The 54,626-nt window shown below is 39.2% G+C and overlaps 1 protein-coding gene, 1 pseudogene and 3 gene segments (V, D, J or C); all 5 read left to right on the forward strand.

Annotated features, from left to right (window-relative positions):
• The first annotated feature begins 12,617 nt into the window (after positions 1-12,617).
• Positions 12,618-13,799, forward strand: LOC133067368 (T cell receptor alpha variable 20-like; annotated as a pseudogene).
• A 10,019-nt stretch (positions 13,800-23,818) lies between these two features.
• LOC133066991 (T cell receptor alpha variable 8-3-like) lies at positions 23,819-25,372 on the forward strand. The segment is given in 3 exon segments: positions 23,819-24,019; positions 24,132-24,473; positions 25,236-25,372. Coding segments are annotated over 3 exon segments (564 nt in total).
• Positions 25,373-26,815: 1,443 nt separating this feature from the next.
• Positions 26,816-27,636, forward strand: LOC133066993 (T cell receptor alpha variable 22-like). The segment is given in 2 exon segments: positions 26,816-26,893; positions 27,083-27,636. Coding segments are annotated over 2 exon segments (606 nt in total).
• An 11,365-nt stretch (positions 27,637-39,001) lies between these two features.
• Positions 39,002-39,976, forward strand: LOC133066994 (uncharacterized). The gene is made up of 2 exons (XM_061158301.1): positions 39,002-39,232; positions 39,447-39,976. The coding sequence occupies exons 1-2, from the start codon at positions 39,040-39,042 to the stop codon at positions 39,974-39,976; spliced, it is 723 nt and encodes a 240-aa protein (XP_061014284.1). The 5' UTR covers positions 39,002-39,039.
• Positions 39,977-47,659: 7,683 nt separating this feature from the next.
• On the forward strand, positions 47,660-48,519 carry LOC133066995 (T cell receptor alpha variable 25-like). The segment is given in 2 exon segments: positions 47,660-47,832; positions 48,101-48,519. Coding segments are annotated over 2 exon segments (465 nt in total).
• The last annotated feature ends 6,107 nt before the right edge of the window (positions 48,520-54,626 follow it).

The raw sequence follows: 54,626 nt of genomic DNA on the forward strand, positions 1-54,626 counted from the left end.
CCCAAGTTCGATCCCTGGTCAGAGAACTGGATCCCACAAGCCTAAGCTAAGATCTGGCGCAGACAAAAAACAAACAAAAAGAACAGCTCAGCATCAGATGTGCATTAAAAATGATCCCAGTTTTGGTAAGAACTAACAAAATTCATTTTAACTGGTGAGAAAATCTCTGTAGAGATTTGAAGAAGGCTGTTCTTGAGTTCCAGAGAAGGCACTGGCTCCCCACTCCAGTACTCTTGCCTGGAAAATCCCACAGATGGAGGAGCCTGGTGGGCTGCAGTCCATGGGGCTGCTAAGAGTTGGACACGACTGAGCGACTTCACTTTCACTTTTCACTTTCATGCATTGGAGAAGGAAATGGCAACCCACTCCAGTGTTCTTGCCTGGAGAATCCCAGGGACGGGGGAGCCTGGTGGGCTGCCGTCTATGGGGTCACATAGAGTCGGACACGACTGAAGCAACTTAGCAGCAGTAGCAGCAACAGTTCTTAAGTTCAACTGACTTAGTCACAACCATTGTTCCTGGATTGACAGCACTGCCCTGAGAGCCCATGTAAGGCACCCTCACAGCTGTCTGCAGCCACAGTATTTCCATGCCTCAACATGGTTTATGTCAGCAAAGAACAATGTTTTGACTTCTTACCATAATATAGTCAGACTTTGAATAAAATAAACCCTATCCTAGAGGAAAGAACAAGCTATGAAATAACCCCATTAAATCTTCTGCTGGGTTCACTTCACTGGCACAAACAATTGCACAGGGAACTAGGCAAACAGGCTGACAAACAGTGAGCAAACAATTCTTTCCATTGAGATTCCTGAATCCCTAGTAAATAAACAGAAGACAGATAAATACCACACACATGACTCTGTAATGAAGAGTGCCTGGCTAATATATTAAACATCTAAACTTGACATTCTAAAAAAACTACTTAGTTGGATTAAAGAAAGAATGTGACAAAAGGTAAAATGATGTTTCAGGAACCAGGTTTCCTAAGTAAGGTCACCTGTCCCTCATGAGGCTGAAGGTGTAAGGATGAGGCTATCATCCAAGTAGGGGCCAGGGCCCCAAAGGAGGCCCCTTCTGGGAGGTTTACCAAGCTCATTGGGTCTTCTCTCTTTACTTACAGATCAGTACTCAGTCCAAGATTCATAGTGACTCCTCCCCCCACCTCTTTGCCCTCATCTCTCTCCCTCTCTCTCTTTTGCCCAAGTCCTTCCTCTCTGGTACACTGGTCCACCAATTTCTAGGTTCCTCAGGATCCCCAAAATATTATTCCATCTCAGAGTGAGAGAGTTGGGCCATTTTTGTTAAATCCCTCTAGCACTGGTGCCTAGAAGCTGCCTCCGTGAAGAAATCTGGGTGATGTCCTGGCTCATCTCATCTGTTTTCGTTATCTCTGTGCTACCTGATGTCCAAGATCCACAACTTGTCTCATATTTTGTCCAGTTTTCTAGTTGGAAGGTCAACTCTACCTTTATCAGTAAAAAGAAGTAACAGCAATTTATTTTTTAATTTTACAAATATGACATTTTATGATGGATAGGAGTAATAACCTGCTCATTCAACCACACATTAGATGAGATCTGCCTTAAATGATCAGGTGGCTCAGATATGTAAAGAATCCACCCGAAATGCAGGAGATGCAGGAGACTCTGTCTCATTCCCTGTGTTGGGAAGATCCCCTGGAGGAGGGCATGGCAAGCCACTCTAGTATTCGTGCCTAGAAAATCCCACGGACAGAGGAGCCTGGCAGGCTGTAGTCTCTAGGGCCACAAAGAGTCAGACACGACTGAGTGACAGCCCAGCACAGGGCACAGGGATCATTCATTAACCTGATCATTCAGCCACACATTGTTTGAGACCTGACTTAGATAATGTTTCCAACATTATGTAACATTCCAACATTCCAGCAGCATGTTGGCTGTGTCTTGGGGATGAATAGAGCTAATTCAGGTGAAGGTCTTGGGGAGAGGAGGCAGCACTTTCCATGCAGAGGGGTCCTTTTCTGACCCATGGAAATCATGGAGACATATGTAAAGAAGAACCCTCTGACTATTCCTCCTAAAAATTGTTAACTGGCATTATTTGCAAAGCTAATGATACTACACCACACAAAAAATAATGGATGTAATAATGGAACGTTTCCCAAAGCATGTTTGTGTTTAGGGCTCTCCTCTTAGAGTCCTGTCCCATTCTCCTGTGTGTACCCCACAAACTCTCATCAGGAGGACTAGGTCAGGAGTAGGTCAGGATGAGGAGAGTGAAAAAGCTGGCTTTAAACTAAGCATTCAAAACCTAAGATGATGGCATCCAGTCCCATCACTTCATGGCAAATAGATGGGGAAACAATGGAAACAGTGACAGAATTTATTTTCTAGGGCTCCAAAATCACTGCGAATGGTGACTGCAGCCATGAAATTAAAAGACACTTCCTCCTTGGAAGAAAAGCTATGACCAACCTAGACAGCATATTAAAAAGCAGAGACGTTACTTTGCTGACAAAGGCCCATATAGTCAAACCTATGGTTTTTCCTGTAGTCATGTATGGATGTGAGAGTTGGACCAAAAAAGAAAGCTGAGCACCGAAGAATTGATGCTTTTGAACTATAGTGTTCAAAAGAGAACCCCTTGGCACTTGAGAGCCCCTTGGACTGCAAGGAGATCAAACCAGTCAGTCCTAAAAGAAATCAGCTCTGAATATTCACTGGAAAGACTGATGTTGAAGTTGAAGCTCCAATACTTTGGCCACCTGATGCGAAGAGCCGACTCATTAGAATAGACCCTGATGCTGGGAAATATTGAAGGCAGGAGGAGAAAAGGACGAAAGAAGATGAGATGGTTGGATGGCATCACCGACTCAGTGGACATGGGTCTGAGCAAGCTCCGGGAGCTGGTGTTGGACAGGGAAGCCTGGCCTGCTGCTGTCCATGGGGTTGCAAAGAGTTGGACACGACTGAGTTACTGAACTGAACTGAGGTCAGATATGACTGTGGTGTAATCTTTAAGATCACCACCAGAGGGCGGGGCTTCCTTCAAATGCGATTCCTTTCTGTATTCAGGAGCTGGTTTGACTTGCCTCCTCTGTAGCCACAAGACCGATAACTGCTGCTGTGCAGAAAGGGGTCCCCATTTTCTGAGTGAGGAGCTTCTGTAACATCCAGCTGAGACTACCTTTGATAGATTTGATGTTTCTAGGGAACAAGGACTGTTGCCAGAATGTTTTCTGTCACTCACTCAGTTCTGGTCATCTTCTTAATACTTGGTAAGTAGCATTTTATCCTAAAATGATTTCTCATTTTCCTGTGATAACAGGTCAGTTTTATTTTTCTTCTCTGGCTGAAAACTCTCCTCCTGTACATTTCTACTATAACAAAGTGATTTTCTTGTAGGAGGCACCAATGGTGACTCAGTGAACCAAACAGAAGGCCCAGTGACTGTCTTAGAGGGGGCTCTCATGACCCTGAACTGCACTTACCAGGCCACGTATACAACTTCCTATCTTTTCTGGTACGTCCAGCATCTCAACAAAGCTCCTCAACTCCTCCTGAAGGGCTTAACAGCAGACAAGAAGGTAGAGCATGAAGATTTTCAGGCCACTCTTGTTAAGAGGGACAGCTCCTTCCACCTGCAGAAACGGGCTGTGCATACATCAGACTCAGCTGTGTACTACTGTGCTCTGAGGGACACAGTGATGGAGGGCTGCAGGGGGAGCTGAGCACAAACCCAAGGGGAGCAGGAGGCTGAAGTCAGGAAGAGGTATATTCTCTCCTTGATCAGAGTTTAGTTTACATTTAGAGTTTTTCAGGAAAACCAATCAAGCTCAGGTCTAATCCTTGAAACTCAAGGGGTTGGGAACTGCTCTACAAGATAATAGGGTGGATGTCAGTCTTAAAGAAGACCCAAGTTCAATCCTCAGAAGCACCCCTGTTCATCCAGAAAGATTCCTCTCTTCCCTGGACTGACTTTCAAAAAAAATCTATTTTTCTCATAATGTCAGATAGATATTAGATGTCACAAAATTAGTAGTTCATTTAGAGAAAAGAAATAGATGATTAAAAGCTGCATCACCTAAATCATAATCATAAACCAACACAGAGGTACCAGGCAAATCACATAGCAGTCTGCGTGTGGCTGAGACTTAAGACTATTGAGGTGCTGTTGCAGTGAGTCTTTGAACTGGAGCTGCTGCAGCCGTGGGATGAAAAAGCGTTTGTGACTTTTGAGTGGCCATGTTTCTTTCATTACTTATTTGTTTCTTTTATTTTTGGTTCAGCTGGGTCTTTGTTACTGAACTTGGGCTCTCTCCAGTTGCAGCGAGTAGAGGTTGCTTGTCATTGTGGTGCACGGGCTTCTCACTGCGGCGTCTCCTCTTGGTGCGGAGCACAGGCTCCCGGTGCACGGGCTTCAGTAGCAGCGGCGCACAGGCTCATTAGCTGTGGTACGCAGCCTCTAGGGCTGCATTTCTGATGTAAGGAAATAAGGATGCTTGATCTGGTGAGCTTGTACTCATTTTGGCTATAGGGTGGACATTTAAAAGCAAGATTATTTTAGCACACATTATTGATTCCTGTTAGACACATACAGCTGGACAAATTTTGTCCACCAGGAAGCTTGCTGTGATTGCATTAAACAGAGAAGGAACTTTTTAAAATTTTTATTTATTTTTATTTTTTATCATTTATTCTTATTAGTTGGAGGCTAATTACTTTACAATATTGTAGTGGTTTTTGCCATACATTGACATGAATCAGCCATGGATTTACATGTGTTCCCCATCCTGATGCCCCCTGCCGCCTCCCTCTCCATCCCATCCCTCTGGGTCTTCCCAGTGCACCAGCCATGAGCACTTGTCTCATGCATCCAACCTGGGCTGGTGATCTGTTTCACCCTTCATAGTATACTTGTTTCAATGCTGTTCTCTCAGAACATCCCATCCTCGCCTTCTCCCACAGGGTCTAAAAGTCTGTTCTGTACATCTGTGTCTCTTTTTCTGTTTTGCATATAAGGTTATCATTACCATCTTTTTAAATTCCATATATATGCATTAGTATACTGTATTGGTCTTTATCTTTCTGGATTACTTCACTCTGTATAATGGGCTCTGATTTCATCCATCTCATTAGAACTGATTCAAATGTATTCTTTTTAATGGCTGAGTAATATTCCATTGTGTATATGTACCATAGCTTTCTTATCCATTTGTCTGCTGATGGGCATCTAGGTTGCTTCCATGTCCTGGCTATTATAAACAGTGCTGCGATGAACATTGGGGTATACGTGTCTCTTTAAGATCTGGTTTCCTCAGTGTTTATGCCCCGGAGAGGGATTGCTGGGTCATATGGCAGTATTATTTCCAGTTTTTTAAGGAATCTTCACACTGTTCTCCTTAGTGACTGTACTAGTTTGCATTCCCACCAACAGTGTAAGATGGTTCCCTTTTCTCCACACCCTCTGCAGCATTTATTGCTTATAGACATTTGGATAGCAGACATTCTGACTGGTGTGTAATGGTACCTCATTGAGGTTTTGATTTGCATTTCTCTGATAGTGAGTGATGTGGAGCATCTTTTCATGTGTTTGTTAGCATGTCTTCTTTGGAGAAATGTCTGTTTAGATCTTTGGCCCATTTTTTGATTGGGTCATTTATTTTTCTGGAATTGAGCTGCAGGAGCTGCTTGTATATTTTTGAGATAATCCTTTGTCTGTTGTTTCACTTGCTATTATTTTCTCCCATTCTGAAGGCTGTCTTGTCACCTTGCTTATAGTTTCCTTTGTTGTGCAAAAGCTTTTAAGTTTAATTAGGTCCCATTTGTTTATTTTTTGCTTTTATTTCCAGTATTCTGGGAGGTGGGTCATAGAGGATCTTGCTGTGATTTACATCAGAGAGTGTTTTGCCTATGTTCTCCTCTAGGAGTTTTATAGTTTCTGGTCTTACATTTAGATCTTTAATCCATGTTGAGTTTATTTTTGTGTATGGTGTTAGAAAGTGTTCTAGTTTCATTCTTTTACAAGTGGTTGGCAGTTTTTCCAGCACCACTTGTTAAAGAGGTTGTCTTTTTTCCATTGTATACCCTTGCCTCCTTTGTGGAAGATAAGGTGTCCATACATACGTGGATTTATCTCTGGGCTTTCTATTTTGTTCCATTGACCTACTTTTCTGTCTTTGTGCCAGTACCATACTGTCTTGATGACTGTGGCTTTGTAGTAGAGCCTGAAGTCAGGCAGGTTGATTCCTCCAGTTTCATTCTTCTTTCTCAAGATTGTTTTGGCTATTCGAGGTTTTTTGTATTTCCATACAAATTGTGAAATTACTTGTTATAGTTCTGTGAAGAATACCATTGGTAGCTTGATAGGGATTGCATTGAATCTATAGATTGCTTTGGGTAGTATACTCATTTTCACAATATTGATTCTTCCAGTCCATAAACATGGTCTATTTCTCCATCTATTTGTGTCCTCTTTGATTCCTTTCATCAGTGTTTTATAGTTTTCTATGTATAGGTCCTTTGTTTCTTTAGGTAGATATACTCCTAAGTATTTTATTCTTTTCGTTGCAATGGTGAGTGGTATTATTTGCTTAATTTCTCTTTCTGTTTTCGCATTGTTAGTGTATAGGAATGCAAGGGATTTCTGTGTGTTACTTTTATATCCTGCAACTTTACTATATTGATTGACTAGCTCTAGTAATTATCTGGTAGAGTTTTTAGGGTTTTCTATGTAGAGGCTCATGTCATCTGCAAACAGTGAGAGTTTCACTTTTTATTTTCTTATCTGGATTCCTTTTATTTCTTTTTCTTCTCTGATTGCTGTGGCCAAAACTTCCAACACTATGTTGAATAGTAGTGGTGAGAGTGGGCACCCTTGTCTTGTTCCTGATTTCAGGGGAAATGCTTTCAATTTTTCACCATTGAGGATAATGTTTGCTGTGGGTTTGTTATATTTATTTGTCATATTTATTATGTTGAGGTATGTTCCTTCTATTCTTGCTTTCTGGGGAGTTTTTATCATAAATGGATGTTGAATTTTGTCAAAGAGATCATACATCATGACCAAGTGGGCTTTATCCCAGGAATGCAAGGATTCTTTAATATCCACAAATCAATCAATGTAACACACCACATTAACAAATTGAAAGATAAAAACCATATGATTATCTCAATAGATGCAGAAAAAAACTTTGACAAAATCCATGAGTTCTCATGTACTGCAGGCTGTCTTCAAAGCCCAAGACAAAAGGGATGTTGCAATTAATATGCTTTTATGTATCTACATCTATATCTATAAGTATGTATTGTATTTTTATGTAGTTCAGTCATGTCTGACTCTTTGTGACCCAATGGACTACAGAACACCAGGCTTCCCTGTCCTTCACTATCTCTCAGAGCTTGCTCAAACTCATGTCCATTGAGTCAGTGATGCCATACAACTATCATCCTCTGTCATCCCCTTCTCCTCCTTCAATCTTTCCCAGCATCAGGGTCTTTTCCAATGAGTCGGTTCCTTGCATCAGGTGGCCAAAGGATTGGAGCTTCAGCTTCAGCATCAGTCCTTCCAATGAATATTCAGGACTGATTTCCTTCAGGATTGACTGGTTTGATCTCCTTGTAGTCCAAAGTATTCTCAAGAGTTTTCTCCAACACCACAGTTCAAAAGCATCAATCCTTTGGCACTCAGCCTTCTTTATGGTCCAACTCTCACATCCACACATGACTACTGGAAAAATCATAGCTTTGATTATATGGACCTTTGTTGGCAAAGTAGTGTCTCTGTTATGATATAACTCTGAGCTCCTTAGGGTCAGGGAAAGTGAATGCATTGTACATTGCACAATACATAGCACATAGTGGTTGCATATTAAATATTGGTTGACTGAAGAAGAATTAATTCATAAAATCAACAGATACAGAGCTTCTGCACTTTGGATGCTGTTAGGTAATTGTGGATCTATTTTTTCTTGTAGTTCATTTCTCATCACCATAAGAATTCTTCTGTTTATATATGTCATAAGTTCCCTTTCTGTTTGAACAGATTTTCTTCATATGGTACTATTTTCAGACTTGCAATTAAATTAAATGGTCTCCCTCCTGTTGGCATAGACAGAGCCATCTTAATCACCTGAGTGAGTCTATAGTAAGGTATATCAACTTGTTCTCTTGTAAACTTGGAAGTCCCTCTTATCAGTGATTCTTCTAGGTTTCAGCCAATGTTAATGTACCCCTGTATTATCTCTTTCTTGCTTTCATTTCTAGACTTTTTAATCTTCAAATTTTAGCCTCAAATATTTACTTGCTGTGGCTAAAGATATGGATCCTATTAAGCTAAGGATGGTAGTGAGCAAGGAGGGAGCAGTGGTCCAGACTGAAAGAAAGTCATAGTTACCTTAGTTCTCTTTGAGTCCCAATACTTTAACTTTCCATCCTAATTTCTAGGGTTCAAAGGAAATGACCTTTGTATAACAGGCAGTCTCCATGCACTAGATTTTGCCCATGAGTACAACTGGATGGTGTCAAACTATCTGTTTCTATTTATCTTTACCATTGCCATGACTTGTGCTGCTTCTTTGTATATTTTTGCTTTCAAATCTAAAGACCTAGTTTAGGGATAAATATTCCTGTCATTGTGAGTCCTAGCCTAAGACAGGAAAAGTGCCTTGTCTGTTTTTCTAGTTTCTGTTTTCAAGGGCTGACTTATTTTGATCAAGAACAGTTTTAAGCTCCTGGATTCACAACCCTTAAGAAAATTTTTAGAAAGTGTTATCCTCAATTGTAAAAAATTGGTATTTAAAAGACTCTGCCCTGGGACAGTAGTAAGAAGAAAGACTACATCCTTGGAGAAATGAACTGTTTGACCTTGGAATGCTGACTGTGAAGAAAGGTCAATGGAAGCCTGTAATTTTAGCAAAAAGTAATAACAGAAAGTGGGAAGTTTCATTCTTGGGACAATTTGTAAAGAATATTCTCCTCTTCAAGAAACACATGCTCAATTATAGGAAAGGAGTTACAGACAAGGAAGGAGATTCTGACATTTAGCTCAGTTTGATGACTTAAAGATTGATAGGCACTTTTCTCAGAGCACTTTAAAGTTTAAAGAAATGTGAATGTTAGAAGGGATTACAGTTATCTTCAATCATAAGACAGATGTAACCATTTTCTGAATCTATACTAGAAAGCATTACCCTGTAATACATGATAGAGGATTTCAGAGGCGATGAATTGAGAAGGGCTTGGCTTTTTACTACAATTTTAACTTTACTCTTTAGGTAGAGAAATCACACTAAGTATAAAAGGGGAAAGTCAGAGGCTCAAAGAACAAATTTTTTTTCACTCCCCTATGAGAAGTCTTCAATCCACGCTTTGGTTATGTTGCTTTGAAGTATTTACTTGATAACAGCAAATAGGTAAAGCCTGAAACAAAGATGATGACACAGCCCTTTAAAAAATATTTAAAAAATATATGCATTATAAAAGTTAGCTCAAAATGGATCATGGACTTAAATGAAAAATAAAAAAACTATGCAACTCTAAAAAAAAATAAGAGAAAAACTTCAGGCTTGCAGCTAAGTAAATCTTAGATTTGACACTGAAAGCATGATACCCTCACACACACATGCACACACCAAACTGAATAAAAATTAAAAACCTTTCCTCTGTAAAAGATCCTGTTAAAAATATGAAATGATAAGTTACAAAACTGGAGGTGAAAGTGAAAGTTGCTCAGTTGTGTCTGACTCTTTGCAACCTCTTGGACTATACAGTCCATGGAATTCTCCAGGCCAGAATACTGGAATGGGTAGCCTTTGCCTTCTCCAGTGGATCTTCCCAACCCAGGGATCGAACCTAGGTCTCCTGCATTGCAGGTGGATTCTTTACCAACTGAGCTATGAGGAGATAAAATGGGTAATGGTTTTGAACAGGTGTTTCACCAAAGAGGGGATATACAGATTGCAAATTAGCACCTGAAAGTATGTTCAACAATATTAGCCATCAGAGAAGTGCAAATTAAAGCCACAATGAAGTATCACTACAGAAATCTCAGTGGGGCTAAAATTAAAAATGGTGATAACACTAAATTCTGGCAAACATGTGGGAAAAACTCAATCACTCACAAATTGCTGATGAAGGTCTAAAATGATATGGGCATTCTGGAAAATAGCTTGGCAGTTTCTCATAAAACTAAGTATGCAGTCACACATTTGGACACTTATTCTAAATAAATAAAAGATTTTATTCACATAAAAACTTGTACCTGAATATTCATAATAGCTTTATTCACAGCAGCCGAAACATGGAAACAACTGTGTCCCTCAGTGGGTTACTGTTTAAGCAAACTGTGGACCATCTACACCATGGAATACTCTTCAGAAATAAAAAAGACCAACAAGTTGAATACATACAGTAATTTGGATAGATCTCATGATTTTACTACTTATGCTAAGTGAAAAAAATCTTGTTGGCTACTTCTATATAATTCCGTTTCTAGGACATTGTTGTTGTTTAGTCGATAAGTCAAGCCTGATTCCTTGCAATCCCATGGACTCCCACCAGGCTCCTCTCTCCGTGAGATTTCCCAGACAAGAATACTGGAGTGAGTTGCCGTTTCTTTCTCCAGAGACTCTTCCTGACCCAAGGATTAAAACTGCATTTCCCGCAGGCAGATTCTTTTACCATTGAGCCACCAGGGAAGCCCCTCTATGACATTCCTAAACAACAAAATTGTATGGATGAAGAACAGATGAGTGATTTTCTGGGGTTAATGATTAGGGAAGGGGGTCAATGTGGCTACAAAGGTGTGCATGGCCTAGGGAAACCTTGTTATGATGAAGCAGTTGTGCATCTTGGATGTGGTGATGAACCTATACATGTGATATACAGGAATACATGAATTTGTACATGTGTAAAATTGAATAGAGCTACACACACACACACACACACACACACACACACACACATCTGCATGCAAAACTAAGGAAATCTAAAAATTGAAACGTGTAGACTTTACTAATGTCAATTTCCTGGTTTAGATACCATGGAGGAGACCGGGTAAAGAGTACACAGAGCCCCCTTGTACATTTTTGGAAACTTCCATGACTCTATAGTGATTTAAAAATGAAAGTATTTAAAAAATGACATACAATTTTCATAAAGTTCACAACTGTAAATCATCTCTTGAGCTTCGTTGCACATCACTCATCCATCTCCTGGATTCATTTAGTGTCTGTTCTACAAAGAGCTCCTGTATTTATCTTGCAGTTATCTTTCTCGTGCTCTTTCTGAGATACACATTCAGAAACAAAGAAAAGCTGCCATCTAAATATGATTGTAAGAGAGCTTGCTAAGTGTGGATAAAATGAATTATATGAAAGGATGCTAAAATGGATATAAGTTAGTTCAATGACTTTTAAATCACTGAGAAATTACCAAATTTTCAAATAAAAAGTCCAAGAACAAGAAACTCCAAACACTGTTAGTGTAAGAACTTCTGTGCTGCTTATTCTTTCTTGTCACTGAGTGGGTGAAGGATAAAGTGACATCAAAACAGTGCAGCTGAGAGCTGATGCTCTTTTTCCGCATTGAAGCTAATGGGGTTGGGGCAGAGTGTGCTGTTCAGACAAGTCTTAAGAGAGCTCCTATAAACGGTGGTCAACTCCACAACATAGACACATGTTCAGTGACAAAATCCAATGGGGTGTCATAGAACCAAGCAAATTAAGCAAGGCTAGTTTTGCTATACTTATCTTCTGCTACCCACTCTGCCCTGTGACTTTCTGACCTGTCTGATGTCTATATCGGAGAGCTCTTCTTTCCCTCTGCCATGATCGCTCATTCTATCCTCCTAAGATCTATCAAGTTCTTGACCCTGAGTTTTAGTTATGCTTGGTCCCTGAAGCCAGGCATAAAATTACTTGAAGAAATGGATTTCTTAACTTATATTCCCAATTCTCTGTCAAAGAGGTTTCCAGACAGATGCACAACTATTCTATCCCTCTGCTTCTCTCAGCACTCTGGTCTCTTTGAGGTCTCCCCTGCTGAGACTCTTGTGTACCATAGAGGGAAACACAGTCCATTACACCAATGTTGCTGCTACTAAGCCCCTTCAGTCGCATCTGACTCTGTGCAACCCCCTGGACTGTAGCCTGCCAAGTTGTACTCTCCAGACAAGAGCACTGGAGTAGACGGCCATGTCCTCCTCCAGGGCACCTTTCCGACCCAGGGATTGAACCCATGTCTCTTACATCTCTTGCACTGGCAGATGGGTTCTTTACGAGTAGTGCCACCTAAGAAGCCCCATTACACTGATGCTTGGGCTCATCTCCTATAACCCTTGGTAGCAGTTTACCTTTAAAGTACATTCAAGGAACAATGACATGATTAAAATTGCAGGCAGAGAAGGCTTTTCTGATTACTTTAGACCTCCTATGTACTGTGCCCACCAACATAAAAGATGTCCTTCCCTCAATATTTGTGTTTGTAGGTGGCATAGTTGTCCAGTGAGATGTTTGTGTGTGTGACCACCAGGAGGAAGTGATTCCATTCCTTTCATTTTTCCAGTGTCAAAAGCATGAAGCTACTTGAGGATTTGCTCGTGATTGGCTGAGCCCAGCAGAAAGGCTTTGTGCATTAGAGAAGAACTAAGACACAGAGGCAGCTCCTCAGGGGAGAAGATTTGGAATCATTAAAATTGCATCAAGAGTGAGGTGGCAGGATGGAGAACATGCTGGAAGGTGCATTCATAGTCTTGTGGGTTCAGCTTGGATGTAAGTTTCTAGTTAAGAGGTGAGAACTTAGGGGCACATTTTTCCAAAGACGGGGAGGAGAGAGAGAGAGGAGTCTAGACACTGCTCATCCCAGGCTTTGTGTTGGGATTTCAAGCACTGCTGAACTGAAAGCTTTGCGCTGTTTCTGACTTTGTTCTCCTGAACAGGGCTGTGTGGAGAAGACCGAATGGAGCAGAGTCCTCAGACCCTGAGAACCCAGGAAGGGGGCAGTCTCAGCCTCAACTGCAGCCACACCGTCAGCAGCTTCAGAGGGCTACAGTGGTATAGACAAGACCCCAGGAAGGGCCCTGAACTCCTCTTCCTTCTTTACTCAGCTGGGGATGAAAAGCAGAAAGACTGAGAGCCACCTTGTTAAAGAAGGGAAGTTCTCTGCACATCGAAGCCCCCAAACCCGAAGACTCAGCCACTTACCTCTGCGCTGTGCAGACACAGTGCTCCCCAGGCACCTGCAGACTGTACCCAAACCCTGAGGCTGCGGCTCTAGAATAAGGGCGTCTTTGCTGTTTTCCTGCCTCCTGAGCACCCAGGGCCTCTTCCCAAGTGGTCCTATGGAGAACGCAGCCAGACAGCAGAGATTACTGGGCATTCTGCCCAGGATCCTAGACAGTCCCCCACATGTGTCCATGAACCAGGCTGCTCTTTTAAACAGCCCAGAGCTTCCCCCGTGTAGATTCGAAAGGGATAGTGGTGGTATTGGAGTCTTGGTTTCCAGTCTTGGGCCCCTTGAAAATATGCCACAGGAATGCACCTTCTTCCCTAAAATAAATTTTTTGGCATTCTCTTATAATAATCTGGCCACAAGTCTGTAAGAGAATCTCTCCCATTTTAGTATATTCTCAAAGGTCATATCTCCACCAGCGATATTACTAAATTTTTCTTCTCCTTAATAATCAATTTAGTTGACTCTCTAGACTTACTGTCTCCATTTCCTCAAGTCCCAGTCCTCTTCTCCTTGAACCTGACTTCTGTGAGCATTACTCTGAGAGAAGCTCTCACTTAAACCAGTGGCTTTGGTGGTGATAAAGCCAACGATTATTTTTCAACCTCGTCTCATCTGAGATTCTCACTTTCTCATCCTTTTTAAAAATAAAATTTCTTTTTTTAATCAAAATAATACTCTCATTTATTTACAAAATCAAATAGCACTCTCTTTTTCTTCCCACTCTTCCACATAGTCTATTTTTGCCTCCCCAGAGGAACCACTTTTTATTCTCAGGTGATGACACTGACATTTATCTCCATATTCAAAATGCTTCTTGGCTTTCTTTTCTCCCTCTCTCTGTAACTGAGGTACAACACATATAAGAAAGTGTACAAAACGGAAGCTTAGAACTCAGTGAAATTTTACACTTGTTAATATCTACATGCATAGTGTATATTACCTCTGGTTTTCTTCACTCAATATCTTTGCAATTCACTGGTGTCACTTTGTGTATGTCTTGTTTGTTCTTTTTTAAATTGATGCATAGAGTTCCTCTACAAAAATATCTAACAATTTAATTATCCATCCTCCCAGAAAAAGATATTTGGGTTGTTTGGATTGATTACAGTTTTGTGCTATTGTGAAAAAATCTGTGTGTGAGGGGAAAACACCAGATTCTTTTTCTTCTTGTGTAGGGAAAAACCCAGTTCTGCCCTATTATGTCCTTCTTTCCTATGAGTCTCCTTTACTACTCACACAAAACATTTCTGGTCAACAAATGTGTTTTTTCCCATATCAAGCAATTCTCTGCAATCCCACCTGAGTATCCTATCATTCCAGTCAGTTCTGACAATTTCTACATGAAAAAAGCATGCCAGTCACAAGCCCAAGTGATCAACTGTGCTTCTGAACAAAAGACTGTAGATAGAAGATTCCCAAAACAAGATAAAACAAAACCCTGGGCTCAATTAATTTGCTAGAGTGACTCACAGAACTAGGAGAAATATTTCACTTACTTTTACCTGTTTATTATAAAAGGCTATGATAAAGGGTGCAGATGAATATCCAGATGGAAGAGACGTGTAGGGTCAGGTCTGTGAGAGGAACTGTAGAGCTTCCCTGTCCTCTCCAGGGACCACTCGCCCAGCACCTCTGTGTGTTCACCGACGGAAAGCTCTTCAGTAGGTCTGGGGTCTGGGCAGTGGTCCTACGAGATGACTCCCAAGCCCACTTGTCGTTCTGCATTTTCATTTTAACTGCACCCCACAAATGATGTAGCAAGTCCTACTTAACTGGCTAAGATCACCTATGAAATGTTGAATAAAATTCTTCTTATTCCCAAACTCAGAGGTAAAGCATTCAATATTTCACTGTGCCTATTAATTATAGTGTTTTTGATAAATATTCTTTATTTATTTAAATTGATTTTTAAATGTGAAACCAACTTCAATTTCTAAAGTTAAGTGCTTTTAGGAATGTTGTTTTGTCCTTTTTACATAATGAAACATTGATTTGCTATTATTTTATTGAGCACTTCCCCCCATTTTCCTGAATGATACTAGTATTCAACTTTTTCTTTTCCAAGTTAATGTCAGATTTTGGTATCAAGATTGTAATGGTTCATCAGGTAACTTTCAATTTGTGGCTCCTTTTCTACCTATAGAAGAATTTGTGTAGGGTTTTTAATGATTTAGAAACAATTTTCAGAAAGTTCACTATAGTGAGGCTATGTAGCATAGCCTTATGGGAGAAACTTGATATTCCTTAAATTATGGATTCAGTTAGTTTAACAGATAAAGGGTTCTTTATATATTTATTTTTCTTTTATGACAGTTGATAAATTGCGTTTTTTTTTTCTGCTCTTGTTTTATTATTTGCTACCTTTACTTTTTTTTTATTTTAACTTGCTACTTTTTCTAGTTCTTTGAGTTGAAACTTTGCCTATTAACTCTCAACATTTCTTCTTTCCTGACAAATATAATTTAAATTCATAAATTTGTCTCTAATTACAACTATTCCTTGACTTAAAATTGTGTTATGTACCAAAAAACTTATCATAAGCTGATAATATCTTTAGTCAAAAGTTCATTTAATACACCTGAACTCTGAACATCATAGCTCAGCCTAGCCTAACGTAAACATGCTCAGAATGCTTATATTAGCCAAAAGTTGGGCAAAATTATCTAATTCAAAGCCTATCTTGTAATTTGATGCTGACTACCACATATAATTTATTTGGCAGTGTACTGAAAATGAAAAACTGAGTGGTTGTCTAGGTTCAGAAGGGTTGTGTGTTGGTTGTTTACCTTTGCAGTCGAGTAAGTGACTGGGAGCTGCAGCTCACTACTGATGTTCAGCATTAAAAGACAGCATCATGCTAGCCCATGAAAAGATCAAAATTCAAAATTAGAAGTGCAGTTTCTACTGAATCCATATTATTTTTGTACCATCGTAAAGTTGGAAAACCATAAGTCAGGGACTTTCTGAACTGCCTTTGCTGCTTCTTACATGTTTTGATATGTCATATATTCATTATTATTCAGCTAAAATATTTCCATTTCAAGCGGGGATTTAAGGGACCTAAGAATGGCCAAATCCTGCCCTGCTCACAACAGGGAAGATTCCTGAAGATGTTGTATATATTAGCTTAATACAAATAGAAAGTGAAGAAGGACTTTTAGCTGACACCTGGACCTAATTTCCTCCAGGACCTAATATCACTGGTCCTCTGATTACCTCTAGGAAAGGTAAGTTTGAGGTTCATGCCTAAGTAGAGTTTCCTACTTCCTTCTGAATCCAGAATAGCAAGCTCAGAATTCCTATAAGGATGAGGTGGAAAGAGAGGACACATCTCAAATTGGCCAAGAGTTGATTTACTTTTCAGGCATCTGGACTGAAATGGAAAGAAGAGGCAGCCCATCCCAGGGCACTAAATTAGCCCTCTATAGAAATGCATTTATCACAGGTAGGCAAAGACTTCAAAATGCAGGAGCTATAAGCAGAATAAGTGGACCCTGGAGCCCTGTGTTTAAGTCAGACTGAGAACTGATCTCCTGGGCTTCTCTGGGGGCTCAGATGGTAAAGAATCCACCTGCAGTGCAGGAGACACGGGTTCAACCCCTGGGCCAAGAAGATCCCTGGAGAGGGGATTGGCTCCTCACTCTAGTATGCTTGCTTGGAGAATTCCATGGACAGAGGAACCCGGCAGGATACCAGCCATGGGATCACAAAGAGTTGGACATGAATGAGCGACTTGCATTTTCACTTTTTTTCAATCTCCTACTCATAAACGGACTCTGAATGACAGAACCAGCCCTCCTCTCTCCTCCTTTGTGGGTAGAAGAAGAGGGGAGGTTTACAAAGAGGGGAAGAAGTGGAAGTTTCCTGATTGAAGGAGAGAGACACAGGTATTCTTATCCATACCTCCTGGTTTTGTTCAGTTTTAACCTTTTGGGTTTTTAGCTTTATAGTCTGCCCAATATCTTCAGTGGAATAGATTCGAGTATTATCATGAGATTCTTGTTTCTACCTGCTCTTTTCGTCATTCTCATCTTCAACACCAGAGTCTTTATTATCATTTATTGAACCACTACCATATGCCAGGTCCATTGCTCAGCACTTTAGATACTCCTTCTGTAATCTAAAACCCACAAAGTAATATTAATCTATCCTCAAGTAAGGAAACTGAGCCTTAAACATGTCTAAAGATGAAGGGATTCCTGAGATAAATGCTGCAGGCAACATAAAATGAGAATTAAAAAATAAAAACTCCAGAGTCAAACAGTTCAAAAATATTTCTGCTATACAGCAGAAAGTAACATAACATTGTAAATCAGCTATACTCCAACAAGAATTAATTTAAAATGTAAATAACCAGTTTGAATAAGTCCAAAAAATCTTTGCAACTCAGAAATAAGTCTACTTATTTTGATACCAGTATAGTATATTATAATACAGATATATCATAACATATTGAATATTTGTATTGAAGGATATTTAAATATCCTTGCTGCATACAATATGTAATTTTATAATGTATTTATAAGGCTATTTCTTTAAAAATTCTCAGACAAGTGGAATTTCTGGCCAATGATATGTGAATAGCACCTATGGATCTTATTTAGCTTATACTTCATTATAGGAAGTGAAAGTTCCTATTTCCTGATTTATCACACACATTAAATGTGAGTATTAATGATTCTTAACTCTTTTTGCAACCTGATGGCTGAGAAACGATAGAAAGCGATTTTCAAGAAAGTGTGAATTAAAGAAAAGAATTCTTAAGGGCTGAAGTGGCAAGAGGCGCGAGCAGTTACAGGAATGTGAAGAGGTTCAGCTGCAGCTGTGCAGTAAAACTTACAATTTCTTCTTTTCTAACATAAGCATTTAGGCTTACATTTCTCTCTAGGTACCTGTGTGTATGAGTTACTCAGTAGTGTCTGAGTCTTTGCCACCCCATGGACTGTAGCCCACCAGGCTCCTCTCTCCATGGAATTTTCCAAGCAAGGATACTGGAGTGGGTTGTCATTCCTATCTCCAGGGGATCTTCCCCATTCAGGGATTGAACTTGGGTCTCCTGCATTGCAGGCAGATTCTTTACTGTTTGAGCCATCAGAGAAGCCCCTCTAGGTGCATACTTAGCCACATTCTGCAAATCTGATGTGTTAAAAATTGTTTTCCTTAGGAGGAGGGAAAGAGACAATCATTTCTCTGGCAACGCTGGGCTTAGCCCTGAGATGATGGTGTTTCCATGACAAGCTCCCACTCCTCGCAGATTGGCTTCTGGTGGGTCCTCTGTGCCTCTGTGACTTGCTCTGATTGGCTGGGCTGACTCTGTGTTTCCTGTAGAAATTTTGAACACAAGAGGCAGCAAAGCAGGTCTTTTATCCTGCGAGTCCTTGAACATTTTACAGACATAAGAATTCAGTTCTCCAGTGAGTCTAAATGACAGAAGGAATGGACAAATCCCTGAGCCTGCTCATCCTTTGGTTACAAGTAAACTGGGAGTTAGAGGGATTTGGAAATGGGCAAAGAATGGGCGACTCCCAGATATTCCTCCCTAGGGAAGACAGAAAGTCAGGGAGTTGTACCTGCATGGTTTCTGGGAGTTCCTGTGGAGAGCGAAAAAGTAAACTTAAGTTAGTTTCCAAGAATAATCAGCCACTGACCAGCCTGTCTCTGTTTCCTCTTTCTGAACAGGGGTGAGCAGTAAGCAGGACATGAGTCAGAGTCCTGAAGCTCTGAGCATGAGAGAGGAGACAGCGTGGATCTCAACTGCAGTTACCCTGACAGCGCTCTGCACTTCCTGCAGTGGTTTAGGCAGGATCCCGGGAAAGGGCTCACATCCCTACTGTCAATTCAGGCGAATCAGAACGAGCAAACACGTGGAAGAATTACAGTCTCGTTGGATAAACCATCAGGACACACTGCTTCACACATTGCGACTTCTCAGCACAGTGACTCGACCACCGACCTCTGTGCTGTGAGCCCCAGTGCGCAGAGGGAGCCTGTTCCCAGGACTCAGACTGCAGATGGGGCTCCAACCACGTCCTGGCTTGGTGCTGAGGAAACTTCTTCCATTAAGGAGTTTTCTGTTTTGACTTTCCTTCCAGAAAGAGGCAATTTGCAAGGGTAGGATAATTTGAGAGAATAGCATTGAAACGTGTACATTACCACAGGTAAAACAGATGACCAGTGCAAGTTCCATGCATGAAGCAGGGCACCCAAAGCCCACGCTCTGGGACAACCTGGAGCGATGGGGTGGCAGGGGAGGTGGGAGGGGTGCTCAGGATGGTGGGGACACAGGTATACCTGTGGCCGATTCATGTTGATGTATGGCAAAAACCATCACAATATTGTAAAGTAATTATCCTCCAATTAAATTAATTTTAAAAAATCTTTTAAAATGATCTAAAATTATATTATGAATTCTTTGATTGTTAGATTTTCATCAACTTGAATTTAAATAATAGTTTTACAATCTAAATGGGAAAAGAATTTGAAAATGAGCAGATACATGTGTATGGATAACAGAATCACTTTGATGTACACCTGAAAATAACACAGCACTGTTAACCAGCTCTTTAATACAAAATAAAAAGTCAAAAAATAGTAGTTTTGTTGAGATTAAGCAACATTTCACACAATTCTCTCTTTCAAATGAACACCTAAGTGTGTGTCTAGTATATTCACAACGTGGCACAATCACTGCCTCTAATCTAGATCTGAAACCTTGTCATCACCCCGAAAGGAAACCATGCATCCATGACACAGTCACTCCCCTCGCTCCCCACGCACACATCTCTGGAAGCCACCCACCTGCTTTCTGACCACGGGTTTGCTTATTCTATGCATTTCATGCAAGTGGAATCTTACAATACATGGCATTTTGGCATTGTTTACTTTGCTTAGCATAATACTTCGGAAGTTCATGCAACTCAGGACCAACTGCTAATGTTAGTTAGTTAGTGAAAGGCTCTCAGTCGAGTCCAACTCCTTGCGACCCCATGGACTATACAGTCCACGGAATTCTCCAGCCCAGAATACTGGAGTGGGTAGCCTTTCAATTCTCCAGGGGATCTTTCCAACCCAGGGATCAAACCCAGGTCTCCCGCATGGCAGGCGGATTCTTTACCTGCTGAGCCACAAGGGAAGCCCAAGAGTACTGGGGAGCATATTCCTTCTCCAATGGATCTTCCCTACCCAGGAATCGAACCGGGGTCTCCTGCATTGCAGGCAGATTCTTTACCAACTGAGCTATGACAGAAGCCTAGGACCAACTGGAGAAAGGCAAATGTTCATCCTTAGCCAATCACATAGGATGCCATACTGCTAATTAGCCTGCTGACATTGTCCCTGTTCTTCCCACGCCCCTCCACCTGTCTGTTTTGCTAGAACTTTATCAGTTTTACTGATCCTCTTAAAGAACCAACTCTTTGTTTCATTGATTTTCTCTATTGTTTATCTCTTTTAAATTTCACTGATTTCTTCTTTTATCTTTGTTATTTTCTTATGCTTGTTTTGGATTAATTTATCTTTTCCTTGTCTAGGTTATTCAGGTAGAAGCTTAGATAATCTATGTGAGATTTTATTCTTTTTTAATATTTGCATGTAGTGCTAAAATTTCACTGTCAATACTTCTTTGGCTGTGTCCCCCCAATTTTGGTATGTTGTATTTTCATTTTTATTAAACTCATGAGAAATTCAATGATTTCCCTTGAGACATTCTCTATGGCCCATAGATTAATTAAGAAGTGTGTTGTTTGGTTGCCAAATGTTTGGGAATTTTCCTATATCTTTCTGTTATTTATTTATACTATTATTTCATTGTGGTTGGAGAATATACTCTTTATATTTTAGTTCTTTTACATTAGATTTGTTGAGTTTTTTTAGGTTCCAAGATTTGCACTTACCTAGTATGTATTCTGTGGACTCTTGACAAGAAGTATATTCTGCTCTAGTTGGGTGGAGTGTTGTATCGCTGACAATTAAATCCTACTGGTTAATGGTGTTATTGAGTTCTTCTATATATCTGCTGATTTTCTGGCAAGTTATTCTACCCATTGTTGAGAGAGAAATATTGAAGTATTTGACCGTATTTCTAGATTTGTCTCTTTTCTTTTTAGTTCTAATTTTTGTTCCACTTATTTTTCAGCTCTGTTACTTGGTACATATACATTTAGGAATACTATGTCTTCTCAGTAAATTATCCTCTTCATCAGTAGATAATATTTCTCTGTCTCTCATAATGTTCTTTGTTCAGGAGTCTGTCTACTTTATCTGATATTAATATAGCCATTATACTTTCCTTTGATCAATGTTTGCATAATACATCTTTTTCCATCCTTTTACTTTCAAGATGACTATGTCTTATTCTCTCAGACAGTTACAGTTGGGTTGTGTTTCTTAATCCACTTTTTGTCTGAGCTGTTTTGTCACTGGTGTGTTCAGACCAACTTCTGTGTCTTAGTTTCTGTGTGTAGATCACTTGTTTTTAATGTCATGATATTTTAGGGCTCAGACTTCCATTTTATTTGATTTTTTTTTTTGCACTTATTTTTTGTCCCGTATGTTTTTCCTCCTAACTTCCTGTGAATTATTCAACATTTTCTAGGATTACACTTCAATTTATCTGCAGTGTTTTGTGTGTGTGTGTGTGTGTGTGTGTGTGTGTGTGTGTGTGTGTGTGCGCGCGCGCGCGCGTGCTGCTCAGTTGTGTCTGACTCTTTGCAACCTCATGGACTGTAGCCTACCATGGAATTCTCTAAACAAGAATACTGGAGTGCATAGCCATTCTCTTCTCCAGGGCATCATGTCGACCCAGGGACTGAACCCAGGTCTCCCGCATTGTAGGAAGATTCTTTTATGGTCTGAGTCACAAGGGAATCTCCTATAGCATTTCAGTCAGTTCAGTTCAGTCGCTCAGTCCTGTCCAACTCTTTGAGACCCCATGAATTGCAGCACGCCAGGCCTCCCTATCCATCACCAACTCCCGGAACTCCCGGAGTTTACTCAAACTCATGTCCATTGAGTCGATGATACCATCCAGCCATCTCATCCTCTGTCTTCCCCTTCTCCTCCTGCCCCCAGTCCCTCTCAGCATCGGGGTCTTTTCCAATGAGTCAACTCTTCACATGAGGTCACCAAAGTATTGGAGTTTCAGCTTCAGCATCAGTCCTTCCAATGAACACCCAGGACTGATCTCCTTTAGGATGGACTGGTTGGATCTCCTTGCAGTCCAAGGAACTCTCAAGAGCCTTCTCCAACACCATAGTTCAAAAGCATCAATTCTTCGGTGCTCAACTTTCTTTATAGTCCAACTCTCACACCCATACATGACTACTGGAAAAACTATAGCCTTGACTAGACAGACCTTTGTTGGCAAAGTAATGTCTCTGCTTTTTAATATGCTATTTAGGTTGGTCATAACTTTCCTTCCAAGGAGTAAGTGTCTTTTAATTTCATGGCTGCCTTATAGCATTTAGATGTGTCTTATTGTATAGCTGTTTTTATATAGTTGCTCCAGTTATTGCATTTACATAACACAGTCTATTGGTAATATTATTTTACCTATTTGAATGAAGTGTATAAATATTGCCTCCCTTTATACCTATACCTATTTATTCTCCCCTATTCATAAAGTAATTTTCTTTAGTATTTCGTCCATGTGTGTCTAGAGCCTCATTAGACAGTGTTATAATTTTTCCAGATATATAATTATATTATTATATATATTTTGCTATATAACATATATAATATGCTATAATATATTTCCACCAAATATAATTGAGGAAATTCAAGAGGAAAAGTCTATTGTATTTATCCATGTTTTTGCTTATTGTATTCTTTACTCGTTTTTGTTGTTTCAAGACTCCTTCCTTTATAATTTTATTTCTGTTTATAGAGCTTCCAGACATTATTTTAGGATAGGTCTTCTGGTGACCACTTTTCTTAGTTTTCCTTCAACTGAGAATGTCTGAATTTCACCTTTATTAGTGAAGACTTCTGGATTAACGGCTCTTCTCTTTCTGCAGTTGAAATATATTGGATTATTTCCTTCTGGCTCATAGTTAAATCTGGAAACTAATAAAATTGTAACATTGTGATTTTATGTTTCTTTCTAAAAATTATTTTGTATCCAACACTTAAAAGTTGAAGGATAGCTGATTGGCAATGTTATGCTAATTTCTTCTGTAGAGCAAAGTGACTCATTTATACGTATATAGACTTTCTTTTTTATTTTCTTTTCCATTATTTGATATTGAATATAGTCCCCTGTGCTATACACTAACACAGAGAATTTTTAACTCACAATTCTGCTTTTTTAAAAAGCCAAATAGTTCAAGGCTGACAACATATAAATCCTCTTCTGTACATAATCATAATGCTTTGAAATTCAACCACAGAAGGGCAGTTAAAGGGTGGGGCATGTTAATGAAAACAGTGAACTTCTCCGTAGTTCTCTATTTGGCCTCTGGAGGGCACTGCTGCCTACATTGAAAATTGCTTTTCTGTAAAAGATCAGAAGAATCTCACAAAAACCCTATGGTTTAAAGAGATATTCTGACCATTTTTTACACAGTGAGATGTAAAGCATCTCAGACACCAGAGATAGGCATTTTGTTAAGACAGCTTCTCTTCCTAACAACCTCCCTACAATCTCCATCAGAAGAAATATATATCCTTTGTCATTCTTAATTTCAGAGTCAGCCAGTCTTCAAACTTATTTGTGGGGAACATGTTAGAAAGGAGCTCACTGCCTCTTCACTGCCCCACTATGACCTTGGTGTTCACCTTGATGCTTGAGATGCTCCTGTTTCTGAGTGAGTATTACTCCATTTTACTCCTTTGTCCACACATGGAATATTGCTCCATGTTGAATAGAGACTTTTTGTTTTAGCTGAGTTCACTGATTCAGCACTGATGTCTCAGCAGGAGCTGGAGCCCAGTCAGTGACCCAGCCTGATGACCACATCACTGTCTCTGAAGGAGCCCGTCTGGAGCTGAAGTGCACCTACTCACCTTATGTTTCACCATACATCCTCTGGTACATGCAGTACCCAGACCAAGGACTCCAGCTTCTCCTGAAGTACGTGTCTGGAGACAATCTTGTTTCAGGCATCAAAGGTTTTGAGACTGAACTTAGGAAGAGTGAGAAGTCCTTCCACCTGAGGAAAACACCAGCTCATTGGAAAGACTCGGCCAAGTACTTCTGTGCTCTGAGTGACACAGTGCCTGGGGCTGCAGGAGGAGCTGAACACAAACCTCCTGGACACTGTAGCTCAGTCTTTGTTATATTTAGGAAGTTGGCATGTTCTGTGAAGGCAAATAGCACAGACAATACAGAATCCTGGAAGTGTTTGGTTCCCATGGGCATCTTAGATTTTTCTTTTCTTCATTTTTTCTTGTCTTTTCTATTCTTTTTTGTTTATCATTTTGCAAAGGAAAGACTCCTGTTTTCTGAAATTTTGCATTTTTGTCCTCTAGAATCAGAATTCTAGGGAAAATGAGGCCATAGAATTTTCAACAAGCTGGAGAAAGCTACTTACTGCTGGGTCATTTGGAATAGTGATGGGCTGAGATATAATAGCTTGAGGTTGGCCATGTGAGTTGATATAACACAAGTCAGAGAATTTGCTTTACAATATTAATCTCATCTCTCAAGCAAACAAAAAACCCAGGACAATGCCTTATTTCTAACTGCATTATCTCCAGACTATTTTGCTAGTATCCTAAGAAGCTTCTTTCCTTAAAGGATTTCAACTCTTTGACTAAAGCGTTTGGGACTGGTTGAGCTAATTACTGTTGGCACTTAAGGATGTATACAGGTGACCTTTCCAAACACAATATAGTGTGAAGCAAAAAATGTTCTCCTTTATTCATCAGTCTCCATTAATAGGCTTCCCAGGTGGTGCAGTGGTAAAGAATCTGCCTGCCAATGCAGGAGACACAAGGGCATTCTCCCTAATGAGGAGGAAGATGAGGAGTGCAGTGAAGAGGTGGTTAAGTCCTTCTGGGTCTGTGTTTATCTTTGGCCAGATATCTCTCTCCTTTCCCCACATAAGACCTGTTTTAGGACACTCCTGAAAGATGCATGTGCCAAGATGGATTCCAGTGCAGAGCTTTGTGGGATGCGTGGCATCATCTGTTATGAGGCCGTGCCAACTCCTTTTTGAGCTCCGAGGAGTCTTTCTGTGCCTGCACAGTTTTCCTTGACCTCTTGACCTCAGAAGTGGTCACTTTTTTACTCTAGGGGAGCTCAGCTTCTGCCGTTAATTGTCTTGGTTACTGAGGCTAATTAGCATGACAGGTTAATCAATCTGAGAGAGGAGGAGTGGGGGCAAGGAGTTTATTCAGAAAGCTGGCTGACCAAGAAGATGGCAGACTAATGTCTCAGAATAATCATCTTGTCTGGGTCTGGATGGCAGGTTCTTTCACAGAACAGGGTGGGGGAAAGTGAGGAAACAAATTAAAAAGGCAAAATTAATCTTGTAAACATCTGCTAGAATGGCAAGCCTCAGGCAGGGGATGTATTAATTTCTTCTTTCCTACCATCCACAAATGGATAAGTCATGAACAAAAGCCTTTTAGCAGTCTGGCGGAGGGGCTGATTCTCTGAGGCAGCCCATTATGTATGATTATAATAACAAAAGCAGTGAAAAGCAAGTCAAAGGAACAGTTCCAACAAGGTAGAATTGGTTCTTCCCTCAGTATTTGGAGTCTGTAAGGAAAACAAAGCTTGAATTTTACTCTGCTTGACAAATACCAGCTGTCTAGCCCAGGGGCCCATCTACCTCCTACCTCCGAAACTCATTGTGAGTTTTCATGTGCTCAGTCGCTCAGTCGGGTCTTACTCTTTGCCATCCCATGGACTATAGCCCACCATGCTCCCCTGGCCATGGGATTTTCCAAGCAAGAATACTGGAGCTGGTTGCCATTTCCTTCTCCAGGGGATCTTCCCGACCCAGAGATCGAATCCCCATCTCTTTCGTCCCCTGAATTGGCAAGTATATTCTTTACCGCTCCATCCCCTGGAAAACTCTTTCAAATGGGGGTTAGTAATAATAGAGGAGAATAATTTTGTGTGAAGAAAAGCTAAATTATTATCGGCATATAAGAAGCATGCTTTTTGATGAATATTCCTTTCAGTTTATAGCTCTGCCATATTCCCTGATTCAAGAACTAGACATTTATGACCATAATGAAAAATATCTATATTTACATTGATTGTTATTATCCATAGCTCTCAGGAAAGTCCCCTGGATCAAACAGGGAGTCATAAACAAAAGGTAAGATGGAAAATTTTGAAGTATAGATGCCAGCTTTTTCTGATTTTTTTCCACTTTTATTGCCTAAGATTTATTTATTAATATATATCAGGAGAAAATAGGAACTTCCATTTCACAAGTTCAAAATTATGTATAAAACATTGAATGTCACCTTTTCCCTCCACTCTCACCCCTCTTTAACCTGTTCAGTTGAGACCAGAGGGTGGGGCTGCCTGTCACAGAGTGTCAACTGAGCAGGGTTTGTTGGCTGAGCTGATTGGTTGCAGGAGCTGAAACATCCAGACAAGTCATGACACTCACCACCCAGGGTTTGCTATGTATCTTGTGAATGTTTTCCAGCAACAAGGCAAAGCGTCATGAAAAGGCTAGTGGACACCGTACTGGGGCTTTTGTTTGCCCAGGTTTGCTGTGAGTTGGGGCTGCCCCACAGGGGAGTCTGAAGGAATGAGCAGCTTCTCTTTTGTTGAAGGAGGAAGAGGAGCTGACAAGTCCTGCAGACTTTCTATCCTTATCATTTATGGGGTTGGGGGTGTACTTTACGGGTTTTGCCGGCGCTCTGTGACCCTCACCTGTGACTGTTTCTCTCCTTTTCATCAGGTGTGAGAGGGATGGATGTGGTGCAGAGTCCCCCAGCCCTGAGTCTCCAGGAGGGAGCCAGCTCTACTCTGCGGTGTAATTTCTCCACCTCCCTAGACAATGTGCAGTGGTATCTTCAGAACCCCTGGGGCCACCTCATCCGCCTGTTTTACATTCCTTCAGGGACAAAGCAGGAAGGAAGATTAAATGCCACGACAGTCCCTAGAGAACGCCGCAGCTCACTGCACATTTCCTCTTCGCGGACCACAGACTCGGGCACTTACTTCTGTGCTGCGCAGCACGGTGCTCCCCAGGCACCTGCAGCCTCTACAGGAACCCTCCCGGGGCTCAGCCCCTCCTCCAGCCTCAGTCACACCGTGAGGCCCCACAGGGCGTTTGCAGTGCTTCATGTTACTCACCTGCATCAGGACAGTTTTAACCACAGACACCGTTTGGCCCTACAGGTTATGGACTTTGGTCTCAATCTCCCCTTCTCAGTCTGTGTCTCCTTCTTCACTAGAAACTTCGAACTGGGAACTAGCAGAGTAGTTGATACGAGGACAGAATTAAAATAAATATTTAACCACAGCTTCCCAGGTGGCTCAGTGGTAAAGAATCTGCTTACCAATGCAGGAGACGACATGGGTTCAATCCCTGGGTGGGGCAGATCCTCTGGAGGAGGAAATGGTAACTCATTCCAGTATTCTTGGGAAATACTGGGAAATCTCATGGACAGAGGAGCCTGGCAGTCTAACAGTCCATGGGGTCTCAAAGAGTTGGACATGACTGAGTGACAGAGCATGCATGCTGAACTCAAAAATGTTAAAAAGTGAAAGGAATTAAATGAAATCACTCCAATAAAGATATTACCCAGCTTAGTCGCCTTCTCCAGAATGTTCAAGTCTGCCTCACCATGAAGTGTTCCAACAGACAACTGCAAATATTTACATGCCATCCTACTACTGTGGAAAGCAAACAAAAAATGTTTGCTCAATGTTTAATATGAACTTGATAAGTTAAAACAAATGAATTCTCTTATAGTTCTGGGTTGAAGAAGTATGAAATCAATTTTGCTTGGCTGGCTGGTAGGTTTCCTCTAGAGGCTTTAAGGAAAAATCCATTTCCTTGCATTTTTCTAGCTTCTGGAGGTCACTTGGAATCCTTGGGTCATAGCCCTTCCTTGAATCACTGCAACCTCTTTTACCACCTCAGCTCCTTTCTCTTCTGGAGTCAAATACTCTTCTGCTTCTAAGGTGTAGGAAATTGGTAAATAAACAGAAACTCATTTAAATAGAGTTGGGAGACAGGGGGAGCTCTCATACCCTGTGAAGATAACAGGATTAAAGGGCAGAAGAAAGATGCCACCTCTTTTCAAGGCAAACACTGGGCCAGTGAAAAGCCATGGACTCTGTTTACTTTGTGTGTGTGGGTGTGTGCGCGTGCGTGTGTGTGTGTGTGTGCGCATGTGTGTTTGTGTGAGTGTGTGTGTGTGTGTGTGTGTGTGCAGGGGCTTCTCTTGTTGTGGAGCACTGTCTCTAAAGTGTGTGGGCTCCGTAGTTGCAGCACATGAGCTCTCCAGTTATGGCACAAGGGCTTAGTTGCCTGGTGGCGTGTGGGATCTTAGGTCCCTACCAGGGATTGAACCACATCCCCTGCGTTGGAAGGCAGGTTCTTAAGCACTGGACCACCAGGGACATCCCAATGTAAACAAATGTAAGCCTCTGTTTACAGTAGCCCTCCCAACTTCCTTTTCTTCTCTATAAGATCGTTCTTCTCTTGTCCTGTGGGGACTTGCCTGAAGCTTGCCGTGGTTGCAGACCCCAAACTGCAATCCTTTGCTGATCCCAGCTAAACTCATCTTTATAGAAAAATATCTATAGTCTTTGTGTGTGTGTGTGTGTGTGTGTGTGTGTGTGTGTGTGTGTGTGTGTGTGAGCAAAGGATGCATGGTTATGTATAGGACCTACCCAGATAATCCAGAATAATTCATATTGAGAGAGTCAATTCCTAGGCAGCTTGATAAGAAGTCCAGGGGTCCCCAAGGAGAGAGGTGTCTGGAATTCTCAAGGAGGAAGAAAGGACAAACTTTTTTTCCCTCTACATTCCTTAGGATTGTATAACAATAATGTATCCAGCTTGAGAACAGTCTCTGGAAAAAACCTTCTGGCTAATCCTATTATCTTAAAATGTAAATTATGGAAGTAGGTCTAGTGAGGTCTTTACAGCCTCCAGACATTCTTTTGATTCACTGTAATAACTAATTAGAGAGTGTATAACTCCATGGCTAACACTAGCAAGGGGGTACTCTTTCTGCCCCTTCTGATGCCTATGTCAGAAGCTTTCTCTGTCTCCTTTATAGTTTAATAAAACTTTATTACACAAAAGCTCTGAGCGATCAAGCCTCGTCTCTGACCCCGGATTGAATTCTTCTCCTCTGGAGGCCAAGAATCCTGGCAACACCCTTTCAGTATCAAGATCCTTCAACTGATCCTACACCCAAAGTCTACTTTGCCACATTTTTATCTAATTAAAACTTTTAAAATTGAAACATAGTTGACTTACAATACTATATTAATTTCAGATGTACAGCATAGTCATTTGATATTTTTGATAAATTACATACCATACAAAATTATTATAAAATATTGATCATATTTCCTTTGGTGTACATTACAAACTTATGATTTATTTGTTTTGTAACTGAGAGTGTGCACCTCTGAATTCCTTTCACCTATTTCACTCCTACACTCACTCCTCTCCCATCCAGTGACCACTAGTTGTTTCATTATGTCTGTGAGTCTGTTTCTGTTTTGTTGTATTTGTTTTTCAGATTCCACATACATGTATTAAAACATACAGTTTATTTGTCTCATTCTCACTTATTTCAATAAGTATAATACCCTCTGGGTCTATCCATGTTGTCCCAAATTAAGATTTTACTTTTTTTATGGTAATATTTCACTATTTATATCTATATTGATCTATCTATCATCTAGATCTTCTTTATCTATTCATCTATGATATGAATGAACACTGAGATGTCTTCAATATCTTGACTATTGTAAATAATGTTTCTCTGAACATTGGGGTGCCTATATATTTTTGAACTAGCTCTTTTGTTTTCTTTGGATAAATACCCAGGAGTGGAAGTTCTGTATCATGTAGTAATTCTATTTTTCATTTTTTAAAAAAATTGTGTCAATTTGCTGTTATCTTTCCCACGACAACCACTAAAACCAGATAGGATCCTATTCGCTATCTCTTTCCCCTCAAAGGTGCTACCTCCTTTCTAAGCAATTGAGGAAGGATAAGACTTCAGGTTGCAGACACCATTCCATTTTTAATCTGGGGAGGGCAGAGTGGGGAGAATCTCCATACTGTTTTCCACAGAGGCTGCACCAATTCATATTACTACCAACAGTGCCCAAAGATTCCCTGTTCTCCACATCCTCACCAACCCTTGTTATTTCTTGCCTTTTTGATGACAGCCCTAGTAAGGTGACTTGCTCATTTGTTGTTCTCATTTGCATTTTACTGATGACTGAAGATATCGAGCATCTTTTCATGTGCCTGTTGGCCATCTGTATGTCTTTTTTGGTAAAATGCCTATACAGGTCCTCTGCCTAAATTAAAATAAGATCATGTTTTTGATATTAAATGTATAAGTTCTTTATATATTTTGGATATTAAATCCTTGTTGACATGTTGTTTGCAAATATCTTTTCCTTTTCAGTTTTCCTTTTCTTTGTGTTAATGGTTTTCTTCTCTGTGCAAGAGTTTAGTTTGATTAGAAAAAAAATATAAAGATGAATGTCACAGAGCATATTGTCTATATTTTCTTTTAGGAGTTTTATGATTTCAGCTCTTACATTTTAGTCTTTAAAACATTTTGAGTTATTTTTATTCATGCTGTGAGAAAAATTTCTAGTTTCATTCTTTTACATGTAGCTGTTCGGTTTGCTCAAAACCTACTTATTGAAGAATCTGTCTTTCCCCTCACTGTATATTCTTGCCTCTTTTGTCATAGATTGATTGATCATAGGTGCATGGGTTTATTTTGATTCTATTTTGTCCCATTTATCTATGTCTGTTTTTGTGCCAGTACCATACAATTTTGGATTACTACCACTGTGTAGCATATTTTCATATCAGAGAGTGTAGTATTTTCAACTTTGCTCTTTTTTCTCAAAATTGCTTCAGCTGTTGAGGTCTTCTGTGGTTCCATACAAATTTTAGGATTATTTTTTCTAGTTCTGTGAAAAATGCCATAGGTAATTTGATGAGGAGTGCGTTGAATCTGTAGATTGCTTTGGGTGTATGGGTATTTTAGCAATATTAACTCTTCCAGTCTATGAACATGAGATATCTTTCTATTTATTTGTGTTGTCTTAAATCATTTTCATCAATTCTTGTAGTTCTCAAAATACAGGTCTTTCAACTCCTTTGTTGAAATTATTGCTAATTATTTTATTCTCTTAGATTCAATTGTAAATTGGATGTTTTCTTAAATTCTTTCTCTTATGATTCATTATTAGTGTATAGAAAGGCAAAAGATTTCTATATATTAATTTTGTACCCTGCAACTTTACTGAGCTTTACTTTCATTTATTTATCCTAATAGCTTTTTGATGGTACTTTACAATTTTCTATACATAACATCATGTCATTTGCAAATAGTGGCAGTTTCTTTCTTCAGATTTGGATGCCTTCTCTTTCCTTTTCATATCTGATTGCTATGGCTAGGACTTCCAGTACAATGTTAAATAGAAGTGGTGAGATTTGCAGACTTGTCTTGTTTAAGGTCTTAGAGAAAAAGCTTTCATTTTTTAAAACAACTGATTGTGATGTTAGCTGTTGGTTTGTCATAAATAACCTTCATTATTTTGAGGTACTTTTTCCCCATATCAGGTTTATTGAGAGCTTTTATCATGAGCAGATATCAAATTTTGTCAAATGCTTTTTCTGCATCTACTGAAGTAATTATGTGGTTTTTATCTTTCATTCTGTTGTGGTATATCACATTGATTGATCTGAGGATACTGAATCATCCTTGCATACCTGGAATAAATCCTAATGATCATGATGTATGATTACAAAGGGTCTTTTTAGAATAGTTCTAGTTCACCTGCTTATTGTTTCATTCTGTTGGGGTCTTAAATATTTCTGTACAGTTACTGTCTCAATAATAGATACAATAAATAATGCAAAAACAAAAACAAGCTAAACTCATGTCATCAGTGTGCAAACAAAAAAATAAAAAGACATTAGTATTAAGTGTGGGCAGAATATATAACACAATTTTCTGATTTAGAATCTATTTAAAGACATGGTCTCTTCAGTATAAAGGGCTCTTCTTGATTTGCTGTCGACATTATGGGAAGAAAGACAGCTCCTTACACTGACTCAGTCTGAGGGTGAATATTTCAACAAGGTAAAATCCCCTTCTATCTCAAGAAATCAATGCTTCAAGATGAAGACTTGGTTACATATTTCAGTGCTCCGATTGATGTTCATAGGTGGTGAACATGAATTTTTAAGAAGCTATACACATTTTTTCAGCATAACTTCTTTCTATGGCTACAAAAGGGGCAATGCTGCTTCAGAGATTACTGTAATGCTTGTCCCACATACACATATTCTTCAAGTAGCCAGAAAGGATCCCTTAAAAATCTACTAAAGTTTTATCTCCTATTATGGTTCCATTTACATCTATCAATCATGCATGAATGTATGGTATGTTTCTATCTATTCATCCATCTACCTAGGTAGTATCTATGTATATTATAGTCTAGTAGTTTGAAAATATGGCTTTGAAAATCAACACTTCTCTCAATGATACATGTTGTCCTCAAGGATATGGCCAGATTTAGCTTCTTTAACATAAATGTATACCACACTTAGTTAATTTGTGCCTAGATTTCATGTCCTCCATCTTTATGGGAAATGTAGTAGTGGTGTAAGTTCCAGTTCAAGTATCACCTCCATTAAAACTGTTATCTGGTTGAGTTGAGAAGCAGAGTTTATTACTTTTTTCTTTGTCATATCTTAGAGATACACATTTCTCCTTAGTAGCTTTTATCTGATTGTACTTGAGTATTGGGCCTCAGTTGACTGAAAATGGGAACTATCTCTTTCCTTCTTGAGATCCAGGTATTGAATATTAAGTAGTCACTTATCAGCACTCATTAAATATAGATTGAGATGCAGTAATGAATGAATAAATGAAAAAAAAAATATATCATAAGTCTAACAAACAATAAAAGTTCCCCTTAGAATGATGGGGTAGATGGGATTCGACTGAGGAATGAGAACTTTTATTATTTCTCCTGTTGGACTGTAATGATGTTTTCTTTGAATTTGAGATGACATCAAATACAAAGACAAAATGCTGGGCTTCAAAAACATATGCTCCTTATTTATTTTAACTTTATAAAATAGATGGGGAAACAGTGGAAACAGTGACAGACTTTATTTTGGGGGGCTCCAAAATCACTGCAGATGGTGACTGCAGCCATGAAATTAAAAGATGCTTGCTCCTTGGAAGAAAAGTTATGACCAAACTAGACAGCATTTTAAAAGGCAGAGACATTGCTATGCCAACAAAGGTCCATCTGGTAAAGGCTATGGATTTTCCAGTAGTCATGTATGGATGTGAGAGTTGGACTGTAAAGAAAGCTGAGTGCTGAAGAATTGATGCTTTTGAACTGTGGTGTTGGAGAAGACTCTTGAGAGTCCCTTGGACTGCAATGAGATCCAATCAGTCCATTCTAATGGAAATCAGTCCTGAATATTCATTGGAAGAACTGATGTTGAAGCTGAAACTCCAAACTTCTGCCACCTGATGCGAAGAACTGACTCAATAGAAAAGACTGATGCCAGGAAAGATTGAAGGCAGGAGAAGAAGGGGATGACAGAGGATGAGATGGTTGGATGGCATCACCGACTCAATGGACATGAGTTTGAGTGAACTCTGGAAGTTGGTAACAGACAGGGAGGCCTGATGTGCTGCAATCCGTGGGTTCGCAAAGAGTCGTACATGACTGAGTGACTAACATGAACTGATATCTTCAATAGACTTTAATTTGTACTTGTAATTAAAAAAAGAGAAATGCTCATCTTGTGATTTCATGGGAATCCCTCTCTTCTCCATTGCAAAATAATGTAATCCCTGTTAAGATATCAAGTTGTCCTGATACATGATTTTTAACCTTCTTGGAAATGTGAAGAAAAAAAAGATGAGGAATAGGGGAGAGAAATTCCAAACTAAGCATATTCCATGTGTAAGGAGGGGATTTCTGCTTTCCGTTGAAAGTAATTTTGAGCAAGTCTGAGAGAAAATCGAGAAGTGCTTGCTTTGAAAAAAAAAATAGCTTTCGTTGAAAGTACTTGTGAGAAGGTGGGGCCTCTTGAAAGAATTAAAGCTGATGTGAACCTTAAGTCAGAGTTCTAGCTGACTGAGGAGACCAGGAGAAGAACCTGAGCTGTCATTGAACTTTCGTGCCAGGAACAATGGACAAGATGCTGAACGCATCATTCTTAATTCTGTGTCTTCAAGTAAACTGTGAGTTATGATGGAGAAACCCTAGGATATCTCATTAATTTGGGGGAGTGAGAAAATTGGAGTACGGACAAATTCATCAGATAGAAACTTTAAGAAAGAAATACCAGTTTGTGAACCTAATGACTTTTTGTCTTTTTAAGCAGGGGTGAGTGGACAATAGAAGGAAAAGAGTGACCAAGAGAGGGTGAAACAGATCCCTCAATCTCTGACAGTTCAGGAAGGAGAGATTTCCATTCTGAACTGTAGTTATGAGAAGAGTGCATTTGACTACTTCCTGTGGTACCGGCAATACCCTGGTAAAGGGCCTGCATTCTTGATAGCCATACGTTCAGTTGTGAATGAAATGGAAGAGGGAAGACTCACAGTTTCCCTCAATGAGAGTGCCAAACCGCTCACATTGCACATCGCAACTTCCCAGCCTGGAGACTCAGCCGCATGCTTCTGTGCGGCAAGTGCGCGGTGCTCCCCAGGGACCTGCAGCCTGTGCCCAGATCTGCAGCCGAGGCCCCAGACACACCCCGAAGTGCAGATGAAATACACACATATACACGCTTGTGCATCAGAAGTCTTAATATAAGAAAACTGAAATTACACAGAATTTATTCTTTCACCAAAATGGAATGGATATAGAAAATCAATTAGAAAAAATGTCTCTAGAAACTCCCAAACATTTGGAATTTAGGCACTAAATTTAAAACAATTCATATGTATGTTTAAGAAGCAATTACAATGATTATTAAAACCTTTCAACAAAAGAAGAGAAAAAGAACAAATAAAACCCAATATAATCCAAAAGAAGGATAAACTTAAAAATTCAGATTGGTGAACTCTAAAACAAACAATAGAAATGACCATTAAATATAGTTAATTTTCTTAAAATGATAACTAACATTGATCTATTCCTAGCTAGAATTATCAAGGGAATTAGCTATATAATAAAAGAAAACATGAATTATACACATGAGAAAATCATATGCAGATTCTGCAGTGTGAAAATGGTAATAAAACAATATTGTTAATAAATTTATGCCTCTGGGTAACACTGTAGAAGTAGACTCACACAGGGAGAAAGCTGATTAATAAAATTGATCTATTTTGAGGTAGAAGTATCAAGAGAAAAAGAGAAAAACATGAATTATGAATATAAGGAATGAAAAAGTAAACCATAATACAGATGCTAAAAGGATAATTAAAAATCATTGGCAAGTTTATGTCACTGAGTAACAGTATAGAAGTCAACTCACACAAGTGGGGAAAATTGAATTTTTGACAAAGGTGCAACGACAATTGAACAGAGGGCAGTTTTATCTACAAATGATACTGGGACAATTGGATATTTATACACAAATGATTGGAACTTGGCCTAAATCTCACACCTTATACAAAACTTTGAATTCAGTCTCAAAATGGATCATACATTCAAATGTAAGGCTACAAATATTTTAGAAGAAACCAGAAGAGAAAATCTTTATAACATAGTGTTAGGCAAAAAGATTTTTGACATGACACCAAAAGCACAACCCATAAAAACACTTAGATTTCATTAAAATTAAAACCGGTTGCTCTGTGAAAGTTATTATTAAAAGAATGAAAAAGACAAACCACTGAATGGCAGGAAATGTTTGCAGATTATATTTCCACTGAAGAGTGGTGTTCAGAATATAATGGACTCCTAAACTCAACAGGAAGAAAACAAACAATCCAGTTGAAAAATGAACAAAGACTAACACAGGCACTTTACCAATGAGGATATGTAGTAGGGATAAAAGCATATAAATAAGTACATGAACAAATGTTCAACATCAGTAGCCGTTAGGGAAAGTAAACTAGAGACCCGATGAGACAGCACTCCACATCTGTCATAAAGGCTAAAACTAAAAGTACTGATAATACCAAGTTCTGGCAACGATGCAGAGAAACTGGATCACTCATGTGTTGCTGGTGGGTGAATGGTACAGTCATTCTAGAAGACGGTACATCAGTTTCACATAAACTTTATCCACTTTCCTTACAACTCAGCAATCACAATTGTAGTATTAATGCTTGAGAAATAAAAAACTTATGTTCATATAAAAATCTGTAAATGAATATTCATGGTAGCTCTATTTGTGATGGCCTCAAACTGGAAACTGCCCAAACATCTTCAGTGGGTAAACTGATGAATAAATAGACATATTATTTATAGATCTTCCTCAACTTATGATGGAGTTAACGTTTTAATAAACCACTGTAAGTAGAAAATACTGTATTAAGGAGAAGAAAGCATTTACTACATCTAACCCTCCGAACATCTTAGTTTAGCCTAGCTTAGCTTAAACATGCTCAACAGTTACATTATCTTACAGTTAGGAAAAATCATCTAAGACAAAGTTTATTTTATAGTAAAGTATAGAAAAACCTTATGTAATTTATTGACTGCTGAGCTGAGAGTAAAAAACAGAAAGGTTGTATGGGAACAGAAAGGTTGTTTATGCTCCTGATTCTGGGGCTGACTAGAAGCTCAGCTCACTCCCAGCACCACCTGAGAATATCATACTGCATAGTGCTAGCCCAGGAAAAGTATGCTCTCAATTGAATGCATATGGCTTTCTCACCACCATAAAGTCAATAAGCGTAACTCAAACCATCCTTAGTTGGGAAAAGTCTGTAGTGATTAAAAGGAACAGACTACTGCAATAAACTAGATTGTTCTCAAGAGTGTTATGCTGAGTGGAGAAAGGTCTATCTCAGAAGGCTATTTGATGTATAACACTTATTAGATAGTATGATTATGATCCATAATGATTCCATACATAAGGTATGATTCTACTTACATGACATTCTTAAAAGGAAAAATATAGAAATGAAAAGGAGAGCAGTAGTTGCCAGGGGTGATCAGGGATTGCAGGGGCGAGAACGTGTGCAAAGGGACATTTTTTAGAGTGATGGGACAGTTCTGTATTGTGATTTCTGTGACAGTTACAAGAACCCACACATGTGATAAAATTTCATAGAGTCATGCATCAAAAAAGTGCCTGTAAAAACTGGTGAATCAGAGTAAGTTCTGTGTTTTGATAAAAATTTATCAATATCAATTTCCTTATATTTGTATCTGTAATTATTCTGTTAATATATATATATATATGTATATATCATTTTATCATGCTGCTGCCTAGGTTGCTGTGGGCATCCATATTCTCTTCTACTTAGTTATAAATAATTGCAAGGGCATCAATTGCCTGTCAGCACTCCAAGGTGAAATGAGACAGAGGAGTAGACATCTCAACTAAATACACACTTTTATTCCTGCATCACTAGTTATCTTGTCCTAAAATTAAAGGGCTGGCACTGTTTTAGAGAACTTGTCTGTACTTTCCTTTCTACTTGTCTATTTGCCTTTGACTATTTTATGTTAATTCTTCCATTAAAACAATGAAACCAGATGGAAGATTGACAGTTACATTTTACATGATCTTGTACCAGTGTGCAGAACTTCAGTCATCAGCTTCTGTGGTATTGACAGGTACTAAGGGTCTGCAGCCTGTAGATGCCAACTTTGGCAGGAGTGCATTGTAGCATTGTGTCACAAAAAGATCCGGCATGCTTCTGTTGACTTTATTTTACAAAGAGAAAAATAATGAGCCACTAACAAGTGAGACTGAACTCTTTGGGCCAAACACATAGAAAATGTGACATGAGGACAACTCTAGGCCACATGATCTAATAAGTATGATTCCACTTTGGGAGGCAGCAGGTCTGAATATCCTGATCCTTCTCAAAGTCTAATAAGTAAGACTCAATGTCAGCCTTACAGCTGGAAGACTCCACAAAGTACTTTTGTGCAGTCTGGGAACTCACAGTGCTTGAAGTAATGGGAAAAGCTGTACAAAAAGTGCTTTATTCCTGTTATAATTTCATAAAAACATAGATAACAGAATAGATTCTGAAAGTCAGAAAGACTGATTTGTTATTCTTTGATCTTGAAGTAACTTATGTACAAGAAAACCTAACAAGAACCTTAGAATCCAGTAAACAAGAGATATATTAACTATTTGGATAAGATTGCCTTTCACTGAGAAAGCTGAAGTTCTTTGAGCTTCTTAAAAGAGTCATTGCTCTGGTTGGAGGAGAGTAGGCATAGGCTAAATGATGACCAGTAAATAGATTATAAGAACGGTTCATGGCATATACTAAATTATGTTTTAAATGGGCTGGTAAAGTTATTCTGCTGAATAATTACCAATGTATGTCAACTTGTTTATTCTTCTGTTCTGCTCAACTCAAACCTTTCATGAGAATTGTTTCTTTCAAGCCCCTTTCAGATACTGCATAGGTCATTAGTGACCAGGTAATTCATGACCAGAGCAAGAAAAGTATACAAAATAAACGTCTGTGGTGAGTCAGACTTTTTCTCGTCTGTGCACAGACCACGTGGTCTATGAACACGACAACTCCCACTTCCTGTCGGGGGGAGTCACACAGGTACCGGGTAGTATGTATATGTGCTGCCAGGCACTCAAAGACACTGAACTCTCAGCTTGAGGCAGAACTCAGCACATTTGTGCAGGGGAATCCATGCCTCATGCCACTCTTCAGTTTGCTCTGGGTGTTCCTGGCCTTCACCTTCTCTGGTAGGGATGCTCTCAAACATGGGTGTGACTCTTTTGGGTGAAAGGACTGCACACAGGCACATGGTGCTTCACAGGGACTTGGGGAGGAAAGGAGGGTTGGAGAAAAGCATATTTATTATGATTTCAATTTGGGTTTTCTTTGGGTCTCAAATTAGTCTAATTCCTACTTTATTTTGTTCACTACTTCAGCTCGGTTTTCTGATTTTTTCCACAGGATCTGGTGTGGCCCAGAAAGTTACTCAAGACCAGCCATACATAACCAGTCAAATAGGGCAATCTGTCATTCTGAACTGTCGGTATGAACTAAGGAGGAGTGGGTACACACACTACCTTTTTTGGTACAAGCAGCTTCCCAGTGGAGAGATGACTTTCCTTATTCGTCAGGAATCTTCTGGCCGGAATGCAAGGAATGGCCGCTACTCTGTAAACTTTGAGAGAGCACAGAACTCCATCAGCCTCACCATTTCAGCCTTACAGCTGGAAGACTCCGCAAAGTACTTTTGTGCAGTCTGGGAACTCACAGTGCTTGAAGTAATGGGAAAAGCTGTACAAAAACCCCAGACCTTAATAAATGAGAGCCCCCCTGCTGCAAGACCCCAGCTGAAATGCACACCTGCAGACCTCAGACAAGAAATGGTAGTCCTGCGGTTGTTTCATCTGTGGTCTGGATCAGAGGATTTAATTTTAAACAAAAACTCCTTCCATGTCATTTGGAAACAGGTGTCCAGAGTAACTTTCTACTAATACATTCTCGGTCTTGAATTTTTGACTTTAAAACAATCATACAGAACATGCATTGTCTAAAGTTGAATACTTACCCCATAATACATCAAAGTGGCAGCTTCACCTAAAGACCCTCACATGACAAACATGGGTCTAGTTATCTGGAATCATCATGAAAATCATTTCCTTAGTCCTCTCCTCTTAGACTCTGTGTCACAGAAGCTACAATCAGAAAAGCAGAACCACTAGTGGTGTCGAATAAGAGATCAGTTATTGAGATTAGAACTCAGGCAATTGCTAGAGCTGGAGGAGTCCATACAAGCTGTTATCTTTGTATCTGGTGTTGAGACTGAATTCACTGTTAGCGAGCTAGAGTAATATTTGTGAGGGAAAGTGGGTGCAGACAAAAGCATGGACAAACTGTGACTCATAAGGACATACTAGAACCATGAGGATAATGGAACCTGCATAACACACTAAAACTTGTCTCTCACCTCCTTTAGTGTCTCACAAGAATGAGTGCCCTTGAGGAGAAGAGTGTCACTTGCTGTTATGCTACATGCATACTTGGGCCAAGATGAACAGAAGATTTGGAGATCTGGTGGGAGGTGGAAGAGTTGTGTGTCATCAATAAGATGATGTAGTTGATCAGCAGCAACATGTGTGAGTTGCCACAGTGCCTGGAGCTCTGCACCAACCAGTAGAATATAAAAATATGGCTACTTCATGACAAATACCTTCCAAATAGATTTCTAGATAGTTAGGTTGGGGCAGTACAAAGTTACTGGAATAGCTTAACTATTTAATTGATTTGTTAACTAGGCATCCATCAGTACCTCTTTTAACAACACAACTTTGTCATGAAGTCAACAGGAAAACTATTTTTCCTGCTGCAGTAATTACTCATTCAACCAGTATAAGTTAACTCCCTTCTGCAAAATTATACCAAGTTCATTCATCCATTTTTGGGGTGATGTTCTTTCCTCTTCTAGCTGAATCAAACCCTTGCATTGCAACCTGTATGTTAATAACTGAGATAGAATGAGATATAAGATTAACTTATATTAGCACATTTTATGTTACTACAGGCAAGCAAATGAGACAGGGGATTTAAAAATGATTAATGTATGTGTGAATATGTTCATATAAAAATGAAAAACATTAATAACATTTTATGTTTTTGTTACTGAAAATGACCAGATAACTGTCGCTGGTATTTATAACTACTTCCGTTACCCATTCCCTAACCTATTTGCTTATAGGAGGCACCTCCGCTCACTGCTGTATTGACTTCCTCTACAACAAGGTCCTTATTCAGGAGCATGCTTTGTGAAATGCCATAAAGATGAATAAGGAATTCTGCAAATGGGACATCGTGGTTTTGGCAGAAGTTTGCAAGGCATTGAAGAAGAATCCCAGGGTCTATTTAGGTGGAAATAATCTTGTCAATACCCAGGGAAAAGTGATATATTGTATTCTGGGAACCATCATTTGAATGATACCTGTTTTCTTATCGGAAGCAATAGCAGTCACCAAAAGAAAGCAGTTCTACAGTTCTTAAAAGAAAACAAGCAAAACTTTCAAGCTAGCTTCTAATGAACATGAAAGTGTATTTTTAAATAGTCTTTATTAAAAAAAAAAAAACTGCCAAGAGGGTAGAAAGTCAATTCCAGACTGGTAGACCATATGTGCAATGCATATTTCTAAAGAAGAACTCAAGTGCAGGATATATGAAAAGCTCATAAATCAAAAAGAAAAGAAGATAGTTAAACAGAATGGAAAAATCTTGGAGATCCAATTTAGAAATATTATATCCATAGCCAGTAAACATACAAAAATGACCTTGATTTTATTATTCATTAGGGAAATCAAAATAATACCTACCTCCTCTGGATGTTCCTTTCGTGTCTTTTCTGTACCCTGAGAGTGTCAATGCTAGTAGGTATAACCCTAAAAGTATAGAAAAGAGTAATGAGCCTCCAGGAAAATAAGTGATTAAGTATCTTTCTAGAAACTCCCATCACTGACCTGATATAGAGGGGAAAAAAAGCACTAGAAGGTTACAGACCTGGACATTGAAGGAAAGGTAGGTTTTATTAGAGAAAAGAAAATTGATATTTATTGTGCTTACTATATTTCAGGCAATGTAGGATGCATTTCAGATTCATTATCTAATTTAAATATCAAAACTATGATTTTATTGTTCCCAAGTTTTTAATTTGTGAGAAATGAGACATAACTTTTCTAACTGTGATAAGCATCTCTAATTTTTATTGCCAGGCAGCGTGTAACATCTTAGAGGGTTCCTAAAGAGAAAGAGTTAGACTATGGAGGAGCACTTGACCCCAGGGTGGCTGGATGTCTCAATGGCGGTGACATTACTGGTTAAAACCTGAAGTTAAAGGGAACCAGGAAAGAAGATGCCAAACCATAGACACAATTGCCCCAGGATCAGAATATGAGGAAATCATCCACTAACCAGGTAACAGTGCTGAATGCTTTTGTTGTTCAGTCGCTCAGTCGTGCCCGACTCTGCGACCCCATGGACTGCAAAATGCCAGGCTTCACTGTCTTCACTATTTCCCGGAGTTTGCTCAAACTCATGTCCGTTGAGTCAGCGATGTCATCCAACCATCTCATCCTCTGTTGTCCTCTTCTCCTCCTGCCTTCAATCTTTCCCAGCATCAGAGTCTTTTTCAATGAGGGCTCTTTGCATCAGGTGGCCAAAGTACTGGAGCTTTGGCTTCAGAATCAGTCCTTCCAATGAATATTCAGCTGGACGCTTTAGCAAGTTTCTTATGCAATAGTGTCCTAGGAAGAATAAGTGGCTACAGAGAAAGAAGAGATATTACTACTTAAACACTCTAAACATGTTTCTATATCAAGACCTGTGTCCCTTGCCTTTGCCCTCCCTACTGTGACGCTATTACCCAAAACACCCACACGGTGTATCTCTGAACTTCCTTCACATCTTTACTCGAATATCACCCCTTGGTGAATGCTTTATCTCAGTTTTTCTATTTTCCCTCCTAGAGAATCAGGTTCCAGCACAGTGCATGCAGCAAGAATGAAAGCTGAAGCATTGCCACCTGGTGTCCTACTCAAACATTTTGTGGGGCCTACACTAGCCTCCTTGCTCCTCTCAGTGATGGTGGGTTAAATTGTGCAGAAGCCTAATCACCGTAGGACCTGCCATTGCTGAAGCAATTAGTAAACTTCGCAATGCAGAAACCGTGAGTGAGAGGATTCAGGAGAACTGGCTGCTTTTTAATCCTTTGCCTGCCAGATGTGAACTTGATAGACTTCAAATGATTAATTGAACCTGGAGAGTAGTAATCTAACTTGGACAGAAAGTTTGGAATTGTTGCACGAGGTGGGAGTTTTTTCCTCTGGTAAGTGAATTTTGTCTACTGCTCTGTCTTTCTTGTAGTATAGAAATCTGACAAGAAGTGGGAGCAGGACTCAATAATGGGAAAAAACCAAACAATCATAGCAAACATGACTTTGTATACTTATTTAATATTATAATATTAGTAATACACCCAATCTCTCAACATAGCACTCTAATGAACAAATTTCCCATTAACAGTAAGAACATGATAGATTAGATAACTTATGTGCTATGTTAGCAGAACACAACAACTTAGGTTATATTTCCAAATCTGCCACTCATTAGTTGAGTGATCTAGGGAAAGTGACTTAATAATTTTTATACTTCAGAATTCTATTTGATTAGCTGCAGGAATGCCATGGCTTTTGGAAATATACCTAGTTTGTTCTACATATAGATCTTCAAATGGATCTGAAGTTGAAACAGTCTGTTTAATTTTGATTATTAATAGAGATACAGTCATACCCTTTTAAATAGCCCTGTTAGAATAAACACACCGTCTACGGTAGATCGGCACCAGCGAGTAATGAAGCACACATCCTCCATAAACATCGAGGTCACGTCAGCGTATCTCTTGTGTAGCACCCACGTCCATCTCCTCCTTTACAAATTCTTTGCTACTCTTCTAATTCAGCCATTTGGTGCATCTTTCCTGTGTAACTGCAGGGACCTCTTAGGCTTCTTCCTGGCTTTACTCTCAACTCCTTGAATCTAACTTCTACATGATCATAGAGTTATTATATAATGTATATATAATCGTATCACTTCCTGGTCATCGTTGGGTAATGAGGAACCATTAGAAGTTATAAAGATCAAATTCTATATTAAGAAATACAAGAGAATGTACAGTTTTCCCCTAAATTGCTTCTAGTTTTGTCATTCCCCCTTTTCCACCATATACTCCCTAATGTACATCAACCACTTTAAAATTTTAACCATTTATAGACATATTAAGCTCTTTCCTAAATCAGAGCCTTTGCAGATGCTGTCCTCTTTGGCCAGAATGAATTTTTTGTGTAATTGTGAAAATGAGCATGTGTGTTCAGTATTCATGGTCAGTTCAGGCAGCATTATTTGTTTCTTATCTAAAATCTCATAGGATAATAATTGTAACAGTTTATTATAAATATTCTTCTATCTGCTCCTCTTTTAAAATTGCTTTGACAAGAATATTAGTGAATAAGGGCTATCTTATACACGTATTCTGTGGAGTCATTTCCTACTAAGCATGTTGAGATCCCTTTTTGTCCATAAACCAAAGAAAAGCCAGGTCTCTCTCTTCATTTAGCAAATTTCTACTTTTCACCCCAAGATCCAGAGATAACACACAGTAAATACGATGGTGTGAGTGCAAAAGGGCAGCCTTCTCCAGGGGGTGACTATTCTGTCCCAGTTTACATCCTTCTGTGTAAACTGCAGCAGGGTTCCTGATCTGCATGAAGATCAGGGAACTTTAAAAGCAACCCCAAGTGCTCTCCAGACCACTTGCTCTTTTAGGATGGGGCAGAAGCCTTCACTAACATAGCATTGCTACGTTTGTCTTCATTTTGGTGTCCAAATCCAATGCGCCCGAGAATAAAAAGTTGTCCCAACAATGTGCATTTCAAAAAACTTTGTTAACTCATGATATTTTCATTTTCCAGCGCATCCTAAACTTGCTTCTCTCTCTTTCCATATTATGCAGTAATTCAGATTCAGATTCACTTTTGACTCTGAAAGAAATGTTGAGATTTCTATCATTCATATATTTTCATGACAATTCTTCAGAGACATTAAAGAACTTATAGTGGGATGGAGAGAGGGCTCCCAAATGATACGCCCACATCCTAATCACAGAAACTGTGAATGTGACTTATTTGGACAAAGAGACTTTGTAAAAGTACACAAAGTTAAGGATAGAAAGATAAGGTCATCCTGGACTATTCAGGTAGGGCCTAAATCCAGTGACACTTTTTCTTTTAAGAAACACACAGGTGAGAAAGCCTTGTGAGGCCTTCTTGCTGGAGGAGGAGGTTGGAGGTATACAGTCACAAGTGAAGGAACACTTGGAGTCACCTAAAGCCAGAAAAGGCACTGAAGAATTCCCTTCTAGAACATTCAGAAGGAGTATGTTTCTGTTGATACCTTGTCTCAGACTTCTGTCCTCCAGATTGGTTTAGTCGCTAAGACTCTTGCAGCCCCATGGACTGAAGCCCACCAGGCTCCTCTGTCCATGGGATTTTCCAGGCAAGAATACTGAGTGGGTTGCTGTTTCCTTATCCAGGGGATCCTCCCAACCCAGAGACCAAACCCAGGCCTCCTGCACTGCAGATTCTTCCCTTCCAGATTGTAAGGGAACCATTTTGTTTTTTTTTTATGAACCATCAAATCTGTGATAAATTGTTATGACAGACTGGAGTTTTAACACAATCTTCCAAAAGCGACATTTCTAAATAGCTACAAGCAACTCCTGATTACAGTCATGGAAGGGTGTTTTTAAACTGATCTTTGGAATATTTTGAGTTCAAACTCTCACACATGCAGACACATCCATTTATTTATTATACTACAAATACTTGAGTATCTACTATTTACCAGGTATTCAAGTAGTTTCTGGGAACATGGTGATGTTAATATACAAACACTTATTAAGTGCATACCACATATCTAGGCCTTTAATTGTGACACCGAACAGGCAAAGTTCCTTGTTCTCATAGACCCTACACTGCAGAGAATCACCACTCAGTGGGACTTTATGAGATGGTGGAAACACCCTATATCTGCACTATTCAATAGCCTCTGGTCAAATGTGGGTACTTAGCCCTTGTTATATGGCCAGTATGACTGAGGAACTAAATTTTTAATATTATTTAAGTTCAATTAATTTAAATTTAAGTAGCCCTATGTGGCTAGTAGCTGCTATATAGAACAGCTCAGTTCTTGAAGGTGATACAATACACACCCTCTAGATCTTGAGGCCAGTCCCCTCATTTAACAGATCATACTATGGACTGGTAAGTGCTGTGATAAGTGAGAAATTCTGTGGAGCCATACAATTGTATTCTATCTGAGAGTTTTGCTTAAGGAAGTCTTAGAGAAAGTCATATCTGATAGATAAGGCTTCCTGTCAAATTATACTGATTTTAAAAAATCACTGGTGCGTGGTAAAAATAACACAGTGGGACAATAAATAAGAGCTTCAAATTGTATAATTCACAACCAGGATAATCTATATGACAGCAGAAAAATAGGTACTTATTATCTTCCACTTCAAGATCTTAGGTCATGTAACAATAAATTTTGAGTCTTTGCAATACCTCTTCAACTGTCTCTGATCTAATACATTCCATTAGTACATGCAGAGACACACATGTAAGATTCAGATGAAACTGGAAATGCAAAATGAAACATTTATTTTCTCCTGATGTCCTCAGTTCAGTTCAGTTCAGTTGCTCAGTCATGTCTGACTCTTTGTGACCCCATGGACTGCAGCACGCTGGTCTTCCCTGTCCATCACCAACACCTGGAGCTTACTCAAACTCAAGTCCACTGAATTGGTGATGCCATCCAACCATCTCATCCTCTGTCATCCCCTTCTCTTCCTACCTTCAATCTTTCCCAGCATCAGGGTCTTTTCCAAAGAGTCAGTTCTTCGACTCAGGTAGCCAAAGTATTGGCGTTTCAGCTGCAGCATCAGTCCTTCCAATGAACATCCAAGACTGATTTCCTTTAGGACGGACTGGTTGGATCTCCTTGCAGTCCAAGGGATGCTCAAGCGTTTTCTCCAACACCACAGTTCAAAAGCATCAATTCTTGGGGGCTCAGCTTTCTTTATAGTCTAACACTCACATCCATACATGACTACTGGAAAAACCATAGCTTTGACTAGATGGACCTTTGTTGGCAAAGTAATGTCTCTGCTTTTTAATATGCTGTCTAGGTTGGTCATAGCTTTGCTTCCAAGGAGCAAACGTCTTTTAATTTCATGGCTACAGACACCATCTGCAGTGATTCTGGAGCCTCCCAAAATAAAGTCCCTCACTGTTTTCAGTGTTTCCCCTGATGCCCTAGTTTTAAATTTTAAAAATCCATTTTAAAAGGCAAATTGTTCCTCCCCAAACAATATCAGTGTGAGTACACTCTTTCTTTTCAAGCTTTGACAAACATATATACCACTTAAATTAGAGAGCATTCTGTGAAGAATTGGTTATAAAGTCAGCAATTTTAGATCCAGCCACAGGGGGGCAGCATCTGCAAACCCGCTCTGCTTCTTAAGATGTGTGAATAAAATAGGGCTAAGTCTGTTTGGCTGTCTCAAATTGCAGCCACTCCTTTCGTTTTTCTTTGCAAAAGGCAGTGTCGACCACAGAAACGTATGTGGGGCTGGAAAAGCTTGTACAAGGGAAACGCTTTAGGAGCAGGCAGATTCAGCAACTCTTCCTGACGAGGGAGAAGAGGGAAATGCTGCTCATAGCACCAGTGTTGATCTTATGGATGCAAATATCACGTGAGTTTGGGGTTTCCCTGATTGCTTCCAGAGAATTCTGCACAGCGGAATCTTATCTGCAGGAAACTGTAGGAATGAGATTTTCTGAGAGAGAGCAGGATGTTGAGAAAAACTCAGAAACTAAAAAGTGGAAAGATGGAGGGAGTTGGGCAAGGAGACATGGAAAGAAGGAGAAAAATACACAAGAAGAATGAGAGAGACCGTTGGAGCTGAGAGAATAGACATCTGATTAGACTTTCTCTGATACTTCTCACTGTTTTCTCAACAGAAGTGAACGGACAACAGATAAGTCAAATTCCTCAATTCTTGCGTCTACAAGAAGGAGAGAACTTCACCATGTACTGCAATTCCTCAAGCATTTTACCCAACTTACAGTGGTATAAGCAGAGCCCTGGGGGAAGTCCTGTCCTCTTGATGATATTAGCTAAGGGTGGAGAAGTGAAGACGGAGCAGAGACTGACAGGTCGGTTTGGAGAGACCAAAAAGCACAGCTCCCTGCACCTCGCTGCTGCCCAGCCCTCAGATGTAGGAACCTACTTCTGTGTGGGGCACAGTGCTCTGGAAGGACCTGCTGTCTGTCCCCAAACCTCACTGTGGGCTCCAGGGGCCGCTCCTGTTCACCTCTTCTCAATGCAGGGGCCAGAGAAAGCTGAAGTCACGATATCTATGAAGAAGTTGAATTTTTAATTTAAAAAAATCCCTGAACTCAGTGCTACTAGATAATTCTGCCAATCTTTTGAAGTATTAGCATGAATTATGCACTATTTCTTCCAGGAAAAAAAAAAAGAAGAAGAAAAGAATCCCTCACTCATTTTATGAAGCTAGTGTTACCCTGAAATTAAAATCAGACAAAGATCATAACGGAAAACTGCAGAGAAACATATTTCATGAATATAGACATAAAGTTTCTTTAAAATATTAGCAAGTAAAATTCATCTATATAAAAAGAGTAATATACCAAGCACAAATGGATTTTTTTTCAAGGACGCAAATTACTTCAAATTGAAAATCAATTGATGAAATTCACCATATTAACAGGATACAAAAAGAAAAATTACATCATATTAATCTATGTAGACTAAACTTTGGCCAGAATTCAGCAGGCAACTAGGGTGAGGACTATGAGAAGCGCAGGCACAGTGGGGAAGATCCTCCGTAGCGAACAGTGTGCTTACTAACAGAAGACTGTGTGTGTTTCCCCAAGACTGGGAACAAGGCAAGCACATCCACTCTCATCACTCTCCTTCAGCACAGTGCTAGACATCAGAGCCAGGCAGTAAAGAAAGTAGGTGTAAAGACAGTCTTGGGCCAGGAAAGAAGTGAAACTGCCAGGTAATATGATTATCTATATAGAAAACTTCAAAGAACGTACCCCCCAAAACACTCAGACCTATTGAGTTGAGCAACACCATAAGAAATAAGATAAATGTATGTAGTCAACTGTATTTCTATATATTAGCAATGGACATGTGGATCTCAAAATTAAAATGTAATACCATTTACAGTGACTCAAAAAAAGACCTTGAGTGGTCTTTTTTGTACAGAAAACATGTACAGAATTTTTTTTTTAATTTATTTTTATTATTATTATTATTTTTTCCAGTGGGTTTTGTCATACATTGATATGAATCAGCCATGGATTTACATGTATTCCCAATCCCGATCCCCCCTCCCACCTCCCTCTCCACCCGATTCCTCTGGGTCTTCCCAGTGCACCAGGCTGGAGCACTTGTCTCATGCATCCCACCTGGGCTGGTGATCTGTTTCACCATAGATAGTATACATGCTGTTCTTTTGAAATATCCCACCCTCACATTCTCCCACAAAGTTCAAAAGTCTGTTCTGTATTTCTGTGTCTCTTTTTCTGTTTTGCATATAGGGTTATCGTTATCACCTTTCTAAATTCCATATATATGTGTTAGTATGCTGTAATGTTCTTTATCTTTCTGGCTTACTTCACTCTGTATAATGGGCTCCAGCTTCATCCATCTCATTAGGACTGGTTCAAATGAATTCTTTTTAATGGCTGAGTAATATTCCATGGTGTATATGTACCACAGCTTCCTTATCCATTCATCTGCTGATGGGCATCTAGGTTGCTTCCATGTCCTGGCTATTATAAACAGTGCTGCGATGAACATTGGGGTACAGCTGAAAACTACAAAACACTGATGAAAGAAATTAGAGAAGGCAGATGGAGAGACGTCACGAGTTTGCAAACTGGACGTTTCAAAGCAGCGAACATGGCAAGTCTCCAAATTCACACACACACGTCATAGAACTCCTGCTAAAATCCATCAGTATTTAAAAACCAAACACAGGCAAGACTGTTCTAAAATTTATATGAACAGGGAGAGATACTGGAGTAATTTTTAAAATCTTAAAGAAATAAGAAGTCAGAACAATCGGTCAATCTGATTTCAAGCTACAGTTATCGAGGTTATTCGGTACTGGTGCAGGGATGAACACACAGTTCAGTGGAAATGAACAGAGAAAATAGATCCACACAAATATGCCCAACTGACCTTTTCTGGCAAAGTGCCAAATAAATTTGATAGAGGAAAGATAACCCTTTCAACAGACAGTGTTGGAGAAAGTTGAAATCCACTGGCAGGAAAAATTAATCTTGATTCAGGTCTCATACTTCATACTTACATTCTTTAAAATGGATCACAGACTTAAATGTAAAATGTTAAACTATAAAAAAAAATTAGGAAAATATAAGGACAAAATTTTGATATGTGTATGGGCCAAGAGTCTTTGGACTTAACAACAAAACAAGTCTATAAATTTTTTTTTAATGGCAAACTAGACTTCAAAATTAAGATTTTTTGCCCTGCAAAGCAACCCGTAAGAGCATGAAAAGACAAGCTACCAACTGTGAAAAACTATTATTTGGAAGCCATACATTCCACAAGGAACTAGAATCTAGAATATATAAATAACTCTCAGAGCTAAACAGTATTTAAATAAGGCAAACATTTCACTTAGACCATGGGCAAAGAGCTATTTCACTAAAGAAGTATACAGATAGAAAATAAGCATATAAAAATATATCCAACATCATAAATCATCAGAGAAATACAATTAAAACCACAATAAGATATCACTAAGAGCACAGTCTAGTGTTTGAGTGGTAGCAGCCCAAGGTGGGGGCTTCCCAGGTGGCTGAGACGGTTCTGCCTGAGTGTGGGAGACTGGAGTTCAATCATGGGTCTGGAAGATCCTCTGGAGAAGGGAATGCCAACCCACTCCAGTATTCTTACCTGCAGAATTCCATGGACAGAGGAGCCTGGCAAACTATAATCCATGGGGTAGCAAAGAGTTGGACAAAACTGAGTGACTCAGGGGGAGGAAAGGAGGACATGGTGGATTTCATTTACATTTGTTGATGAGTAATGGTGTTGGACACATTTTCCAAAGCTTACTGGCCACTTGGGTGATTTTTTTTGAGAACTGCCACTTTGCATCATTTGTTTATGTATTTTTAGGTTGTAGATTATTTATTTTTACCATTTTAAAATGTATAGGCTTGTTTGTTATTCTGTATTCAAGTTGTTTACCAGATACATGCATGTATATGTGCTCAATCCACTTCAGTCATATGCTACTCTTTGCCACCCTATGGACTGTAGCCTGCCAGGCTTCTGTGTCCATGGGGATTCTCCAGGCAAGAATACTGGAGTGGGTCACCATGCTCTCCTCCAGGGGATCTTCCTAAGCCAGGGATTGAACCCACGTCCCTTGCATCTCCTGCATTTCAGGCAGATTCTTTACCCACTGAGCCACCTGGGAAGGCCTTACCAGATATACATAACACAAATATTTTAACCCAGTCTATAACTTGTGTTTTCATTCTCTTGGTGGTGTATTTGGGGAACAGATATATTTAATTTTGAAAGAGTGAAATTTAGTAATTTTCCTTTTCTGATTGGGTTTGTGTGTGTGCTTTTGAAGGAATCTATGCTGTCAAACTTATAAAGAAATTCTCTTGTATTTTTAAGAAGTTTTATAGTTTCACTAATCACATTTAGATCTTGTATCCATCTAGAGTTAATTTTTTTTATGTTACGAGGAAGGAGTCAAGGTACTTTCAAAAGATGCAAATCACCAGTTGCCAGAAATGCAATGAAAACCACAATAAGGTATCACTAAGAGCACATTCTAGTGTTTGTGTGGTCGCAGTACAGGGTGGGGGCTTCCCAGGTGGCTGAGATGGTAAAGAGTCTGCCTGCAGTGTGGGAGACCTGGGTTCAATCCCTGGGTCAGGAGGATCCCTTGGAGAAGGGCATGGCAACCCACTCCACTATTCTTGCCTGGAGAATCACATGGACAGAGGAGGCCGACTAGCTACAGTTCATAGCATCACAGAGAATCAGACATGGCTGAACAACTAACACTAGCTGTTATCCCCGAAAGACCATCTTTTTCCCCATAGAATTGCATAAACACCTTTGGAGAAAGTCAACTGATGATGTATACATATGGGCCTATTTTTGGATTTGGTCCTGCTTACTCATCATTATTTTATCCTCTTTCCAACAGAACATTCTGTCCTAATTACTGGGGCTTCATATACATTTTGATATCCAGAAATGCAAGTCAAACTTTCTTCTTTTTCAAGGTTTATTTTAGGTCTTTGAATTTCCACCAAACTTACAGAATTAGCTTTTCAACATCTACCAAAAAACATTGCTAGTAGTTGGATTTATGTGTTGAATTTATGGATTCATTTGGGACAATTTACATCCTGACATATGGAATCTTATGTCATTCCCTTTTATGTAGATTCTAGTTTTTTTTTTTTTTTTTTTTGGTAAAGGACTGTATACCTTGTGTTAAATTAATTCCCATGTATTTAATAAATGAAATCTAAATTTCACTTTCTAATGATTTCACTAGCATCTAGAAATAAAATTTATATTTGTGTTTAGTGACTGTATTAATTCCCCTATTAGTTCTAGCTCTTGGAGTTTGCTTATAAACTCCTTTGCATTTTCTACATACACCTATGAATAAAAATGGTTTATTTCTCCCTTTTCAGACTTAATACATCTTATTTCCTTTCCTGGTTTGATGCCAAGCGCTTCAGGAAGATAGTGCATAGGAGCAATGATAGTCTACCTGTCTTATTTGGGATCCTTTAGAGACTAATATTGATTTTTGATATTTTCATTGATACTCTTTATTAGATTCAGGAATTTCTCTTCCATTTCTGGACTGTTGAAAGTGTTGATCATATAGAGGTATTAGCCTTTCGTCAAGTCATCTTGATTTTCTGAAAGTGTTATGGGCATTATTTTGGTTTTCATCAAGCAAAGGAAGATAACCTCACCTCATATGGTCTTAGAGATATAATCCTATAAAATTAAGAACTCTGAAAAGAGCCAATAAGCAAGAAAACATTTTTAGATTCCTCATGGTCATACAGAGTATTTTTTTGTTTTTCAGTATTATTTAAAAGAACACTTGGTAGTGGTTTTTACCATCTTCTAAAAACAAAGGCAAAGAACCCAACAAACAAAAAATGTACTGGTAATTGCTTTTCTTCTGCTTTTTGCTAGTATAATAAGCAAATACATTCATACTTACTATAAATAATTCATTTTTATTTGTTCTTATGTTTTCAGTAATAGTGCCTGTTGGCCTCTGTGTGTGTGTGTGTGTGTGTGTGATTTGCCACAGAACAGGCTCCCAGTGAATACTTTTGAATATTTGTTAAATGAATGAAGCATGATTACCATGACGTTTACTCCCATGTCTTCAGTATAATTTTCCTCCATCTTAGATTTTGAATGTTTTTTTCCCTATTTCTGAATTTGCCCATAATTATAGCCCTTTATTTATCCTGTTAGAGCCTTTTTGCTTAAGATGCTTTCCATAAAATTGGAAGACTGTTTTCAGAATAGTGGCTGAGCACAATTCTTTCTTTCATTAAATTCATGAATAAAGACTCAACTGTTCAGTCAGGAAACATTCTTGAGTTCCCAGACTGTAACAACCTCTCTTGTAAATACTTGAATTATGTGGACTTTTGAAGCAACCTTTAAATATGGGAAGGTTAAAGACAAATGGAAAAATGAAAGAGATGTCAGTAATGAGAATCATAGTAGGGGTTTTACTGAAATAAAACAGTCAAAAATAATTTATGGCTAAGAAAACACAGATGAGTACAAAGGTTTTACAACTAAATTTTTTTTTTCTTTTGCACTTTTGATTTTGTATTGAGGTTTAGCTGATGAACAATGTTGTGATAGTTTCAGGTGAACAGTGAAGGGACTCAGGCATACATGTACATGTATCCATTCTCCCCCGATTTCCCCTCCTATCCATGTAATGTTGAGCAGAGTTCCTTGTACTATACAATAGGTCCTTGTTTGTTATCCATTTTAAATATAACAGTGTGTACATGACCATCCCAAATTCCCTAACTATCCTTTTCCCCTTATGACAACCATAAGTTTGTCTTCTAAGTCTGTGAGTCTCGTTCTGTTTTTTAAGTAAGTTCATTTGTATCATTTCTTTTCAGATCTCACATATAAGGGATGCCATATGATATTTCTCCTTCTCTGTCTGACTTACTTCACTCAGTATGAAACTCTCTAGGTCCATCCGTGTTGCTACAGATGGCATTATTTCATTCTTTTTAATGTCTGAGCAATATTTCATTATGTATATACACCACATCTTCTTTAACACTCCTCTGTCAATGAACATTTAGGTTACTTCTTTTACCTTCAAATTTGAGCTTTTCCAAAGGTTGCATGCTCAGTAGTGTTCAAGTTTGGGAAATC

Source organism: Dama dama, chromosome 12, assembly GCF_033118175.1.
Source record: "Dama dama isolate Ldn47 chromosome 12, ASM3311817v1, whole genome shotgun sequence".
NCBI lineage: Eukaryota > Metazoa > Chordata > Mammalia > Artiodactyla > Cervidae > Dama > Dama dama.

Bases quoted from the DNA above. Each gene is read 5' to 3' on its own strand.
- LOC133066994 (XM_061158301.1), top strand. From the start codon at position 39,040: ATGAACACGACAACTCCCACTTCCTGTCGGGGGGAGTCACACAGGTAC. The intron at 39,233-39,446 runs GTAGGGATGCTC...TTTTTTCCACAG, and splicing joins CCTGGCCTTCACCTTCTCTG to GATCTGGTGTGGCCCAGAAA.